The sequence below is a fragment of the Arachis stenosperma genome, chromosome 8 (assembly GCF_014773155.1).
Source record: "Arachis stenosperma cultivar V10309 chromosome 8, arast.V10309.gnm1.PFL2, whole genome shotgun sequence".
NCBI lineage: Eukaryota > Viridiplantae > Streptophyta > Magnoliopsida > Fabales > Fabaceae > Arachis > Arachis stenosperma.
The window spans coordinates 30,031,032-30,103,120 of record NC_080384.1 but is presented as its reverse complement, the minus strand read 5'-3'; the positions used below and the strand labels follow the sequence as shown (position 1 = coordinate 30,103,120).

Below are 72,089 nucleotides of genomic sequence, written 5' to 3'. Positions count from 1 at the left end.
TCGTTCACTCAATACTGTACAATTTTATTGTTTTCGGTTCACCATGAGTACTGTGTTCGGTTCACTATGAGTACTGTGTTCGGTTCATTCTGCAGAAAGCTGTTTGAATTTGATTTTATATAATGGATTATGTTTCGTTCACTAAATACTATACAATTGTATTATTTTCGGTTCACCATAACTAAGATTTTGGTTCACAATGAATAATGTGTCCAGTTCACCATAAATACTGTGTTCGGTTCATTCTGCACTATTTAAAACTCTTCTTCTTCACCTTCTACTGCTTTTTCACAAGAGAGAATGAGAAAAAGACAAAAAAATACAGCAGCAACAACAACAAAAGAATGACGATAAGGAGAAAACACATGAAGAAGAAGGAACGCGAAAAAGGAGGAGAAGGAGGAGAAGGAGGAACGCGAAGAAGAAGGCAAAGAAGAAAAAGACGCTCCGTGCGTAAATGAGCGTGAAAAGAAGAAGAAGAAGAAGAAGAAGAAGAAGAAGAAGAAGAAGAAGAAGTGTTGGACGATATCGTGTGTATTGGGCGCGTGTATTTCACGTTTCATTTAATGGTATTAGATTTTTTTAGTGTTGGGCCAACTTGGTTATATAATTACATGGATGTGTAGCATTCCCGTTTTAAAATATATAAAATAATTTTTAAATAATAACAAAGAATATTGGCATAAAATGTTAATTTGAACCCGTAATAATTTAATATGAAAAATTTTATGGTACTGATCGAAAAAAAAAAATTATGCTATGAAGACTATACGTGTCTTATTTAGCTATTTGCACTGGATTAAACATCTAAAGCTTTTGACTTTTTTTCGTGTATTATTAATTTATTATACCTTTGTCTAAATTTTTGGTTTGGATTTTAGATTTTCTTTTATATAGGTTTCTATTTAACTAAAAAAAAAAAGTTTAGCAGTCTATATTTTTATTAAAATTTGACTAATATTTAATTATAAAAAAATGAGTAATTTTATATTATTAGATGTCATTTTATACCATTAAAAACAATGATAATAACTAATTAATAGTTATACGTCACAAATTCTACTAACTCCCTAGTACTACTCTAACTAAAATTCTTAGTAATTGAAATCACAAATTTTATTTACTTTTAATTTTTTAACTTATCACAACAATATTTGTTTAACATTATTCCAAGAAAATAAAACGTACTACACCAACAATAAATTTATACTTTGTATTAATATTAATATAATTGTGATGGTAAAATAAATAATATAAAACACATTTAATTTATCGTTATCGTAATATATTTGATTTATTTAAATTATTTAAAAATAAGTGTAAAGTCACGGAATATGATTCACAATATTCAAGTTTTCTTGGGATAAACTATAGTATAGATGATTATTTGAAATTTATTTCAATGTTCAAATAGTCATCTCTTTCGTTAGGATGATAGACTCGTAGTGAATAAAGGCTTAAACAGTAATAATATTCATGTAAAATTTAAGATATATTACATTTGAGTAGGAGACTGGTAATAAAATTTATCAAAGTTATTACATATACATTAAATATACACACAAATAGTTAAATACACCGTGATTAATTGATGATTAATTTTTAATATATATGCCTTATAATTGAAAATTTGTTATATACATGCTATTTAAAAAAAAAAGATTATGAAAATAAGACATTTAAATAATCCAAAGAACTAATCTTCGTGTTATTCTAAAGTTATGGTTATAATTAACTTTTTCTGATATAAACTCTCTTTAGGTATAATGCACAATTAACACGTGAAAGACAACTTTTTTTAGTTTGTGTCTACACTCATATGAGGAGTAATTCATAATGTAATTGAAATGGATAACATACCTATAATAGAAGCTAAATTATTGGAGAGCACAGTCCAAAGTTAGTGCCTGATACTATAACTGATAAATTTCAAACGAACCATGTAGACCATGATATATGAAATCATAGACATAAAAAACGACCCAACAAATAAGTTACTTTGACAAGGGTCTAAACGTATTTCCTATATTTCCATTCAAACTTACAATAGTGGTCTTTATAAATGTTTCAAAAATTTACTCCAATCTTTTGCTTCTCAATTGTTACCGTAAAAGAATAATTTTTTTAATATTTTATTTAAATTAAAAAAACACGCCACAAACAAATATTATAAATGAATTTTATTTAACTCTCTTTAAAATAATATGTAATTTACTATTTTTAATATATCAATTTTTTGTTAGTTTATATTTAAATAATGTAATTGTAATCTATACTAATAACTTGAAATTTACTCCTCTCATGAGTTTTACTTCATTTTAATATTATTCTTATTCGTGAATTTTTAACTGTCACTAAAATTAGAGCCTACACTTAAAGTTACAAGGTTATCAAATTAAAAAAAAATATGCTTTCAAATATAATATTGTACCAAACGTTATTATAATAACAATTTTTTATACGTATGAATGATGAATTATTTATTTTTTTTAAAATGATCTTTTTTTATTTAGCCACTATTTTTTGTCAAATCGAATCTTTCAGAAGTCTCTGAAACTGTACTTAAATACGATGGATCTCCTATGCTTTGTTCTAGCCATATAGAGCCTAATTAATTGTTAATTAGAACCAATAAATTTGTAATAGGAGTGTTAGGGTGTAGCAATTTTTGTAATTTGTAACCATTAAATAGTCATTAATAATATTTTTAATGGTGTGAAATTTTATACAATAATATGAAATTATTTATTTTTCTTTTACTCATTACATGCCGATCAGAATTTAATAAAATTGATGACTGTTTAGACTTTTCCAACTTGTAATAGTTATTTGATAACTTCTTTCATCGATATTAATTATTCTAATAGTTTTTTTTTTCTTTGGCGAAAAAGATTTAAGGAGGAGTTTTTGTTAACATGGTTCAAAAGGGTTTAAGAAAGAAAAGAAGAATTATTTAGAAAAGTATTTTTGTGATTACAAGGTTTTTACCAATATATAAATTAAGAGTACGCTAATAAGTACGCTAATTATAAAATAATATTTTAATAAATTACATTGAATTTTTTCTGACCCTCTTTGATATTTTTTTTATTTTGTTCCATAATTATGATATTTTAATACTCTCCCTTAAAGCGAGGAGTGGGATCGGTTAGTACTTTAGCAAGGACTTATCTTAAAACTGTTTTAATAAAAATATCAGTCAATTAATCTTCTGATCTCACAAATGAAAGCTTAATAATATTAATAAAAGATACTTCTTCTTATTCTCAGAAGCTACGAGGGATTAGGCAAAGACCATGGGGAGATAAGCTGCGGAGATTGAGACCTTGTGAAGCGTACCAAGTTGTGGTTAGGAATCTATGACACTGCCAAAGAAGCCGCCATGATTTATGACAGAGAAGCCATTCGCCTTCGAGGTACTCATGCTCAAACTAATTTCCTCAAGCCTCCTAAGGAGGAAGAATATGAACAAGTTTTTGATACTAACAATATGAAGAACATGCCTTCTCCTGCTTCTCCCATTTCTGTTCTTCTATTTCAGTTTGATGGATTTAGAAGTAAGGTTTTAGGAGAGGATCAAAGCGAGTTCGGAGATAAATCTTCTTCTTCCTATTTCTAGGATGCATTGTTTTTAAGTTCACTTTCTATTGATTTTTGTTTATCAGATTTTGAGACTCATCTCCCAATATTTCTCCATGAAACTTACCAACCCACCGTCTTATTTTCAGTGACAGCAATTTCAGTGATGCTATCATCGAGCAGTCTATTGAATCATGTAACTTGGATTTAGATGATTACTTTTGCAGTCACAAGTAGGGCTGCACATGGATCGGATAATATCCGCATATCCGCGGTAATTATCCGCATCCGATCCGAATTTTGCGGATATTATCCGATCCGCAGAGTCATCGGATCGGATTGGATCCGATCCGCACTATGGTCGGATCGGATTGCGGATTCGGCAGTGATATCCGCAGATCCGATCCGCAAATCCGCATATCCGCACATCACATATAAATAGCATAGTTTAAGACAGTAAACCCTAATGTGATATGAATTTTAGTATATTATTTTATGAATTTTATGATATTTTGTTTTTAATTTTTTATGTTGTACTTCAACTTAGAATAATTAAACTTAAATCTTGTGTTATTATTTTGTTTTTGTTATTCAAAAGAACTATTATTGATAATATTCTAGGAGTAAATAGGCTTAAATAGATAAAAAATGAATTTTCTGGATATTTTTTTTGTAAAAAAGCCAAACAAAATCTTAAAATAAAATTTTTTTAATTATGCGGATATACCCGATATCCGATCCGATCCGGCCTAAAAAATTGCAGATATCGTATCCGATCCGATCCGATGAATGCAGTGCGAATCGGATAGAAATTTAGGCCATATCCGATCCGATCCGATCCGTGTGCAGCCCTAGTCACAAGCCAAGTTGAAATGATCAAGAGGAAGCTTTTCATGATTAGAAACCGGAATATATAGTGATTAGTGAGGGAGTGGTGTTTTGGACCTTTGTTCTTTTTTTTCTATATTTTATTAGGCTAGCTAACGAGTGATGGGATATGTAATTAAAGATGGAACATGTGTGAATTTATCATAAATTTTGATTTTTTTTATATTTGTTTTGTAAGGATGTTATTAATTATTATTAGTATTATTATTATACTAATTCTAGTGATTTTTTGAAAAAAATATTAAAATATCATAATTAAAGAACAAAATCAGAAAAATATAAAGAGGGTCAGAAATGGTTAATTTTAAATTCTTAAAATCTAACTCTACTCTGATACTATGTTATTATAGTACAAAGGGTTAAGAAAGAAAAAAAATTATTTTTAAAAAGTATTATTTTTTTTTTTTGTGATTACAAGGTTCTTACCGATATATAGTTCAAGAGTACGTTAATAAATACGTTAATTATAAAATAATATCTTAATAAATTATATTGATTTTTTCTTGACTTTCTTTTATTTTTTTTTAATTTTGTTCTTTAATTATAATATTTTAATAGTTTTTTTATTAATATTTTAAAATTATATTATGATTTATTTTAAATAATAATTTAATTATTATAAATAGTATTTATTATAGTTAAAATTTTAATTTTAATTAAATTTAAGTAATTTAGATTACTAGTATAATTAGTAATTAAATTAAAATATTAACTAATCAAAAGTTAACGCATTAGAAAAATAAGTTATATATTATTTTAGAAAAAAATAGATAGAATTAATTAATATTATACTATAATTTAATCAAATATTTCCAAGCCTTCTATATTTTTTTTTAATACAAGAAAAGAGATTACATCGAAAAGAAACCTTCGTCGAAATGTTTAGTCTTGATGAATATTTTAACTTTTTTTTTCCACTGTTTATATATAGCATAGCCAGCAGCTACCTATCAAAGTCTCTTGTATGGTATATACTGCTAGAAAACTGACAATAGTTCATTGAGCCTTTGACTAAATAAACGGTTTTATTAGATAGAGAATAATTTTTATAAATAATATAAATAATAAATTTTATAATTGATTCAATCACGTAAAAAAATATTTTATTTTTAAATTATTTTTTAAATTTTAGTATTAAGATAATTATTTGTATATTTAGTAAATTGAATATCTAGTTATTGTTAATTGTATATAAGTAAATCGAATTAAAAAAATAATAATTTAATTAAAAATAATAAACGTAATCATTTATATACCTATTAAATTGAACATTCGATATATCTATTATTTATATTGTTTAATATTTTTATTAGGGCAAAAAACCCAAATGAGCCAAGCACAGCTCAATATAACCAAAATCAGCCAAATCAAACATTTATACCTGAATCCGCCAGGACCAATTTTAGTATAATTCGAATCAATAAGATTCGAATTAATTTAACACGTAATTCGAATTGAATCAATTCGAACTACTCTCAGAAACAACTTCAAGCTAATTCGAATCAATTCAGATCGAATTAAGCATGCAATCCACCCTAGTAATTCGAAACAAATAATTTCGAATTATGAAAGTGTAATTCGAGTGATGTTAATTCGAATTACATGGAGAAGAACACATGAGAGAGGTTCGAATCTAGTTGATTCGAATTAGGTGAAATACGTTTTGCATAGTAATTCGAATCAAGTTGATTCGAATTACAAGGGGTTCGGCTATATAAGGAGTTCGGACCAAGTTCATTCGAATCACTTTTTCATTCTCCAACCCCACCAAATCCCAGAGAAAATGACCAACATTCGGTCCGAGTAAGACCAGAGCGGCATTTTTAGTCGATGGGGGACGATCCAGGTAGGCTTTATCGTTTGGATGGAGTTGCGCATATCGCCGGTGTGATCAACGACGAGGTTAGTGGTTTATGATGTTGCACTGTTGATTGTGTTTTTTATTAGTGGTTGATGAAAGCGGTTTATGATAATGGTATTTGTTAATGGTTTTTGATAATGGTTTATGGTACTGTTAGTGGTTTAGGATAGTGGTTTAGGATAGTGGTGTAGGCTAGTGGTTTTTGTTAATGGTTTCTTATAGCGGTTTATGTTAGTGTTAGCGGTTTAAGCAAGTGGTTTAGGCCAGTAGTTTTTGTTAGGAGATTTTGTAATGGTTTTTTGTAAGCGATTTTTGTGAATGGTTTTGGATAGTGGTTTTAGTGAATGGTTTTGGATAGTGGTTTTAGTGAATGGTCTTGTATAGTGGTTTTAGTGAAATTGTTTTTTGTAAGCGGATTTTGAGAATGGTTTTGGATAGTGGTTTTAGTGAATGGTCTTGTATAGTGGTTTTAGTGAAATTGTTTTTTGTAAGCGGTTTTTGAGAATGGTTTTGGATAGTGGTTTTAGTCATGGGTTTAGGTTTAGGTAGTTGTTGTTTTTGATAATTGTTTTTGATAATGATTTTTGTGTATAATATGTTGGTCGCTTGTTTCATATATGTTATGTTGAAGGATTTATTTACAGCATCCCTATGAAATATATTGTAAATGTTACTGGTTTGTGCATCTGTTTTAATTATGCGGTTTATGTGCTGGCCAGCCTCGTCGTTGCATATCCAGCGTTAGGCGGTAGCAGGGGATGCGTCTTGATGAGAGGTACGTTCCGTACTTGCAGATGGCCGGATTGTACCATCTTGCGAGACTGAACGACAGATGGTTCCGACTATACGAGCCCCTAGTCAGCGCATTCGTCGAGAGGTGGCGGCCTGAGACGCACACCTTCCACATGCCGTTCGGAGAGTGCACCATCACGCTTCAGGACATCGCATACCAGCTGGGGTTGCCAGTGGACGGAGATTACGTCAGTGGTTGCCTGACAGACTTCCACTTTTACATTGAGTGTGGGAGGCCAGCTTGGCAGTGGTTCCATGAGTTGCTCGGTGTTGTACCTCCCGAGAACCAGGTGCAGAAATTCGCAGTTAACTGCACCTGGTTTCAGGAGACCTTTGGAGAGTGTCCAGACGGGGCTGATGAGGAGACAGTTAGGCGCTTTGTCCGTGCCTATATCATGATGTTATTGGGCACGCAGCTGTTTACCGACAAGTCCGGCAATCGTATACACATCAGATGGCTGCCCTATGTTGCTCGGCTTGAGAAGATGGGTCAGTATAGTTGGGGGTCGGCGGCACTAGCATGGTTGTACCGGTGCATGTGCCGAGTGGCCAACAGACATGTCGTGAAGTTAGCTGGCCCTTTACAGTTACTGCAGTCTTGGATCTTCTGGAGGTTTCCTACTTTTAGACCATCTGGGTATGATGAGATTAGCTGGCCCCTTGCGTTGAGGTACCGTTATTGTTTTGTACTATGTATTCTTGTTGCATTTGTTTTCGATTATGCAAGCAATTTAATGCATTGTAGAGTTAGTGATGAACACAATAGAATTTTTTAATTCTCTTACGCAGATGGTCTGGTTACAATCCTGGGATTAGCAACAAGGGACCTCGGGTACAGATGGCTCGCCTGAAGATAGACTTGTTACAGCCTCGGGATGTAAGTACGCTGAACATATGTGTATCTGAAGTTGTTGTTTCAGTTTATATTGTCCAACAGAAGTGTGAAAATATTTTTATTTTGTTTTTTTCAGTTCATATGGATGCCCTATAGCGCACTCGACGTCATCTAGGTTGTCCATCCGGAGGTCTTGGAGCCTCGGCATACGATGTTATGGCGGTGTAGGACGTCCCTGATTTATTTTGCGGTGGTCGAGTGGCATCAGGTTGATAGAGTTTTACCTCAGTTTGGGGGGGTTCAGCCCACACCGTCTCCCGCCCTGAACATCGACTTCTTGATGTCGAAGGACGGGAGAGGAGGTGACCGTTGGTTCCCGGCACATTTACCTGAGTGGCATCTTCACTGGCAGGAGCGTGCGGAGCACATTCTACAGTTCGACATCGTGCCCGACCCCGGTCCGTCGCATGATTTCTTGACATGGTGGTATCAGCACGGAAAGAGGTTCTTGTCGCCAGAGATGTTATTGGGGGATCCGAGAGGTATTCCTATTCCGGATGAGGCGACGCAGAGGGGTGCAGGCCGACTTCCAGATATGGACAAGGTCGACGATGTTCCTGACAGACGTCGTATTGATAGGAGAGCACGAGTCGGCACACGTCGTAGCCAGCGTGAGCGGAATTGGGTGGATCGTGCTATGGATGACGTCGACCACGCAGTTGGAGGTGGAGGGAGAGTACGTGGCCGTGGAGGCAGGAGGAGGGTGGCTGCTGCTAGAGAGGGTGCCCATCAGCCTGGGGGCGGTGCAGCTGGAGGAGGTGATGTTGCGGGGGTTGATAGGGCCCATCAGGGCGGGCATGATGGTGAGTGGCATGGATCTGGTATGGGAGATCCCACAAGTCACACTGGTTCTGGGCTTGGGGGTGGAGCTTTTGGAGATTATTTCGTAGGTGTTCCCGGTGATGATCAGACCCTTCAGGAGAGTACTCCATGGGTGAGTCCTGGCTCGATGTTTCCCGACTTCCTTGCTAGTGATGGCATTGTGGCGGAGTTCGGTGGACCGCATTTCCTTGATGATATCCGGACCATCATGCAGGAGGATGAGGCTGCAGCAGGACGGGTTCACACGACAGGGACATAGGCACCGCTAGATGTAGATCTGAACGAGCCTGCCACGGTGCCTCCTGCGCATGCTTTTGCCATGGGTGGGACGCCAGCATCGGCCCAGACTCTTGGGTCACATTCAGTTGTCGGCCCGTCATCATCCAGGCCCATGCATGTTCCTCCCATGACCCCGAGACACCCAGATCCGGATGACAGCGACGACTCGATTGAGGATGAGGAGCCACTTATACGACGGGGTTACAGGACACGGGTGCCACGCCGTTGTGGCACGGGATCGCACCTATTTAGATGATTTATGGATAGTGGTGTATGTCATGTTGTTATATTTATATTATGTACCTTCTTTGTTGGTTATCAGTGTTATGTTATGTACTTTGTTGTTTTTTACTTTGATGTTATGTTATGTACTTTGATGTTATGGTATGTTATGTATTTTGATGTTATTTACTCTGATGTTATGATATGTACTTTGATGTTATGTTATGTATTATCGGTCATCCCATCAGATAGTGTTGTTTATTTTAATTATTAGATTCCTTATTTAGAAAGACATTCAACATACATATGTGGTACGAATAACAAGATTCATGACTTATATAATTCAACTTAGTTCCAAGGAGTACAATGGTTGCTAACTGAAGTAAAATACATATGCTGATAAATTAAGAAATAAAAACAGACAAACCAAATCCCCTATTAATTCCCAGCAGTCCCGCTAGGGCCTGCGGCTTGTGGACAACTACGACGGGTGTGTCCTGGCTGCCTGCAGAAGCCACATCTCTTTGGGCGGTTCGGATCTGCATCATCCATGTTGGTGCGAATTCGTGTGGACCTAGGACGACCTTCCCTCGCACGCCTCATATTCGGATCCGGTATAACGGAAGGCCCGGCATAAGGTGGCCAGAAACCCTCCGGAATGGGAGGTGTAAATCCCATCTGATAGACACCGAAAACAGAACTAAGCCGATAGACCTGGTGGACATAAGGCTGCCATGTAAGACGTGAATAAGCACAACAAGACAGGGCGTGAGGACACGGAAAATGAAGTGCTTGGAAATATCCACAATCACAAGTCTTTGACCCTAATGAGACCCTGTACGTACCAAGTGAGAATGAACCTGTCGGAGTCGTCTCAGCCACGGTGTACTCCGAGTTATCCCTGTCATAAACAGTCACCGTGAAGCACCTGGCTGTCTTCAGGTTGGCCTCGATACACTTTACTAGGTATTGACTGAATTGTTGTCCAGTACCCATCTGAGCCTCGGCCTCCCTACCCTTACGGACGAATAGCTCAGCCAGCCTTCCGTATGTGGCCTTAACCAGCGAGCAAACAGGGAGGTTCCTTACCCCCTTCAGGATTGAATTGACACACTCTGATATATTGGTCGTCATGTGCCCGAATCTCCGGCCCTCATCACAGTATTGTGTCCACAACGAGTAATCAATTCGGTTCGCCCAGTCACACATTGCCGGATTCTCAGAGCGCAGGATGTCGAACCAGTAGTCAAACTCCACCTCGGTCTTCGCATATGCGGTGTTGACAAGAAGCCTCCGGGCATCTTTGCCCTTAAAGGTGAGGGCGAAATTCGCTGCAACGTGTCGAATGCAGAATGCCCGGTATGCAGACGGAGGTAGCCATCCCCCATCAGGTGCTTCAAGTGCCGCCTTGATGCCGTTATGCCTATCTGAAATAACTAACAGACCTGGCTGAGGTGTCACGTGCTGACGGAGGTGGGAGAGAAAGAAGGACCATGACTCAGCATTCTCACCCTCAACTAGTGCGAATGCCACAGGAAGTATGTTGGAATTCCCGTCCTGTGCAATCGCCACGAGCAACGTTCCCCCATACTTGCCATATAGATGGGTGCCGTCAATACTCACCAACGGCTTGCAATGACGAAATGCTTCGATACAAGGGGGAAAAGTCCAGAACATCCTATGAAAATAAGCCTGAGACTCATCCACCTGTCCACCAACTCGAACCGGGCAGGTCCTGAGGACTGTTACAGTGCCAGGCATAGTCAACTGAACTCCTAAGACCCACCGAGGGAGCTCGTTGTACGACTCATCCCAGTCCCCGTAGATGATTGCTACCGCCTTCTGCTTGGCCATCCACACCCTCCGGTATGTAGGCCTGAAGCCAAAATGTGCTGCCGTTGCATTTAGAAGCACCTTGATGTTGACGGATGCGTCAGCCCTAACCATTGGCATGATGAATGTCGCTATCACGTGGTAGTCCAAGCTCCTATGGTCGCTGGAGATGGAGGTGGCAAGACAGGTATGCGGCCCTTTGTACCGCTTCACTTCCCAGATGCCCTTGCGCTGTCGGAGGCTAAGCCTAATCAACCATGTGCACCCATTCCCAAACTCAGAACACTTTCCCACGTACCGGTGATAGTCAGACTCAACCACCTTGTACTGTACCCCTCGGCGGATGCTGTACGTCTTGACACTCAACAGCGCCTCATCTTTATCCTGGAATTGTTGACCAACCTGGAACTCTGTTATACCGGCAGACCCGTCGGTATCTCTAGCGCAAAATCCAGCTAGCTGCCCAAGATGTCCGTCCTGCCTCATGGCATCCAGATCCAAAGATGAAAAATGGGGTGGGTACTGATTTGTGCCAGAACTAGAACCACCAGTAGGCCTTATCGGATCACTCGCTCCAACATCATCGCCGCTTTCATCAGCGATAATATCCGGCTCGACTTCATCATCATCGGGATCATCACACGATCTCTCGCCAACACCAGCCGGAGGAGGACACTGTACTTCAGTCGGATGATGTTCATCATATCCAACCTCGTCTCCAACATTGCCGGCGAGATCAACAGCAAACGATGGGGAGGCGACATGCTGGACCGCTGGAACGGAGGAAGAAGCAACCGCAGGTCTCGAGCTCGAACCGGCCGCCGTTGCTATAGTGTTGGCGTTCCGGTTCGACCCACCAGAGCTAGATACCACGTCGACGAACTTAGCCAACAGCTCCCGTGTCCTCACCTCCGGAAACTGCCTACGAGAAAGAAACATGACCTGCAAGTCCTCGTCACTCCCGATCGTGAAACAATCATACTTCACCGTATCGTGGAGCACCGTGATTGGAATGCGATAGAAAAACTTCTTAACTCTCTTCACTCCTTCCAGACCAAGTTTGCCAAGCACAGAGCACACAAGACCATCGTAACTAGTCGCGGGGCTCATGATAATACATAGAGGATCCTTATCCGTGAACTTCACCCCAGACCGAGTTTTTCTCTTAATCGATTCTCTGTGGTGTACTAGCACTAGAAAACTATCCTCACTAGCCATCTCACCTCTTTGTTCACAGCAACATGAGTTCACAACATATATATAGAAAAAGGATCCTTACTAATTCGAATCAATTAGATTCGAATTACCAGGTGTGAGTAATTCGAATCTATATGATTCGAAATATGTACTTCTTCACCTAAGCCTACTAATTCGAATTAATATGCTTCGATTTATGGTTTGGTAATTCGAATCATCTTGATTCGAATTACTCGTGATTTTTCATCTTAATTCGTGACAAATCAATTCGAATTACGTGTGAGTGTGCATGCATGATTCGGGACAAATCAATTCGAACTACGTTCTTACATTGTCATATAGTAATTTGAATTCTATCAATTCGAATTATGTGTTAGGCTAATTCGAATCTTATTGATTCGAATTATATAAATATTTGATCTGGTGGATTGTCGTAGCAAAGTTTTATTTGGCGGATTTGCGTAAATTTGAGCTAGCCTTGGCTCATTTGCGTTTTTTGTCCTTTTTATTATTTGCCTATACTTTTTCATAAATAATAGACTTTAATTTCATGTTAAGTATTGACTATTGACTTTTAACAAACTTAGAATAATGTTGACTAGTTGGTACGTGCATCAGTTTATAATTGTTTGGAATGATAGAAAACCATGTAATTCTCCTATATTAAGAGATACTTTTAGTTTTGAGAAGTTCTATAGATTATAGTGTCTACAACATTAGTGTCTAATCTGTCTAAAAGATGAGAGAGACAATAATAAATTTTACTTTTTATTTTTGTATTAAATAATTGAAAAATTAAACACTATACAACATACCTTTAATTTTATGTATGATAGATAAATAGACCTGTTGGGAATAAGTAGTATGACCATAATCTAATCAATTATGTGTCAAATAATTTGTTATTGTTATTATATTAAAATATTAATATAATAAGGTCCTTGATTAAATTTAGAGATTTATCATTGTGATAGTGATCATAATATTGAGAGATAAATCTTTTATAATTTAATCTAAATTGTTCTTGGTTATAGGATTATTAAAAAGGACATTAATAATCCAAAAAGATCAATATATATATAATGGTCTTCATTGGATGAAGATTAATAGATCTCATTTATTAAATTATATATATAGATGGTGCATATAGAGATATAACCATTGAACTGACTCACTTTGAGAATTCCTAATGGTTATAATTACCGTATATTTGTCAATAGGATATTCTCAAGATGAACATAGTAATAGAGTTTCCTTTGACCTGCGACTGTCATACTAATTAACAATGTATTTATTATTCTTTGATTCCGGACACCTAATACCCTAGGGTGCTAGTTGAATGGATATTGGGTATGATTTAGATACTTGTAGAATTAATGATTAGTCAATAAGGAATCCATCAACTCTCAGTAAAGAGTTTGAGCTCTATGATTATAGTGACTGAGATGAATAAAACCTTGGTCAAGGAGATTGAATGAATGAAGAAATGAGTTTCTTAGGTCATTCACAATTCATTATAATAATGGTAACAAGTTAGAGTTTGACAATTAAACCATACTCTAAGGGTTAACCAAGAGCTGGAAAGATGGAAGGAATTATACTTTGTTCTTCTAAGGTTCTTAGTAAAAATATATTACTTCATACTATCGGGTCGTTGAGGAGTGTTGCTAGACGCCAACCTTGATTAGTAAATTTAGTATGACTAATTTACTATCCGCTTAGTATTGAACCTATGGGGTCACACACTAACGAGTGTTCTAATCTTTGCTATAGAATTATTTAATTATTATTTTGGTTTGATCAAATAAATAATTATATTAATTCAGATGGAATATTATTATATTTTTTGCTAGCACCAAAAATATAATAATAGTATGATAATTGAGAATATTAAATGAGATTTGAGAATAATTAGTTATTCTATTTCTAAATTTGGATGAGATCCTAACTGATTCTGTTTTCAAATTGAGTTATGATATGATTCATAAAATTTGAAAGATTTGGAATTTCAAGATATGATTTAAATTTGAATTGAGAATCAAATTTAAAATCAGTAACAAATCTCATACTATATATATGTACGTCAAGAGTACAGGAAAGTCACAAGAGAGAATAACAAGAGTTTTATTCCTTTATCTCTACGAACATAAATGTATGTGAGCCTAATTCTTGGAGAAGAATTTTATGGCGTGCAAAGAGTTGTAAGAGGTTTCTCAATTTAGATCAGATGTCCATTGGTTAAGGAGTTGACAGCAAAGGTTGATCTCGGTGTGGATACGCATAGCGCCTTCGTACCATCGAAGGAAAAAGTGATTTTTACTAGCGTACATACAGGTATTTATATATGATTTACTATATATTATATTATTGGAATAAAATTTAAGCACAAAATAGATCTTTAAAGATTACTTTCTTTTCTTCCGCTGCGTGTTATGAACACATGGTAATCCTTCAAGACCATAGTGGCATAAGAAATTATAATATTATCACTATAATTTTTATTTATTTACATGATATTTTTTCACTTATTCGTGATATATATAATTTAGTTTCATTTATGTGATAAATTTAAATAAAATTTTATGTTGGGAAATAATAAATTTTTTAATAATATTACTCTATTTTTTTTCTTATATTATATATCGGATGAATTTATAAAAAAATGATATTATTAAAATTAGAGTGGTAATATCTATTTTTTAAAATATAATTTAGTTTTATGTATTTTTTTATTTGCACCAGGGCTCCATTCTCATATTCCAATGAGTATTGAACTCCGAAGAGATAGTTAAGGGACATAGATCCTCGTCCATCTGTGCCAACTTACGTTGGTAGTTTTATGTATTTAATAAATTAAAAAAAATCTAGGTAAACAAAAAAGATACTTTGGAGAGTGAGTTGAATACAAAGTCCATTGTTAAAGCCCATGACCCTAATATGGACTAGTACTAGTATTACTCCTCAGTCCATTCTTTTTTGGACACATACAGGGGTAATTGGCTTTGATGATGAGTGAGTTTTTTTCTATTTTTGATTTTTTCTGAGACACTCATGATTAGTTCGAGCCAATAAAGCTAGATAGCTATATTCATGCTTCTCATTGCAAAATGCAAATGTCCAATCCCTCTATGAATCCATCAATTCCGGCATGGTTTAAACTTTAAAACTACGCAGCTGAGGCTTAGCTCAACTGGTAACACCATGCGCCTCTTAATATGCTGCACTCGGGTTCAAATCTTGGTGAGTGCACCAAGTATTGATTATGAACCCTTAAAATGTGTGTGGGTGAGTGTGTAGTGTGGGTGAGTTGTGATACCAATACCTAGGATTGGGGGTTGTCCAATCCACTTGACCAAAAAAAAAAAAAAAAAACTTTAAAACTACAAACAGTAGTCGAAGTCTTGGCACAATGACAATTTTTTTGCCTCATGAGTAATTATACCTGAATTCAAAATTTAGTTAAAACGAAGCGGTAGATAGAAATTCTTAAAATATTTTGTGTAGTGTGCCTAAATTAATTTTGGTATTTTATAATATCTAAAATTAAGAGTATCCAATTCTTTTGAAAAAAAAAACACACACAATGAAACAAACATAATTCTAATAATAATTAAGGTTAGCAATACTAATTCCATTTGTGAGTATCTAATTTAATTTAATTCGCTCGAACAGAATTGGTAATCCAATTCACAATAAATCTGACTAAAAACTGAGAGTTAAATTACCAATAGAATCAAGTGCAAATAAACCTAATTCTATTCGACTTACTCGTATTCCTAACATATATATATATATATATATAAAATGAAGATCACACTTACATCTTCTCTTTATATAATTTCATCAAACTGTGGAACCAACCACTTCAATTGGTATTATAACACATTTTTTATTTCACAAATATTACTTGATATGAACTAATATATAAAACAAATTACACAAATTGATTTTGTTATAAATAGGATCGAGTAGGATTTGTGAGAAATTTTAGAATGCGGATGGTATTAGAATAGAGAGATCTTCAACTCACATATAATATATATAAGTTTAATCACCGTACCATATACGTGATAAGATTGAAATTATAATTTTAAATTGTTATGTTAAATTTTATTTTAATTATAATAATTAAATTAATAAAAAATAACTTGTATGTGATATTTTTCTTTTCTTAATATAGTGTTAATTGTATTAACTATAAAATAGTTATTTAATCTATTTTTTTCAATAAATCAGGCATATATACTCAATATGACCATAAATAATCTAGTAATACTTAAATTTACCAACAAAGTTTTATATGTTAGTTTATTGTGAAGTAAGAAAATATCAAAATCAGCTCAAAATGAAGAACAAATTAATAGGGAATCCTAATGCAGAAAGTTTTGTAATAAACAATAAATAATTTAAACCTAATGAATAACAATTCAATGCTATCCTTTGATACCTGCAAAATATATACATGAAACAACACTGTATCAATGTTTGTATATAAAATTATATGATTAACGTAATTATAAAATTGTTTGTTAAGAGAATAAAATTATACGAATTTTTAGGATAATTTTAATATACTCAAACTATTAATGTACAATAAGAATTCATCTATTAGTTTCTAAAATTTCTAAATTTTTTTAAGTGATAGTAATAAATTTTAATAAATAAATAAATAGATTTAGTAAGACATTTTGTTATTACCTTTTTATTATAGGCTCTCAAAAACTTCTCTATATACCACATTCATCGTGCAGTTATCTTCCAAGTGTCCATGATCTTGCAACAGCACTCGCATACCATCTTTACTCGTTACCCTTGATAACGCAACATACAATTGACCATGGGTGAAAACTGGCCTTGGAAGGTAAATTTCAACTTTTGATAGAGTTTGTCCCTGAGACTTATTTATTGTCATTGCAAATGACATAATAATTGGGAATTGTCTTCTTTGAAACCTGACCGGCAATGTTTCATTATTTGGAATTAGATTCAATCTTGGGATAAGAACAATACTTCCAGCTTTGTTACCAATTAAAGTCTTGCATTCTATCACATGATTTCCCATTCTTCTAACTTGCATACTCGTTCCATTGCACAAACCATTAGTTTGGTCTATATTCCGCAACAACATAATAGGAGCTCCAACCTTTAGAACCAACTTGTGTGGTGGTAGACCTGAACAATTTATTCCATTTAGAATCTCCGGCGAGAAAGCATCTAACTCAAATTCCATATTTCCCTCTTCAGCACACACAGAGTCTGAACTTAAGTAGACTCTTTCATGTCCAGGTAATCCTGCAGTTATCTTGTTGTTGACATCACTGACACAATCCAAAGTTGGTGCAAGAATTGCTTTATCCTTAAATAATTTTCAACGGATAAATTGGATAACATATCTGGATACACGAAATCAATGAGGTCATCCAAAACTGTCTCAGAGTTCTTAATCAAAATGTCAGATGGTATATGAACGATCGATTCACCATCTATTGTATCACCAGCCAAACCATCACCAATTTTGAGTAGCCATTTTGCAAAATTTCTGTGTTCTTGTATGTTGTTGTTTTCACCTAGTGACAATCTCATGTCTTTTGTAAGTTTCAAAACGTTACAGTTATGCCACAAATATGAAGAATTAATAGAAGATTGAATTATATCTTGCCTTGAGCCTCTAGGAATCACAAGTAAAATTTGTCTAAAATCTCCTCCGAAAATAACAACTTTACCTCCAAATGACAAATGAGCATTATACGAATCTGAGCACCTTAAGATGTCTTTGAGGCATTTGTCTAAAGTTTCGTAACAATACTTACTTATCATTGGAGCTTCATCCCATATGATTAATTTGGCTTTGGATATTAACCTTGCAAGAGGACTTCCCTGTTTAATGCTACACAAAGAATCCTCATTTATGGCCAAAGAAATTTTAAACCTTGAATGTGCAGTTCTTCCATTAGGCAACAAAAGTGCAGCAATCCCACTCGAAGCAACATTTAAAATTATACCTCCTTTAGACCTAATTGAGCATGATATAGTTGACCATAAAAACGTTTTTCTACAACCACCTTGATCGTATAAGAAGAAAAGTCCACCCATATTACCGCTAACAGCACTAATTATTTGATCGTATGCAAATTTTTGCTCATTAGTTAGTCTTTTTAAATTTATCAATAAAATTATTGTAGAATCTAATTTATATCCTATTTATTCATTGTCAATGTCAGTGACAATTCTTTAAATTGTTAAATTCATTATATTTTGAATTCAATTTTTTGAGTTGTTTGTATATATAATAAGATTAATAGTCAAATTAGTTTTTAAAAGATTGGACATTTTTAAAATTTGTCTCCAAAAAAGTTTTTCAATCAAATTAATTTTTTTAAATTTATGAATTAATTATATTTGTCTTTCGATGATTTTATTAATGATTTTTGTCAACGATTGATGACATAAAATATTAAATGATAGTTTATATAATTGAAAAATAGACTAAATTAATAAATTTTAATAAATATATATAGTTAACGTCTAATTCAACATGTCAAGTATTATATATATTATCAATTAATATTTTTTATTATTAATTATTGATAAAAAATTGTTAATAGAATTATTAAAAAATAAATATGATTAGTTCGTAATATTTAAAAAATTAATTTAATTAAAAAAATTAAAAATAAATTTAAAAAATATTTTATTATTTAGAGATTAATTTAATCGTTAACTCATATATAATATATGTATGTAGCATGCTTTGTAATCAACCTCCAAACCAACGAATGTCAAATGGTGAATTTCAATGGATTTAGTAATTAGTCACTAGCTATCTCTCGGTAGAATTTGAAGTTAATAAGACTGAAGTGTAATTTGAATAAACAACTTAAATAAATATTTTTTAGAAAAAAATTTAAAGTATAAAGATTTTTATTAATAACAACTTATGAATAAGTTATTTTATGTTTAAATTTTTAATTATAAAAGTACTTATTTTAAAATTATAGTATTTTAATAGATAACTCAACAAATAAAATTTTTTTACATAAAAAAATAAAAATTAAAATAACGATGATAACAAATACTTTTTAATATTGAATGTTGATTTTATATAATTTAATCACTAAAATTACAATCATTTAAGCAGTTGATTCTTTATTTGCTCTCTTATTAGTTTCATTTTTTAAATAATTAGTTCTTGCCACGTAATATCATTAGAAATTGGTTCTTATACTTCACCTTCACCCATAAGGATGTTCTTGTATGTAGTGAATAGTAATAAAATTTTAATTCACAATAATTTTGATGACAATGCTAAAGAAATTATTGTGTAATTAGTGTTTACTGTTTTATTGCGTATGATATAGTAGGTAAAAATAAAAAATAAATATAAAATATATATCAATGTGTATTTTGTTGTTATTTTTTATTTTTTAAGTTATATAAAAATAAAATTAAAACTGAAATTTCATACCACACACAATGTTAAATACAGAATTTAATAATAAAAATAGAGTGATAAATTGATAAAAAAATTAATTAGAAGGAATATATGTAGTAGGTAGTTCAGATGGAACATTATTTTAAAATGGTAGTGGAAAAGGTCAATATTTTAACAGATGAATTATTACGTGAAAATGGTGGTGGGTCAATACTTTTATCAGATGAAACATTGGGTGAAAACGATGATGGAAAGTCAGTACTTCTAACAGATGAAACGTTGTGTGAAAATGGTGGTAGAGATTTTCAGCAAAAACAGAAAATATTTTCACAGAGCAAAAATAAAAGTAAATCTTTTTTGTTTTGAAATCAATTTTTGTAAGAAGATGATAAAATGACTTATCAAAAAGAAGAAGTCATATATTTTTACTTTTTAAAAAAAAATTGTAAATTAACTTTGTAAAAAATTATATTTTTTTTAAATAATGGCAAATACATCCATGGTGACTTTTTATAATTAAAAAAAAAAAAAAGTAGTTTCTCCCAAACCGACTCTGAATCCAATATAATAATGTCCATATTAATTATGATTCAAATGTATATACTAGACCCAAGGATTGTGTGCGGTCCTTGCTGTTTATCCTATGATGATGGTAGGTTATGTCTAAAATCAATAATTTTAATGTGTGTATTAGATGTTAACATAAATTTATATATTTTACATTTATTTATTTAAAAATAAAAAGATATATTATTATTTAAAGTTTATATATTAAAAAATATTTATTTATATAATACAATATTTTATATTTATTAAAATTTATTAATATTCTTTTTAATATTAATTTTTTTAAAGAAAATTTAATAATATATATAAATATAGCATATTCAATATATACATAATTATTATATTAATTTTATACATATCCATAATGACAACCTCCTTCACCGCGCATTTTTTCAGTGTCAGAAAACTAAATAAATGGAGCAAAACACTCATACACACACGTTTTGGGTTATGGCCGCAAATAGTATCTATATATATAGTGTTGCCTAGTGAGCTATAATTTCTTGCTAAGTAGTAAGTACTCCTAGTTGCTTCATTGATTTCCTACCTCCTACTGAGTTCTAGCTAGCTAGGCTCATGTGTTTCGCTTTCAAATTCAATTCAATTTAATGGATTCACATGGTACCGGAAAAATAAATACTTTAAATTGATATTTAAAAGATATAACGATAAATTAAATTAATTTTTTTAAAAAAATAATCATCTTTCATTATAAAAAATTTGAATATTGACAAAATTGATGACTATAAAAAAATTAAATTAATTTTATATTAATTTTATTTGTCAAAAATATCCATTCAATAAATTTTAAATTAACTCCATTAAAATTTTTAAAAAATTCTGACATTATATTTTTTTATTTCATCCCAATCCCTTCTACTTAATCTCTTTCCGAACCAGAATTAACTTCTCTCATCCTCACTTTTTTCATTTTCCCTCAATCATCTGAATCACCTCTCTCATTCTCTTTACTCTCCAATCAATATTCTTCCGCAGCTTAGTCTTTCTCCCTCAATTACAGCGATAAGTTCATCATCTAGTGACACTATCTTCAGTCACCTCTAACTCTCCAGATCGTCGCTGCTAGTTTTTTCACAGCTAATTTTGTCGTCGTCAGATCTACTTCTCGCCAGTATTATTGTCTCAACATGACCACTGAGTTGTTTGATTGCTATTCTGCACCCCTGATAACTCTTTCTCACAACCAACCTCGTCAATGCCATATCTGGATTGTCTCACCAACAAACTTCGTAGTCTCACTTTAACAACTAGACTTTTTGATTGCTATCTTGCGTCGTTAACAGCTACTTTTCGCCGTCATCCTTATTGTCGCTAGAAGGAGGAGTAGCACCACCCCAATTTCGAGCACGAGTAAGGATAGCAATACTATCCAAACTTGTGGGTACCCATCCCGCCCCTACTCATTCGGGGCGGGTTATTGGGCGGAGTCGGATTTAGGTTAAACTCGCCCCGTATATATAATATATACATAAATATATAGTAATTGTTATGGTGCCTAAAAGTGTTTGCCTAACTTACAAAAAAGAGTTAAAAATCAATGTTTAATTTTAAAAGTATAAAAGTAAATAATTAATAAATATTCAAAAGTTGTCATAAAAAGTAAGTTAGGCAAAAGTTAGATATCAAATTATAAGTACCATAGAATTCATCTAAATATATATACTTTTAATATGTAATATAAATAAAATAATTAGTAAAATGATTAATAATATTGTATCATATTTAAATTTTTATTTTAATTTGTGTTATGTATGTAATGATGGCTATATAAATTTTAAAATTTTATTTTATTTATTAGATTTTAATAATTATAGGAGTGGGTTAAGATTTAAGTTTTTACTACCTGCGAGTAAAAATGAAACGGGTTTGATGCTAGTTATTGTAGGGCGGGACGAGATCGGATACAGCAAAACTCCGCTCCTACCCGCCCTATTGTCACCCTTAAGTATGAGTCCAATCCTTACTACGACGATACCACAATTATCAACAACAACTATGTCTCCATAATTATGCTTATAACTGCAACAGTTCTGAACCTTTTTTTTTTTTGTCTAATTTGAATCTGAATTTGATGGAGGTATAAAAGGCAAGGGGATATTCTAAAAAGCAAAATAAGAAATTGTTTCTTTTGTTGAGTTGGAGAAGAAGTTGTTGCTTTTTGAGCTTGTTTTGGGTGGTGCAGATAATCGCTTTTTGATGATTTTAAAAGAGATTTAATTTTTGATGGGGCTATTAGTACTATAATCTGACTTGATGATTCGATTATTGTGAAAATTAATTTCAAAAGCTTATCGCCATTTCTTTGTGATGAATGCAACTCTAAAATTGGCTGCAGGAGAGTGCGACGGCTAGAAGTCATGTCACGGCGGTATCGAAAATAACACTTTTCTAATCCTTCTTAGAGTTGTCATTCTTCTATGGTTCTTCAATTAAACTTAAACATTTTTGTTTAATTTTAATTTGGTGGTAGTGTTAGTAAAAATGGAGTGATTCTTTTTGTTGTGTTGTATTATTTCGATAATGTTGTTGATGGTGATATTGGTAGTGAAGGTAATGATGAAAGATGATTACGGAGATTATAATTTGAAAAATAGAGGTGGCTTTGATTATTGTTGTTTTAAGAGGTTAAAGATGATGATAAGAGCAATTTAAAATTTTGACATATTTTTTTAATAAAATTAATAAAAATTTAACAATGAATACTTTTGACAAACATAATTAATCTTTCATGGATATAATTTATAAGATTAGTTTAATTTTTTTTGTCAATTTTGTTATCGTTCGAATTTTTTATGGTAAAAAATGGCTATTTATTTTTAATTCTTTAACTAATTCAAATTAATCGAATGATTAGTTTACTCATTTTCTTAATCAAGTGTTCAGATTCGAATCTTAGCTTGTGTATGCAATATTTTATTGACCAGTAGTAAGACAAACTTTCAAATGAAGTTCATATTTATAAAAAATTAATCCTTAAGTTGCTAAATTGTAGAATACTATAAGAAACAAAAAATTTAATTTTTTGGTCAATTAAATAATAATATAATATAAAATAATTTATGTTATATGTTATAGACGGAATGATTAATTTGATTAAATTTTATATTTATTAAAAGTAAATTTAATTTTTTTTTATTTTAATAACAAAATTAACACGTGTAATCTTTAGGAACATTTTCAATATTAAACCTTAATTTAATTTCTTCCTCTTGCGTTTTCACTGTACATTGTTACTATGGAGTGTCTATTATTGCTTGCTGCTGATTCAACCGCGAGTAAAAAAATAGAAAAACCAGCCATTAATTGAAATCGTCATGAAAGAATTAATTTACCATTTGCGTATATCATAATGACTCTTGCTTCTCTAAGACAAGATCCACATGTGAAAGGAAATAGTGAGAGAGAAAACAAAAATCTGTGCATTTAAGCTTATGTCATTTTGTTAACAAAGAAAAATCATACAGGAACTTCAATTAAAGCTTACTATTATTCACTAATTAAGTGCATCATCGTTATCAAATGATAGATGGAAATTGTGATGAGTCATACAGAAAAATTAAAAAGAAATAAAGAAAATCAGTACAAAATAAGACATTCTGATTGATTAGTGTTGATTAAGACATATTACCAGCTGGGGTCTAATATTTACTTTGATTTTGATAGACCATCCAAGACATTTATAGATGGCGGATCATTTCACAAACCCACATTATCTTCTGCTTTAATCTAATAAAACTTATTAGACCATCCAAGATATTTGTAGATAACACATCATTTCACAAATATACACAAGATATAGTTGCCCATAAAATGTGTGTTCAAAAGTATGAATTAAAATTATTAATTTAATTTTTTTTTATAAAAAAATAGAATATTTTTTTTATAAATAAAAATTCAAACATTGACAAATATGTTCATATATAAATGAAAAAATTATCTATATACTAAGAAAGTCAAAATATGAACAAATTATTATTTTTATCACAAAAATTCTGAATATTAATAAATCTACCTATAAATAAAATTACATAAAAATTATCTTTTATGAGTATAAATTTTTTTTTATTTTATAAGTAAATTTATTAGCATTCTAAAATTTTATAAATAAAAATAATAATTTATTTAAAAATATAAAATAAAAAAGATATTTATTAAAAATTATTTAATTTTTTTTACTAATAATAATAACCTGTGTCCTACTTAAATAAATAAATAAATCATTGGCGAAAATAGTGAATTAATTGAGAATAAATTAGTGAATTGTGTGAGAAGGGTAGTGAAGAGTGAAGACACTAGACACACGAGAATATGAATTTAATGTGACTTAGACATCATTCCTCTTAAGACTAAGATTCCTTAAGGATTAAGTACAGAGCATGTATGTCCATCCAAGTCCAATAATTTACCCCCCTTAGCTTGGCGGTGCACATGGCAAACGACATGGGCAAAACTCCACCAACTATCACTGCACATTTCTCACAAAAAGTAAAGTTTCTCAGAGCCAAGAAAATGTGTCCCCCTTTCTATCTTCATCATCATTTTCCCTCTCATTCTAAATCAGCCCAACCACCCATCAAACTTCCATGTCAAAATTAAATCAAAACTCTAACGTAAATTTGGAAGAAACACTTTAATTTAATTAGAATAGTTTAACTTTATTATTCGGTACAAATTTAGGTGCAAGTGTCTTCGTATAAAATTAACAGTTAAAAATTATTAAATAATTTCATATATTTTATTAAATTATTATTTAATAATTTTTAATTATTAATTTTATAAAAGTAAATTTTTAACTTTATTTTTTAATTTAAATATAACTAATTTTACACGGGTATTTAATAACCGAAAAAGAATTTTTTAAGTCCATTGCACGAACCAAAAGAAGGAAAGAAGAGAGCATGGATGGGGCCAGCCATTCATGTGCGATGATGACACAAAGCAACAAGACAAATTTTTACTGTTTGATGGTTAGGATAATTTTGCCTTATTATTTGATAAGTCTATATAAGATCAAAGAAGTGGGTACCTTTCATGAGATTGAGGCCATGGATGCTGTCTCCTACAACTTTTTTTGTTTTGGTAATTGAATGTGACTGTGAAAACAATGGGGTCATGGGGTTCTGACTTCTGACACTGAACATGTTTCAGGGTACTGTGGACTCTGTGCTTTTAACGCGTAAATAAAAACTCTGCTTTATATATTATCATGCTTATTGTTATAGCCTCTTAGTTCTTCTTCCAAAAGTATAGTAACTAGTAACTAGTAACTAGATAGATAGATAGCCATGGCAGACTTCAAGCACTTTGTGATTGTGAAGTTCAAGGAAGGTGTTGCTGTTGAAGATCTCACCAAAGGGATGGAGAAGTTGGTCTCTGAGATTGATGCTGTTAAGTCCTTTGAATGGTACTAATTCATTTCCTTCATTAATATTTATCTCCTTATTAATCTTAGTGAGAAAGTTACATTCTTTGTATTATAATCATGTTTTGTTATGTTTGTGTTAAAAAGGGGACAGGACATTGAAAGCTTAGATATGCTGAGACAAGGTTTTACTCATGCATTCTTGATGACATTTGGAAATAAAGAAGACTTTGTTGCATTTCAGAGCCATCCAAATCATGTTGAATTCTCAGCAACATTTTCAGCAGCTATTGAGAAGATTGTGGTGCTGGATTTCTCATCTACCCTTGTCAAGAAGGCACCAGCATGATCCTACTTATAGTACAATAATAATAACAGTAATAATGATAAGGATTGTTCCATCTTTGAAAAATGCTTGATCTCTTTATTACCAAAATGTATGTTATTTGCGTGTGCTTGCATTGTGTCCACTGTTTGTAGTTCAGTTGTGCTTTATTTAGTATGTTCCTACATGATTTCCTGCAATTTGAAATCTTATGAATTCAATGCTGAACTCTTTTTTTGCCTTTTAATTGTTGATGATGGATAGTTCTAGGAGTTTGTGTTTGGTAATGTCAATTTCAATCTGAAAACTCCTTACATGCACAAAGATGCATAATTTAATAGTACTAGTTTAATACCATTAGATTAATTTAGTTTATGATATGCAATTGATAACTTTGAAAACCAGAAAAAGAAAACAGGTCCTAACTCCTATGTAAAAACTACAGCATCTTTTTCACCTTGACAGAAAGGCCTTCACTAACTTTGAGACAATAACATCATCACTTGCCCCTGCCTTAATTAAAGAGCCTAAACACGAGTGGGAGGAAAAGATGCTTTCAATATGGCAGAGAAAACGAGACAGAATCATCAATGTCAATGGTGTTCAACATGCATGTATTTTACATCCCCATAATCAATTTTAAATAAAAATATGGCTCCAATTTATAAATATTCCATGTCAAAAAGGCAATGACAAATGAAATCAGAAAAACATAAAGCCCCACAGAGATTCCCCCCAAAAGCAATAATATAATATCACCTTTTTCTAATAAAAAAAATTAGAATATAAAATAATACCAAAAATAGGGTCATTAACACTATGCCCTGAATGAAAATTAGGTATGGTGATGCTTCTATTTTGTTATATTTAATATATAGTTTATTTATAAAAAATTTATATATATATATATATTGAAAAAAATAATTATCTAGTATACAAATCAATTGAATAGTTAATTTCTTTTTTTATATTAATATTCAACCTGATTAAAAAAATTAATATATAAAATTTAAAGTGGCTCATATTTTTTAATATTTTAATTAACATTAATTTATATATTTTTAATAAATTCTTTTTTCATTTGATGATTTTTAGAGCACATTTAAACAAAATTTATTAAAAAAATAATACGTAAATAAATTTGTTGTTATATAAATGTAAAATAATTACTAATAATTTTCTACTTTATACTAAATAGTCTTTTAAGATATATATTTATTCAAATTTATTTTTGAAGAAAAGAGCTCAACACAACAAGATGGAGCAACTAAACAAAACAAATAAACAAAAAACAAATGCTAATCAAACAAATAGACATCCCTCCAAAGTTATATCTAGCAATGTCGTCAACAACTAAAAGATCAAAGTCAGTCCACTCTTGTAGCTCTTAATTGATTTGTTGAAAAATTTCGCAACACCTGAGAAATTCCCTAACCCCCACCAGTCCTCTTTTAACATTTTTAGAAACCCGCATGAGTGATCCAAGAATTTAAACTCCGGAAGTTATTTTACCCTAATTCACCGCACGCACCTCTTAATCTAACTAACTTTTCAATCAACGCGCAAATATATAACTGTCTTTTTTGAAAAGATTTCGTTTCTGTTTTCAAATTTTCTCAACGTTTTCAATCTACGTTCTCTTCCATCTCTACGTTCTCTGTGTTTCTCTCGTTCGTCCTCTACATTTTTAAAATCAGTTTTGAACAGTTATTTCGTTGTTGAATATAATGAATAATTTAAGTTCAATTTGTCAATTGAACCAGAACGAAGTTGATTATTATTTTGAATCCAATCAAGTGGCTGAGGTGTGTTTCAATTCTAATTAATGTTTTCATCAATAGTTTATAATTCTGTAGGTGAATAATGTTGTTTTTGTTTGTGAGAATTGTTATTCATTGTCGATGGTTTGAATTGAGTGTAATGTAAAAGTTCCGCATTAAAGAAAATATTTTTCTGTATTTGCAGCAAATTTCGGTGTAATACGAAGATATTTGAGTGTATTATTTAATAATTTTTTATGTATACGTGCTTATAGGTTTTGCATAATTCAAAATTCTTCTTCTCTCTCCTCTTCATCTTCTGCTGTTTCTTCTTCTTCTTCTTCTTTTTCATCATCATCATCATCATCTTCTTTTTTTTATTCAGCTTTTTTTTCTTATTTTATCTTCTCAAGTTTCATCTTGTCTTACTCTCTTAACAAGAATAAAAACAAAACAAATCAAATAAAGAAGAAAAAACACATAATGGTACAAAATTATTTAGAAGAGGATGAACTTACATTCATTCAACTAAAAAAAGAAAGAAAGAAAGAAAAAAAGAAGAAAAAAATACAACATTAGAAGAAATAATTTTCTGTATTTGCAGCAAATTTGGGAGTAACACGAAGATATTTGAGTGTATTGTTAAAAAATTTTTGGTGCATGTAGACTGATAAATTTTGCATAATTCAAAATTCTTCCTCTTCCTCCTCCTCATCTTTTGCTTCTTCTTCTTCTTTTTTTTTTTATCATCATCACGATCTTCTTCTTTTTTTTTTCTTATTCATCTTTTCTTTTTATTTTACCTTCTCAAGTTTCTTCTTGTTTTATTCTCTTAACAAGAATAAAAACAAAAAAATAAACAAAGAAGAAGAAAAAACATATAATGCTGCAAAATTATTTGGAAGATGATGAATTTACATTCATTCAACTAAAAGAAAGAAAGAAATAAGGAAAAGAAGAAGAAGAAAAAAATGCAGCATTAGAGGAAAATATTTTTCTGTATTTGCTGCCAAGTTGGGTATAACAATAAAATATTTGGGTGTAACACGAAGATATTTGAGTGTATTGTTTAAGAATTTTCGGTGTATGTGTGTTGATAAGTTCTGCATAATTCAAAACTTTTCCTTTTCCTCTTCTCATCTTCTACTGCTTCTTTTTTTTTTTTCATCATCATCACCATCTTCTTCCTCTTTTTTTTTATTCATCTTTTCTTTTTTGTTTTACTTTCTCAATTTTTTTTATTTTGCTTTCTTAACAAGAATAAAAACAAAAAAATCAAATAAAGAAGAAAAAGAAACATATAATACTACTGCAAAATTACTTATATTAGAAGATGATAAACTTACATTCATTCAACTAAAAGAAAGAAAGAAATAAGAAAAAAAGAAGAAGAAAATGTAGCATTAGAAGGAACATTTTTCTGTATTTGCAGCAAATTTGGGTGTAACAATAAGATATTTGGTTGTAACACGAAGATATTTGAGTGTATTGTTTAAAAATTTTCGATATATGTGTGCTGATAAGTTCTACATAATTCAAAACTCTTCCTCTTCCTCCTCCTCATTTTCTACTGTTTCTTCTTCTTCTTCATTTTCTTATTTCATTACTTATAATTCTTTTCGAATTCAGCTTCACAACTTCTTTTACTTTTTGTGATGATTTTAAGAGATTTTTGAGAGATTTTAATCCTTGTTCGAATTTTAAGCGTTGCAGTTTTGATTGAGGAAAAAGAATTATTTGTATTATTTAATAGTTAAAAAAGCACGTATATGTTTACACACAATTTGAACTGAAAACTTTTTTGTTAAATTTAGACTAATTTATATAAATTTATATATTAAAAAAATTTGTATGTGTAGCAGATGTAATTTAAAAACTTGCTCTTCTTATGAACCCTCCTTTTAAATTTGTTATTTTGTTTTCAAATCAGTTTGTTAAAGGTAATAATTACATGAAAAATCCTCAAAATCATTCTACTAAAGATAGGACATATATATAAAATAAAATTGTCCACTATACATTAAATTCTTGGAAGCTCCAACTGTAAAACATCTACCAAGCCTTGTGAGAGAATAAAATGATCAAATCCTACATTAATTTTAGCATGATAATAAATATGCCGCTGAAGGTTTTGCAGAGCTTTTTGAGTTCTTTAACTTTCATTACTACTTGAGTTTGACACGGTTACGATAATAATCTTAAAATCTAGATTAATAATATCTTTCATCCATCAGAGTTAAAATGGTTACTTAAATGGAACAAAAAATAGATCCACATTAAGGGAGAAAATGTTTAATGTTCAAAGAAATGATAACAAACACATTATTAATCATGTTAACAAACGATGATAACAAACGCGTTATTACAAAAATGCTACATAAAACTAACGATGGTATATTGAGATTGGACATTTGTCTAGCAATGAACCTGCTACTACCTTTTTATTATATATTAACTACAAAAAATAAAATAAAATCTATTAAAAGTCTTAATAATTTAAATAAAATAATATATATTAATATTTTTTAAAAGTCTTAATATCTATTTAATTTATGCTTTTATTAATATTTTTTTAAAACTCTACCTCTTCAAAATGTATATGCCTATTATTGATTCTTATTATATATCATTTATCTTTAGTTATTTTTTTATAAATTGATTATATTACACTTTTTCAATTATATATTGTAATAGATTCTTTCTTTAAATAGATTTATAGAGATAATTTATTTAAATATTGACACTAAAATATGTCACATATTATTAAGTTTTCTTTTTTTTTTGGTGATTGAAATAAATTAAACAAAGAAAAACAAAACAAAAAAAAACAAGAAACTGCTTAAATAGAGGGGCAGTCCTGTTTAAGACTACTCTTAAACTCCTCCCAAGGTGAAAGAAGCTCCACATGCGAAAGTTGTAACTTCATCGCCATCTTTGCCATAGTATCTGTCACCGTGTTTGCATCTCTCATAATCAAACGAAAGTCAACACGCCAATTCCAATGCATGATATCTCTTATTTTGAGCACCAATGGATCAATAAACCCAAAACCATCTTGAGTAACAAGATTAAATGCTTCCACACAATCCGTCTCACAAATAACATCTCGTTGACCCACATCCCGAGCTAAGAGATATCCTCTCCAAATAGCAAACAATTCTCCTTGAAGAATACTATTACTCTCAATCATTCCCAAACACCCATTTGCCAGCTCCCATTACAATCTCTAATAACACAAACAAAACCAACACTATCACCCGAACCAAAATAACTAGCATCACAATTAATCTTAAAAGTACCAATGGACGGAGGATTCCAAAAACCATTTAGAGTAGAGGAAATGGACATACGTTGTAATTCAAAAATATTCCTAAGCCCTTTTTCTGAGGTTAATGCCAGACAAATCACTTTTTCCGGAGGCCAAGTTTCATGGGGATTAAATATGTCATTATTCCTTGCTCGCCATATCCACCAAAGTCCCGAAAAGAACTTGAACGGATGCTCTCTACTATGATACAAGAACCAGTTCTTCAAATCCAAAGGATGACAAGAAATATCCAACTTATGCCAGACAAGCTGAGCTTTTGGACAATTTCGAATATAATGTAAAACTGATTCCTGGCTAGAAAGACATCTTGGACACTTATCCGATGACGACATCCCTCTTCTAAAGCGAAAACTTGCAGTAGGAAGAGCCTCCTTAAGACACAACCAAGCCAAAAACTTATGCTTTTCCGGAACAAGCTGACGCCAAAGCCAAAACCAATTCTCCCGCTCCTCCCAACCAAACAGTTGCTTACATAACCACAAGTAACCATTGCGTGAGTTATAGACTTTGGCAGCAGACCCACTCCAATACCAACCCACTTCCGGACCTGCTTGTTCATCTGGATTGTAAGAGAGAATATTACCTTTCAGATTTTGAGATAAAAGAGAATAAAGAGTATCCAAATGCCACATACCAACCGACCAAATATCTTGTATCCGACCAAATATTAAGTTTTCTTTTTAATTCTACCTATTAAATTCTCTATATCCAATATTAATACCTCATTATATCTTACTTACTTTGACAATTGATCTTTTTATAAATAAAATATCTAATTCGCTATATTTTCAATTTATATCATGTGATTTATTTTTTTCTTAATAGAATAATATATCGAATCTCACTATAGATAATCGATTCTTTTCTAATTAATGTTATTATATTTAAATTACATCACATAATTATTTTTTTATTTAAATGTTAATAAATCTAATTATTTAATACATAAATCTTTTTAAATAAAACATCTATATTAAAATTATTAGAATTATTGATTAATAGAAATATAAAAAAATAATGATAATTACTAAAAAATAATACGTAAATAAATTTGTTGCTATATAAATGTAAAACAATTACTGATAATTTTTTTCTTTATACTAAATAGTCTATTAAGATATATATTTATTCAAAATTTAGATTATCTTTTCTTATTTGTTCAATTATATCTCAGCCCAATATCTTTACAATTCAATTAGACCAAAACTCTTTTGGATCAAGTTCACTGATTTTACTTCTTAAGCCAAAACAATAATAAGTATAATGTTTTTGTAGGTAACTCTTTAGATATATACAACAGAGTTTAGAAAATTTTCGAATATACTGGTATATTGATGTTTTAATAATTTTTAATAATTGATTTTAATTATAAAAAATATATATAATATATATAATTAAGATCAACGGTTAAAAATGACTGAAAATAAAATCATAATTCACAACTTAAAGTAACTTCTAGAAATAAAATTTCATCATATTTATTTAAAAACAATTATTCTTCACATACAAGTCATTTTTTCATACAAGTTCATATAAGTTATTTTATTCTAATTCACCTCACGCGCCTCTTAATCTAACTAACTTTTCAATCAACGCGCGAATATATAACTGCCTTTTTTAAAAGGATTTCGTTTCTGTTTTCAAATTTTCTCAACGTTTTCAATCTACGTTCTCTTCCATCTCTGCGTTTTCGGTGTTTCTCTTGTTCGTTCTCTACATTTTTGAAATCAAGTTCTACAATCAGTTTTGAACAATTATCTCGTTGTTGAATATAATGAATAATTTAAGTTCAGATTGTCAATTAAACCAAAATGAAATTGATTATTGTTTTGAATCCAATCAAGTGGCTGATGTATGATTCGATTCTAGTTAATGTTTTCGTTAGTAGTTTATGATTGTGTAGGTGAATAATGTTGTTTTTGTTTGTGAAAATTGTTATTCATCGTTGATGATTTGAATTGAATGCAATGTAAAAGTTCTGCATTAAAGAAAATATTTTTCTGTATTTGCAGCAAATTTTGGTGTAATACGAAGATATTTGAGTGTATTATTTAAGAATTTTTAGTGTATATGTGTTGATAAGTTCTGCATAATTTAAAATTCATCATCATCATCATCATCATCATCATCTTCTTCTTTTTTTATTCATTTTTTCTTTCTTATTTTATCTTCTCAAGTTTCTTCTTGTTTTACTCTCTTAACAAGAATAAAAACAAAATAAATTAAATAAAGAAGAAAAAGAAACACATAATGATACAAAATTACTTGGAAGATGATGAACTTACATTCATTCAACTAAAAGAAAGAAAGAAATAAAGAAAAAAAGAAGAAAAAAATACAACATCAGAGGAAATAATTTTTTGTATTTGGCTATTTGCAGCAAATTTGGAGGTAACACGAAGATATTTAAGTATATTATTTAAGAATTTTCGGTGCATGTGTGCTGATAAGTTCTGCATAATTCAAAATTCTTCCTATTTCTTCTTCTTCTTCTTGCTTTACTCTCTTAACAAGAATAAAAACAAAAAAAATCAAGCAAAGAAGAAGAAGAAACATATAATGTTGCAAAATTACTTGAAAGATGATGAACTTGTATTCATTCAACTAAAAGAAAGAAAGAAATAAGGAAAAAAAGAAGAAGAAAAAAATGTATCATTGGAGGAAACATTTTTCTATATTTGCTGCAAATTTGGGTATAACAATAAAATATTTGGGTGTAACACAAAGATATTTGAGTGTATTGTTTAAGAATTTTCGGTGTATGTGTGCTGATAAGTTCTGTATAATTCAAAACTCTTCCTTTTACTCTCTTCATCTTCTACTGCTTCTTCTTCTTCTTTTTTTCTTATTCATCTTTTCCTTCTCAAGTTTTTTCTTGTTTGACTCTCTTAACAAGAATAAAAACAAAAAAATCAAACAAAGAAGAAGAAGAAACACATAATACTTCAAAATTACTTAGAAGATGATGAACTTACATTCATTCAACTAAAAGAAAGAAAGAAATAAGAAAAAAAAGAAAAAAATACAGCATTAGAGGGAATATTTTTCTGTATTTGTAGAAAATTTAGGTGTAACAATAAGATATTTGGGTATAACACGAATATATTTGAGTGTATTGTTTAAGAATTTTCAGTGTATGTGTAAACCCCAAAAAATTAGCGAATAATTAGTCAATAAATTAAATTTTAATAAAGAAAATAAAAAATGTGAATTTTATATTAAACTAGGATAAATCTCTTTAAAACGAGAATTTTGACACTTATTTCAAAGAATTTGGCCCAAGATTGGATCGAACGGACTGAACCAATTAAACCGGATCCAAACTAGGCCCGTGGAGCCCAACCGGACCCATCATTTAAATGAGCTAAAGCTCATCTTCCTCCTCATTCAGCAAGAAGCACGTTGAAACTCAAGGAGGGGAAGAAGGAGTTCCAAACCCTCACTCAAATTTCATTCTCAATAACTTTTAATTCGGAGCTCCGATCTTCACACCGTTTGCAACCACGTGTCTGCGGCGTCAAGCTCTATAAAGCCCGATACATTGTAAGGTAAGAAATTCACGTTTTCTTCCTTAATTTCCCCATTTACAGTTTCGAAAATCATTGGGCTTTGGAATTGAGATTTTGTGTAATTTCGGTGTTTAAGATCGAATTAACTTGGTAGACTTGCTAAGTCTTGTCCCAATTCTCTATTGGTGAGGTGAGAACCCTCAAACTCTATTGGATTTCTTGGTTATGTATGTTGAAAATTAAGTGTGTATGTATGGATATTCATGATATGATATAGGTGAGATGTATATATGTGGTATGAAGCTAATTGGGAACATTGGAAGCTTGGAGTTGGAAACTAGAAGCTGAATTTTTGGTGTTGAGGCTTGCAATCTTACCTAGTGGGTTGCCTCAGAAAAATACACAAAAATCGGCCAAGATATGGTTTAGGTTTCGCATATTTAATATGTAATGCCCTGTGAAAACTTAGGCTAGAGAACTATAGGATAAGTTGAAATGTACATGTATGTTAATGTTTAGCAACCTTGATGAATTTATTAAATGATATTGAGAATGAGTGGTGATTGATGGTTATGTTGCAAGTGTGGTGTTGGTACTTAATGATGAATTTAATTGAGTTTGATAGAGGTTGAATTAGCATATTTGATATTAATTAGCAAATTTTTGATGTAAGAGTTGAGCCATTCATGAGAGTGGTGTGAAGCATTTATTGTGGGTAATTGTTGAATAAAAGAGTTAAATGTACATGTTGATATGTGTGACAAGGGAGCTATGTATAAACATGAGTATAATTGTTATTGTCTTGAATTTGGAATTGTGAAGATGAGTGTGAATATGTAGCGAGTTATTGAATGATTGAGAATGTTAGGTGTGGTGTGTTGTAAAATGTATGGAAGGTGTGGGGTTGAGTATTGGTATGCCTTGGTTGTGAAATATTTGGTATGGAATGAGGTTTTGGTAAAAATAGGGGTTTGGTAAATTTTGGTAAAACTGATTTTTGATAAACTTTGGTAGTCCATAACTTGCTCTCCAAATTTTGGATGAAGATGAGATTTGTTTTAAATTAAAGAGGGTTTTATAAGCTTGAGAACGATATAAATTTTGCAAAAAATCAAATTCTGTAGAGGAAGTTATGGACGCCGAAAATTTGGTACTAAAAACTGAAAATTTTAAGGATGTAGCAGAATCAGGTTTTTTGATATGTGCCTACGCACACTGTTGAGCGCACGCACCCAGCAGTAGCAAAAATTTTGCCTGTGCGTACACACGCCTTTGTGCGCACGCATACCTGGTGTTTTTGGAAAGTGTGCGTACGCACGTCATTGTGCGCACGCACGCACCAGGATATGCTTTCTACTGGTGGCGCTCACATAGGTGAGGCGCACGCACGCCAAGTAACTCCTGATTGGTGTGCGAACGCATGCATTCATGTGCACGTACACGTTCTATTTTTCACAAGTTGTGCGCACCCACACTTGTGTGCGTATGCACACACTCTGTTTTCTAGCACCTGTGTTTTTGCCCTGTTAACCCTAGATCTTATTAGTAAGCTTAGTAACTAGTTGAAGCTAGGAAATTGAGGTAACTTGAGGATGAAGAAAAGGGTAAACGTGATGAATTATAAGAGAATGATGTGAAAGCTAAATGAATACATGTTGCTATGGCTATAAAAAACGAATGTAAGGAAATGATGATAATAAATGATGAGATTTGGGGATAACTGTGTGTGGCCAAAATGGTCGATATGGCAAGTTGAGGACGGAAGTTCCCTCTCTTGTCGTGATGTAGATGTGGGAAAGGTGGAAAGACACTCTCCTTCGTATTGTTTTCTCCCACATTCTTCTCTGGTTGCAAGGTGGAAAGGCACACTCCTTCAATGTGGAAAGGTACTCTCCTTTGTGAAACCTCCAGGAGAAGGTGGAAAGGCACTCTCCTTTGTTTATGATCCTCCTGGAGATGTGCAACCTAGAGACCAATGTCTGGGTTAGCTACCAGATGTGTCAGGTTTTGGCAAAGTATCCGACACGTGAGCTCACGGCCAGTAGGATAGGCATTCATCATATGCATTTTGTTTGTTTGTTTGCTATGCTTAATTTGGGATTGCCTAACTGAATATCTTATGATAATTGTGATAATTGCTACTTGCACTACTTGTCTCCTACCTGTGTTTGCAATTGCCTGTTTGTCTGTATTTGTAAATTCACTGGAGATGGAGGAACGGAGGAAAGGTGGACAGGTTGGGTGTTAAGATCAAGGTTCTGAAAACCGAACCGGACCGGCCAGTTCGATCGATTTAACTGCGAACCGGTGACCTTTACGGTTTGGTTCAACATAAAAAACCGCCAGAATCAAAACTGTTTTCAAACCGCTGAACCGGCCGAGAACCGGTCGGTTGGACCAAACTGGGACCCGACCGGTTTTCTTATTTTGCCCAAAAACACCAAAACGCAGCTGTTTAGCATTCAGTAGAACACCTCACCCCCAACCCTACCAACCCTAACTCCCTCAAATTCTCCAATGGCGCAGCATATACTCCCTCTCTCGTCCCTCCCATCATCCTCGAGCTGGCCGTTTCTCTCAACACTGGTGAGCTCAATCCCTCCCTTTCGTTCAGCCGCCGAACTGCTCCTGACACTGTCGACGGTTGGAGCTTCAAATCTCACTCGATCTCTCACTCAGCTAACGTCTCAGACTCTCAACAGTGGAAACACAGTCACCGGGCTCACCTCCTGCCTCCGTCGCGTAGCTCTGTTCCTCCGTCGCAAGCTCTGCTCCTCCTCGCAAGCTCTGTTCCTGCCTCCGTCGCCAGTTCTATTCATGCCTTCGTCGTCAGCTCTGTTCTTCTAAGTATTTTACTATTTTTTTAACAATAATTGTTGAATAATTATTGTTGAATAGTCTCTAAACTTGTTATGGCCTTATGGGTTGAATAATTGTTAATCTATGAATTCCTAGGTTGAATAATAGGTTGAATAATGGTTGAATATTGTTAATTAATAATTTTGAATTTGTGATTTACTGATTTTTCATTTTTCTTCTTCAATTATTGTTGTCTGTGGTTTAGGATTGATAATTTGTAGTTCTATTGTCTTTAATTTCTATTTTGAATTTTTGTTTTTACAGTGATTGACTGATTTTGTTTGATTCTGTTATGGTTCTGCTTCTGTCTTTCGTTGTTAATTTTTTTGTTATATACCTGTTGCTGTCCTTGAGAGTTGAGAACTTGAGATTATTGAGTTGTTGTATTTGGATATTTGGATACTGTAAAGTGCATTTGCGTATATTCCAGATGAATTAGAAGAGAAGCTGGTGAATAAGGTTTTAAATTGTGAAATCATGTGTTGTTGAAAGATGATAATAATGAAATTAGGGATTTGTGAATCTGAACTCTGAAGTTAGTGATTGATTTCTGATATGTTACTGATTCTGTTCTAATATGTGCTTTTGTTTCTGATTTATTACTGATTCTGTTCTATGGTCTTATCGATTATTATTTGATTTCTAGCCGTTCTGTTGTTGTTTTTAATTTGGATTATGATTTATTGATTTTAGTTATGGATGAAAGTATTAATCAAGAAGCAGTTGCTGATAATGCCTGGTTGAGTAATAATTCGTCTGCCAATTCTCCTAATTCAAATGATTCTGCTAGTCGTAATCCACCTAGTTCGAATAATAGTCAGTCACAAGGTTCTTCTAATTTATGAATTTTGATGATTGATAAATCTTCATGTTGGTTTTTAATATTTATTAGATATTTTTTTTTACTATTTAACTTTTGATATTGTATTTTAATAAGATCATATGGTTTTTATTGATGACACTTTGTTGTTGAATGCTAATTTTTGTTGTTAAATGTTGAATGCTGTTGGTAATGGTGTTTTTGCTGCTGAATGTCCTGCTGTTTTTATTTCTTTGTTTGTTTCTAAATGTTGGTGGCAGAATTTAGATATGGTCATGTTGATAATTTTTTTATTTTTCAATGTGTTGTGGCTGGTCTTTAATTTTGTATTTGGTTATGGATACTTCTTTGTTTTGTAGTTGCTGGTTTTGCTTTGATTTGTAGTTGCTGGCTCCTAATTATTGTTGGTTTTGCTGGCTTTATTTGTTGCTGAATGTTGGTGGCAGAATTTAGATATGGTCATGTTGATAATTTTTTTATTTTTCATTGTGCTGTGGCTGGTCTTTAATTTTGTTTTAATTAATAAAACTTTTATTAATTTTAGTTATGGATAATAGTATTAATCAAGAAGCAACTGCTGATAATAATGCATCTGTGAATAATAACTTGCCTGTCAATCCTCCTATTTCGAATGATTGATAAATCATGATGTTGGGATTTAATTTTTAGATATGTTCTTTTACTATTTAATTTTTGAGTTTGTATTTTGATAAGATCATATTGATTTGGTTGATGATATTTTATGTAGTGTTTTAAATTTTGAAGATATTTTAAGATTTATATTAGATTATAATTATATTTTAGGATGTTTATTTATAATTTATTTATTATTTTATTTTAAAACGGTTTTTTCGGTTGAACTACTGGTTAGACCGGTTAGACCAGTGAACCAGTGACTAGAGCGGTTCGATGACCGGTCCGATTCTCAGAACTTTGGTTAAGATAGAGTTTAAGTTGAGTTTAGAATTCCCTAGACACCTATCCCTTTTACGGTTTCTGTTTAGTAATTCTAAACTTTATAATCTGAGTGTCGCCGTTTTAGGATTGCCTCTGATATTCTCAAGACTTTATATATTATGTGCGTCGCACCTTTACCGTGCTGAGAACCCCAATTCTCATCTCATATTGTGTTGTTTTCAGATGCGCAAGTCGAGTAGCACCTTAGTAGGTGTCTGGAATTTCTGCGACGAAATAGTTTGCTTTGAAGTCTCTTTTTGTTATTTTAAAATATAATCTGAGTGTCGCCGTTTTAGGTTTGCTTTGAAAATGCCTTATCCATGTTTAATTATTGAGGATCCGCAAAACTTCTTCAGGGTATGATTACAAGTTAGGGACAAGGATGTCATTTGACATTATTCCAGGACATATAAGGAATCCTTGTAAAAAGTGGGAAAAGCCTAATGGCAAATGTGGTCGTGCCTTCAAGTGCTTCTGCCATCCTAAAGAATGCAGTGAGTGACTTCATATATTCTGACCTATTCAAAGTTTTGAAAAATCATTCTATTATTTGTCTAAATCAGTGTGATTCCCTTTTTTGCTGCAGAAGACAAGATTATACCCCAAAAAAGTCGGTCCATAAAATCTATTGGCAATAATATTCTTTTATCTTTCCTTTCTCTCATAATTGGTGCACTAGCAATATAGCATTCTTCGTAGATGTTTAACTAAGCGTTGTAGTATGTTACAAAAAGAGAAATACACTATCAGAATTTATTATTTTTTATTATTACTTAGTCAATATTAATGACTAAGTGACAGTGACGGACCCAAAAAATTTTAGAAATAGAGACAAAAATATCTATATATTAAAATAAATATTATTGCGCCTTATTGATTATACTAAAAATATAATGGAGATATAAAAATTAAAAATAGTTAATAAACACTTTTATTCTTAAATATTATTTATTATATATAATTTATAAATAAAATATTTTTTTATTTTTAAAACTTGAACTCAAAATATCTTAATTAAATTATAAATAATTTGTCATCCTAATTAATTTTATTTTTATTTATTTTTATACACATTTAATAATAAAAAAAGTGAATTATTTAACACGTTAGTGCTTATTAATACACTAGTATTTATAATTTGAAACTAGAATTATATATAAATAATTAAATACAAAAAAAACTAAACCTGCATATAAAAGTATGTTTATATAAAATAATAGAAATTTATTTTATAATTATTTTTATTTTTTTAAATAATTAAATTTTATATATTTTTAATTTAATTTTAATACACTCTCAAATTAAAAATTTTATGCATCTATTTAATTATGTATTATAATTAAAAAAAAATAAATTTTTACATTCATCACATAAATAATTATTTAAAACAATAACTGTAATTAAATGATTATGTAAAAAAATATACATATTTTGATATATCAAAATTAACTTATATGATTTTAAACAATTGTTTAACTACTCATTATAATTTTCAAATATTAATTACCACTCATTAAATTATTAAAAAATTTATTTATTATACTATTTATGACATAAAATATTTTTTAATCTAAAATAGTTATTACAAACAAGATTATTTAAGAGATAAAATTAAAAAATATTATAAAATTTTAAAATAAAGAATCTTAATTAATAAATAGATGGTGCGTTCTATCGTAGCCATTGTTTTATTGTGGCTATAGTGCCTACAAGGAGTTTACCAATTAATTGTGGACATCTGGTTTTTTTTTTTAATTTAAAAGCGTATCACTAAAAGTGTTGCTTAAAGAGAAAGTGTTACCCTTAATAGTTAACTTGGCTCTGATACCAAATTTTTAATTTTTAACTTCGAATAAAAATAATTTGTAAATTCTAAAGTATTGACCATTTCAAAATTTTTAACTTTTTAATCTTGTTTTAGTTTATAATATTCTTTTTTGCATGGATTACTGTATATAAAATCTTTTATCTGTTTGTCTTTTTCTTTAATATAATTTCTCAAATCCTCAATAACTTCTTTTATTTCTACACTTTCTCTTGTTTCTAAATATCTGTTTAATTTTTCAATTTCATTCTCCATTTTTTCTTTCAGCAGCTTTAATTCTTTTAAGTCATAATATGATTTTCCAGGCATTTATAAATTTTTTAAGTTTAATTCCAACTTGTTTATATTTATTCTTATTTCTATCTTTTTTATTATAAGATCATCAATTTCAATCTGAAGATTATTTAATTCCCTTTTATACTCCTTTATTTTACTTTTTAATTTTCTCATCCTATTTCTTTTTATTTTATTTTCTGGTTTTTCAATCTTTTTATGCTTCATTATTTAAAATTTTCGCAAACTCTATCATCGATTCATCACTATTTTCTAGAGATTCTATTAATTTTTCTAGCTCTTCAACTTCTCTTTTCAACTTGTCATAGATTATTTTTAGGGCTTCAAATGCTCTTTGATTTATTTCAGAAAACTGTAAATAATTCAAACGATTTTCTCTTTCAAAGAGCTCTTGTTTCTTGTCTTGATAAGTTACATATATTTCTTCTTTATTTATTGTCATAGTTTAGTGTTTAGGGTCTCATTTAATTTTTCGACCTTTTTTGTTAGTTCTTTTATTTCAGAACTTTCTTCTTTAATTTTTAACTTAGATAAACTTAAAGGACTATTAATTTTAGATTCTCTTATTTGAAAATTCGATGAAATTAATTTTCCTGATGGTTCTTTTAGTAATAGAACTGGATTTTCAATAGCTTTATATTTTGGTATTTCTGTTTTTATAATTTTCTGAAATAATCCATCAACATAAATCCTTTCTCTGTTTTTAAATATTATACTATGATGGCTATTTGTTAAAGCGTAATTTATTGTATATATAATTGAAAATGGTTCATCATCTTGTTCCATTAGATTCTTTCTGTGAAATTTATAAGCTAAACTTATAGATCTTCCAAGATTTTCAGTTGATAAAGGTATAGCGTATCCAAGATGGGCATTGAATTTAACATTTACGTTTGCCAAGTTTCCATGAACAATTCTAATTATTTGATCTATTGGGTCATCAGTAATTCTTTTATCACAGATTACTAAGCTTATTGGTGAATTAATTCATTTCATATATGTAGATTTGATTAAGACTTGTATAGTACTAATATGAATCCATCCAATTTTAGATCTTTTTGTTGATCCTTAATTTTCTCAATCTGTTTACTCAATTCTTCATCATTTATCAAAGCTATTTCAAGTTCTCCATTAGCGGATTTTATCTTTATAGGGGCTTCAAGTTGAATTTTTCCATAGTATATTATATTTTTTCTATTAAAAACTTCTTTTAAAAGATTTTGTTTATTAAAATTTTCATTTGATTTGAGATTTAATTCTGTTTTTAGAACAGCCTGTTTTTCATTATCTAATAAAGCAGTTAATTTATAATAATCAGATTCTTCCATTAATTCTAAACTTTCTAAATAATTCATAACTAAGAGATTAGGATAAAGGCGTACCTTTCTGGAGAAAAACTTCCTTTATTTAGTATATTTTACATAAGATGTTTTTATCTCCAAAGGGGAGATTATAGATATTAACTCCAGAAGGGAGTTTAAAACTATTTTTTCCTAAGGGAATTCTTTTTTCAGACTACAGAATCGCCTCGGCAGCTTCCTCTTTGCTCTCCTAGCATATGAGTACTCTTAGCCTCCTGCTTTCTGTTTTCTGATGCCTTCTACAATTGCCTAAGCAACCTATTTATAATGGTTGGGTCTGATGGACAATTCCCATCCTTACCCTTCTTATGACGTCATTGCTTACGTCATTGTTTATTATCTTGCACCAGCTACATTGTTGGTGCTCTATGACCTAAGCGCTTACGTCACTATGCAATAATGTTGAGAGATGCTTCAGATGTGCTGTCTTCCTCTTTCATTATGTGACCTTCAGATGCGTTGTCTTCTTCCTTTATCATGTGGGTTGATTCCGTTTCATTATTGCTTTCTTCAGATAACTCTGAGACACATAGCTGGCACTTGTGGTCTTCTCTGTCTTTTATCAAATAGCAGAGATTCCTCTTTATCCCTTCGGAGAGCTTTTCTAAGAGTCCAGATAAGTTGTAGAATGCTGATTCAAATTCCACTAAGAGTCTTATCTCTCTTTCCTCAATTTCATTCCTTTTACTGGACACAAGCAAAGTATTTCTACTTTTATAATTGATTCTTGTGTGAGATTCCCTTGTTATCTTTTGAGTTCTTTCGAAGACCCTTGCTAGTGTGCTGGCTAGTCTTCCTTCATGACTGTAGATTGTTAAATCTTGAACTTGATCAATTGGTTAAAAGTTTCCTGGGAAGACAGACATGAAGATTACTTGATGTGCTAGAACCAAACATTCTTCTTCTTCATTAAAAATAGGTTGACTATTCGTAAATTTTAGGGATATATCCCTTAGATTTACATTGTCAATCATATTTTTAAATCTCTTTACTGCATCAATGAATCCTGCAGGAAACTCACTAATAATTTTCAAATCATTAAAAATTAAAATTGTATCAATTAATCCATACTGAAAAAACTGATAGGTGTCAGATGGGGAAGCATCTGGAAATATAACCAGCTTTGTTAGTTGTTCTTTGGCAATAGGATAATATCCCAAGGTTGCCCTTTTTTCTTCAGTCCAATTCAGGACTATGTTAAGGGTTTCTCTGAGATTTGATCTACATACCCCTTTTTTTTTCCTTCATTTCAGCCCTTGTAGGACTGTTTCTTATTATTTCTGTTCTCTGGGTTTGAATTGGAGCTTTATCTGCTCTTTTTAGGGTTTGCTCTGGATGAAGAGCTTCATATTCCCTGAAAGATTCCTTTTCTTCTTCCAGTGTTAAAAACCCTCCTTTATGAATTATCCTTGATTGATGTGTAAATGGTGCTGCTTTTTCCCAGGCATCATATACTCCTTTCATGTGGCCATTATAAATTACATAATATTTTTTATCTTGGGTGGATTTTTTGATAATTTTAGCAATTGTTTTATTTTATGGAATTTTTTCTTCACCTGATTTGTCCACCACGCTTAGCTGGCTGAACTCTGATGGTTTTGGTTGTTGTGTTGATTTCATTGCTTCGATGGCCTTCTTGAGGGATTGGATCTGTGTCCTTATTTGCTGACAATGCTTGCATTTTTCGAGTTCTTGTTCGTATTTCTGAATTTCTTGATCTAATGCGTTGTAGACGAACTCCATTCTCTTGTTAATGTATCTGCAATAACATTTTTTTCACCCTTAATATATTCAATTTTTATTGGATATTGTAACAAAAATAATTGCCATCTTACCAATCGTCCATGATTATAATCAACTTTTAAATTATATCGTATGAAACCTGTTAGGTAACTCGAATCTGTCCTTAATGTAAAATCTCTGGGTAGTAAATCAATTTTCCATTTCTTAAGAGATTTAATTGCTGCTAGAGTTTCCTTTTCATGAGTGGTATATCTCTGTTCTGTTGGAGTAAAAGTCCCTGAAATATATCTGCAAAGTAATTCCTTTGAGGAATATTTAGAATCTAGTGATTCTTTTTCTTGTTCCAAACTTTTTATAGCTTTCTTAGCTTTTAGACATCCTGACCAGGTTATGTCTGAAGCATCTGTTTCTACTATTAAGTAGTCATTTTCTTCTGGAATATAAAGTTCTGGAAGTTTTTCACAAAGGTCTTTAATTCTTTGAATTTGCATACTATCTTTTTCATCCCATTTCCATTCTTTTTTAGTACTTATTTTTGGAAATAAGCTTTTAGTGTATTCTGTTATATTCTTTAAAAATCCTTGATCGGAAATATAATTTATACACCCTAAAAATCTTTGTAATTGTTTTCTATCTTCTATTTTATTAGGAAATAAATTTACCTTTTCTAGAACATTTGGTTGAAGTTTTAGCTTACCTTGAGTAGATAGAATTAATCCAAGAAACTCTATTTCTTGTTTTGCTATTCTTGCTTTCTTTTTGCTAAGAACTAATCCTTTTTCTTTATATCTTTCTAAAACTATTAATAATTTTTGAAAATGATCTTCTTTATCCTGTTTTGTAAAAATTAGTATATCATCAATGTACACTAAAACAAATTCATTTAATTCTTTTAGATTTTCTTCCATAAATCTTTGATAAATACCTGGGGCTTATTTTAATCCGAATGGTAATACATTCCATTTATAGAGCAACACACTTGTTGATTCTTTTGTTGGGCAAGTAAAAGCAGTTAATTTCTTTGTTTCTTCGTCTAAACGAAGTTGCCAATATCCTGATTTTGCATCAAGAGATGAAAACCAAGTTGCTCCTTTGATTTTTTCTAAAATAGAATCTTTTCTTGGAAGTTTATGAGCATCACCAATAGTTGCTTCGTTCATCTTCTTATAGTTAATAACCATTCTTCGTTTTCCCCTTTTAATTTCATTATTGTTTTCGACATAAAAGGCTGGAGCCGCATGAGGACTTTTACTTAATCTTATAATTCCTTTTTCCAAAAGATCTCTACATTCTAATGAGAACTCTTCTCTATCTCTTGCGGAATAAGGAATTCTATTTGGAACATTTATCTCTTTTGTAGGATCTTTTAATTTAATGCTTATTAATTCGTTAATTGTATTTTTAACATCTAAAGGATTTTCAGCACAAATTTCATCCAAAAATTCTTCTATCTTTATTTCAAGATTATTTTTCGGAATATTTATCTGAAAGTATAAATTTAAATAACATGTCTCTAAGATAGAAAATATTTTAAATTTTAGAATCTTGTCTATAGTAGTAGTTGGTATTTTTATACGTTTTGATTTTTGATTTATTGAAGAATCGTGTGGAACTTTTAAAACTATATATGTTAATTCTTGAATGAATGGATGATATAGCTTTAAAAAGTTATTTCCTATGATAAAATCCATTCCAGAATCTAACATATATATTGATGGAACAATGAACCTATAATTTTGAATAAAAATTTCAACCATCTCTGCTTTTTGGTCAATTTTATGTATTGATTTGTCAGCTATTCTAACTCTTAATGGTTTCTTTAATTTTTTCCAATCAAGTTTTATATTTGAACTAGCAAAGCATTGTGTTGCTCCAGAATCTATGAAAGTATTTATAAACTTTTCTGTTATTTTTATAGTAATAAATGTGGCATTATTACTCAGTCTCTAAGTCTGTTTTCGAGACATATTCAAAAATATAGTCTAAGTTATCATCAGATTCCTCTAATGGTTCCATGAAACAAGACTTAGCAATTTCTATTTGTTTAGTAAGATCCTTTTTTATCCTTCTTTTTCGGACATTCATTTGCATAGTGTCCTTCTTCTTGGCAATACCAACACTTACAATTTTCTTTTTTATTCGGGCAATAGTCATTTTTTTGTCTTTTGTTTTTATCGTTATTTCTTTTTCTAAAATACCTATTTTTTCTCCCGTTTGGATAGTATTTTCTTTTTCTAAATTGATATTTTCTTTTTCTTTGAAAATTTTTATTAAGACCATATTTTTGGGGTATCTCTTCATTATCCTGACAACAAATTCTAATTATATTCGCAAATCTTTTTTGAGTTGCTTCTTGCATACAACGTTCTTTTATTTCCTCTCTTATTGCAGAGGTTGCTCCACCAAAATTATTTTCAATTGTCCCTCTATTTATTTCTCTTATAAATCTTCCCATTATAAATTCATTAGCAGGATATGGAAGTTTTGTTATATACATACTAAGATAATGATTTTTATCTTCTTCTTTTAATTTGTAATAATGTATTCTATATTCGCATATATAAGATTCCACATTACATAGATCATATATCTGAATATTAGCTAAATGGTTTTTTGCTTCTTGATATTCTTTATTATAGACTTCTTGTTTATGATCTATAATATTTTTTCCAAAAAATTCTTTATATAGAATCATCATTATATATAATATCTTATCATAAGCTGTTGCTTTTGTTGCTAAATCTTCTATTATTTGGTTTTCTTTTGATGTCATATAATCTCTTATAGTTCCTTTAGTATGAAACCCTATGTAATTCCAAATATCTCTTCCAGACAATTCACTAGACTTTGGATTAGTAAAAGCTTCTAATAAAAAGGAATTCAACCAATTTTCGAAAATTTCTTTTTACAATCTAAGTCAAGCATTCTTTCTCCTTCCATTTCCTGGATTTTAGGGACGTATTTTGATGGTATTTTTGTATATTTTGAATCTTTATTTATAAACCCTTTTTTAAAAGCATAATTATCAAAACCTGTTTCCCATTTAAATTGAGATTGATTATCCTTAGATGTTCCAGCTTTATTTTTAACTTGTATTGGAATTGCTGGTTCTTCGTCACTTGAATAATCTAAGATATGTTCTTCATTTTCTATATTTTCAGAATTTACTAATTCTTCTTCTATTTGAAATTCCTGTTCCATAATATTATTTTCTTGAGCCATTTTTAATTGTTTAAAAAGCATTGTAACTTCTTCTAATTTTTCTTCAATGTTCATAATTTTAGTGGTGGTTTTACTTTTAAATCTGTTATGTTGATTATGTTTTGAAATTTTTCTTCCTTGGGATTCTCTTTTTCCTTATTTCTTTAAAATTTTATGGATGTTAATATTTCTTCAAGCATATCTACTATAGAATTTAATTGTGGGTTAAAAGTATGATATAGATGTGGGGAATCATTTCCATGGAAACATTTTTTAGAAATTCCGTGTGAAAAATAAGTTTTTTCAGGTTTTTGAAGTCCTTCAATAAAACTTATAGTAAAATAAAGATTTTGAGAAAAATTATTTTGTATTGATTTTAAGAATTCGGTGTCATTACAGTTAACATTAGTTAAAATCATTAATTTTTGATCTATTAATTTTGATAACTTAATTATTTCTTCTCTTAAATCTTCTAATTTACTTTTTTCCATTAGATGACGCCTTTCTTTGTGAAGAGTTACGGTTTTAAGTGAAAAGTGTGGTTTTAGAATATGTGGTTTTGATTTTGCCACGTAAGCACATCTTTGAATTTTATTAAAGGTGCATTTTATAGCCACCACTAGTTACCATAGGCATGGCCACCAGAGACTTGGCCTAAATAGATACTATTTTTTTCTTATTTCAATTAATTTAAAAAAAAAGATATTAATTATTTTATTTATATTTAAAAAGTTGAGTTTTAGTGTGATAATTAATTAATTAATTAATTTTAAAAATTATATTAATACTATTCATAAATTTTTTATTGAGTTAATTTATTTATTTATTTATTTTTATATTAAATCAAATTTAACAAAATAAAAATGGTTACATATTAAATTTAATAAAAAATTATTTTCAATATAAATCTCAAAATAAAATTTTCTAAATTTTTATGGGAGCAAAAAGTATCATCATATTAAAAATAAATATATATATTTATATAGAATTATTACATTTTTTTTTTAATTTAGTGGGGGCAAGTACCCCTTCCCTAGTACTTAGGTCCGTCCCTGCTAACTGATAATAAAAAATAATAAATTTTGATATTTTTTTAATATTTTTCGTTTAATTCGATGGTCAAATCTCAATTGTTGAATGTAACTTCAGGCACAGTTATGAACTCATGATATCGTTTTTTATCCATTTTATTCAGTTCTGTTCTCAAATACTACCAAATTTCTAATGCCATTAAATTTTCCACGTTACCATGTCATCATGATAGGGTGAATTATATGATTGTTGCCACATGAAATTCAAGCCCATTATAAATGGTGATCTAATAACCACTCATGAGAACCGAATTGGGTTGAAATAGTATTAGCTCACTAGTAAGTTTAAATAAGTGTCGATAATTTGAATCTCACTTTGTATATACAGTAATTTATTGGCCAACGATCATGGTTCTGAAAACCAAACCGGACCGATCGGTTCAACCGGATTAATTAGGAACCGATCAGCTAGCCAATCCGGGTAAACCTAGAAACTGTCTAACAAAAAATCAATGAAAAACTGGTCAAACCGACGGTTAACCGATAAACTAATAAAATCGGTCGGGTTTGACGATTTTCAAAGGTTTAAAAAAAGCCCCATATAAAAGCCCAGCTACCCCGTTTCTCTCAGAAGAAAACCCTATTTCCCCTTTCTCTCTCCCTCTGAGTTCCACGCCGCCACCACCCCTTTGAGTTCCAGCGCCGCCACCACCACCAGTAGCGTCACCTTCTTAGCTTCTCTGTCCTCGTGGTGTCGCCAAGCTTGCCTCTGTCCTCGTCGTCGTTGGCCGCCCCTCTTTTCCTCCTGGATCCATTCTCGTATCGCCAGATCTACTGGGAGCTGTTGTTCTCGTCGCTGTTTCTGTCCTCGTCGTATCGTCAAGCCACTTCAGTCATTGTCATCGTCGGCCTTCCTGAACTCGTCTCTGTCCTCGGCGTTTTTGCTCGTCTTTGCCCTTTCTCTGTCGAGTTCATAGCGCAGTTCGAGCGTTACTTTCTGCCGCCGTGGACTCTTCCCCGTTTCACTCTGCCGCCATAGAAAATTACACAGTTCGATTATGTTGCTCTCCCTCTTTCTTGAGTTATTCGATCGGTAGTTCAATTTGTTTTTTTTTTTAATTTTGTTAATTATAATGATTATGATTTGCTGTTTTTATATTCTGAATTCTGATGGTTGGATAGATTAAATTCTGATTGTTGTAATTGCAAAAAATATTTCAATTGGATTACCTATGTAACTCTGTTGATTAACTGAAGAAAATATGGTTGCTGCTTCATTTGATTTTCATCTTTTTTTTGTTACTTTTGGAGTATTTTTATTAATGATTGCTGGTACCTTGTTGAAGTTTTTAGAATAATTCTGTTGATTTTAAAAAATTAAATTATACATTGATGCCAATAACTATGGCAAGCTTTTTTTTTCTTTGAGATAATGTACTTCATAAGAATTTTTAAAGAATTTAAAGGTATATTTTTTATGACTGAAGTTTTATTTTGTTATAGGTAATTTATACTAAGTTTATTTAGTTGAAAATTTATTGAATTTAAATATTAAAAATGATATATTAATTTTTTATAATTTTATTTTATATTTAATTAAATCGGTTGAATTCCGATTGAACCACGGTTAAACTATTAAATCGCTGAATCGGTCATTTCACCGGTTCATTGACCGGTTCGGTTTTTGCAACTTTGCCAACGACAAACTTTTAGGCTGTTTCTAAGAATAGGACAGGACAAAATACTGAGAATAGGACAGGACAATACACTGATAGATAGAAACACAAAATTTTGTGTTTTTATATTCTGTTTGGTGATAAACTAGAACAAATTATGAAAATTCAATTTATTCTCATTTTTTTATTCAAAAAATTTGAGATGAAAAATATAATAATAAAAAATATAATTATGAAAAATTAACAAGAATAATGAAAAAAATAAAAATAAGTTGTATTTTTTGTTAGTGTCTCCGTGTTTTTTCTGTCAGGATGAACACAAAATACACTAATTCAGTGTTTTTGTAAACATTATCTCTATATTTTCTTTGCCAAACATCATATCGTGTCTCAGTATTCCTATCTCAATGTCCTATCTCTATAAATAAATACAACCTTATATACTAAATAGAGTTTTAATTTTCAACAGATTAATCCTTAACCTTGGCGAATTAGAGGATAAAAAGAAATAAGCACTGACGAGTATAATGCCAACCATAATACATTCTTGCAGTTTATGTATAACAAAGTTTAGGCCGTTACGTAATGCCTCCTACTAGATCTCATGGTTGCCCAAGTTCAAACTAATATTTTCGGTCGGGCTCCGTTTCACACTTTTTTATGATATTGGGCCTAGGCCCAAAAGAAAGAAGCTGCATAGTAACACTATCAGTATATTATGTCATTATTTGTGCAAAGCTTTTGGGCTTCCTCCCAGCCCACTTCTGGAGCACGGATGTCGCAAGCATTCGTAAAGAATAAAAAATAATACTAATTTGTTTACACGTGTAAAAAAATTATACACAAACAAATAATTATATATTGTCTAATAAAAATAATTTATTTTTAAATTTAATATTTAAAAATTATTTAAATAAAAATTTTAATTAAATGACCATGTAAATTTTTTTTAATTCTTAAAAGAAAAAATATTTGTGAGTAAAAAAATAAGTAGCAGAAAATTCATAGTTATTTTGTTACTAAGATATTAGTATTATTCTTAAAATATTTTGATTTTTCTGAATAATTTATTATCTATTATCTATTATTAAAATTAAATTTTTTCAATTAATAGCATAACTAACGTGACATGTTCTTAAAAGTATTTTAAAATTTATTTTATTTGATTTGCAAAAATTTTAAAGATTTCTCTAATAATTTATCATTTCACCTGGATATTAACTCTATTTGATATATATATGAATGATAAGTATTATTTCTACATTTCTTGATTAATTAATAAAATTAACAATCAATGTTGATAATTACTAATTACTTCATTCTCCATTTCCCGTTTTCCAGCCGTCCCTACGGAGATTCCCATTCCCTATTTCTTCATATTTTTATAAAAGTTTTTAATAAAAAACTTTTTTAAAAAGTTGAAATATATATATATATATATATATATATATATATATATATAGTACATTAAAAAACATAAAAATAAATTTTGTTCAAATTATAAAATAATATATTAATTAAAGTTTAACATCTAAGTCCAACAAAATAAAATAATACGGTAATATAAGAAAATAAAATAAGTTTTAACATAAAAAATTGTTATACTTTAAAGACAAATAAAATTATTACTTATTTGTTTTATTATTTTTAATATTAAAAATATTTAAATTTTAAATTTAATTAATTTTGTAAAATTTTTATAACATAAATTGCTATGCAGGCTTTTATTTAAAAAAATAAAAAAATACTTTATAAGTTTTTATATAAGTAAATATCCTAATTGTATAAGCGTAAAAATGAATTCTTCCATGTATATTGACATGATAAATTTATATGCGAGAGGGGGAAAAAATGCATAATTTAAATATAAAGTAGATTACTGGTCACCCTTATCTATGTCATACTAACTTGCAAAGCATAGGAAACATCCTTTGAAGTCTGAAGTAAAGAATAAATTTGTATTCAGTGAAAGGACATAAAATGAGATACCAGAATCAAGCAGCTACCGGACAATGTTTAATTATTTATCATAGGCTCATAGCTATAAATATTTGTATGTACTTTAAAATTAAATTATTAGAACACGATTAGAATTAATTTATATACAAATAACTATAAAAACCATCGCTTCAAAGGGATGAACATGATAAAAATTGTTTTACCATATGGAAATAAGAGTGCTTGTAATGATTGTTTTACCATATTGCAGGGACCATGGTGTTACAAATACCTGTCAATGGGTCTAAGGACAGAAAAAGAAGAAGAAACGAAGAATAGACCATATTGGTAATAAGCAAGTAAAGACAATAACATTATTTAAAACGTTGAAGAAGCTGCTTCCAATGATTTTGATATCAAATGAAAGTGACCCCAACCAAGCTTAATCTTAAGCTACTTCATACTTCATCCTTAAGAGTAATTAAGGCACATAATTAAACTGCAATAAGCTCGAGCATTAAGCAAATCAAAATTAAATCATAGTCTCCATCAATAATGGTTATGATGAAGAGGTTTATCTTTTAGCTATACATACAAAATTTGTATTTGTAGGAGCATAGGAGAATAATGTGGTCCAGATATTGTTCAGATGATAAAATTCTTAACTTTATTCTTTACTACTATTATACTATAAAGGGATAAAATTCAAGTAAGCTAAGAAGCAAACCAAAATTTAAATTTCCCTTTAAGAAAATCTTCATCAATGATTCATGTCTTGAATCCAAACTTGTTTTAGTGAAAAAAAAAAAAAGAGAGGACATAGTATCACACAAATTACACAGATAAATTGTTCTGTCTTGATAAGCCTCATGACTCAACATTTCTACAATTCTAAAAATATTTTCTCTGTTTCCTATGATATAGGAAATGAATCAATATGTATCCTTACAAGAAGAAAAGAAAGAAGAGGACCTAAAGCAAGTACAAAGGCCTCTTTAGTAATTCTGTAAGAACAGAAAGAAATATAAAGATGTTATGAGATACTATGTAGAGAAGAAACATACAGAATAAACAAAATAAATTTTTCTTTTTTCGGAAAACAAAATTTTCCAACCAAAGCTAGAAACAATGGGACAAAGGCACTCAATCAGTGAGTGTATCTTTGTCTCTATTATCTCAGTGTCTTTATATTTTCTGTCTTAAAACATTTAGTAAAAAGAAAAATAAGGAGTGAGATGAACAAGTTCCAGTTTTATGCAGTCTTACAAGCATAGATGAGGAATGAGAATTCAAGAGCATCTTTATCTTTGAGTGAAGGCTTCTCTTGCAGCCACAATCTGCTATCCAAACCACTCCTTGTTCTGAACATGAACACTGCATACCCAGAAGAAGAAGAAGAAGAAGAAGGATTGAAGAACCAGTTATGAACATCCCAAAGTAAATCAACCAGCAAACCATCAACAAAAATTGTTTGATTTCCCCTGAAATTCCACTGAAGCCTCTTCACACGGATCACTGTCTTCTTATCAATGCAAACCATCAGAGCCGGTGGCGACGAAGACGACAGCGACGAAGACGAAGAAGACTTTAACAACCCTTCATTTCCATTTCCACCACTGCACCTTATCATGATATCATGCCACGTTCCATTTTCACAGAACTGAGCCTTTGTGGTGTAAAGTGTGTTACCTGAACAATGTTCTCTTCTTGATAACAATGAGAATTTACCCGAACTTGTTGCTGCCATGGCTTTTAGCTTCTTGGTAACTGATTCTTCTGCTATGTGACCAATGATCAGTGCTATTTCCAAACCAACAACAACCGCAACATAGTAACCATCAACCGGTTCAGGTCCAGTGTCGTATTTAGCATTGGAAAGATCCCAGAAGACTTCAATTCTTGACTCATGATTGGAAGATTCAACCATCAATTTGCTTCCTTTCTTCTTCCTGAAGAACCTTGAATTGGTGTTGAGCCTGAAAGGTGGTGATGGTGGATCTTGTGTTCCAAAGCTTATAGTGAGTCCTTGATTGGAGAAGCTCTTGCACCATGTGACTGTGATCATCAGAATCTGGTGCTTGTTGGAGAGTGTTGATCTGTAAACAGAGGAAACTGAGTTTCTTGTTGAAGGTGTGAGGCTTGGATTGATGCAAGCGTTGCTTGATGATGAATAGCTAGAACATGAAGCTTGTTGTCTCACATTCACTGCGTTCTCACTAAAACATGAAATTATGTCCCTCATTTTCTTGTTCTTTTGGTAAGTTTTGTTTAAAGATCTGAACTTTTTGGTGAAATGGATAATGGGTAGTTTTTGTTTATGGGTTCTATGAAGGAATCATAATGAGGTGATTGATTCATTTGCATGTGTCTTTGGAATTGTGAAGGGGAAAACTCAGAGGAAAAGAAGAAGAAGAATAGTGCTGTCACAAAGGACCATTACCATTTAATTTCAATTTAATAAATATATATTATATATGCTTCTTACCATATAGTACACCCTTTACTTATATACCTCTATATTATTAAAAAAGAAGAGGAGGTTGAGGCAGATACCTAGGTGGCGTGTGCTTTTTAAAATCAGTTATGCCAGTTAATACAAGAATTTAAAAGTTGATAAAGCAAAAAAGTCTTACCTAAAAAGGATACATATATATTGTTGGATCCTCCCTCCTCCCACCCTAAATTTCAGCACAGTTTTGTGACATGATCATATAATATATTTTGCTTTAACTTGTGCACTTTGTGTTCGGTGAGTATGGAGTACTACTAATCACAATTAGGCTTGGTTTCATAAAATTTTTTAAGAGAAATTTGTGTTTTTGAAATGTACAAATATTTTATTTTGCATTTGATAAATAAATAAATAAAACATGTATTCGTATTTATAACCGTAAAACAATAGATGATTTTTCAAAATACTTAAAGTAGAATTTTTTTTAAATAATTTATACTTATCAAAACTAAAAAATTTAATATAACTTCGTATATTAATTAATTAATATTAAAATTTAATTCTTATATTAACATCTATTAACATTTTTAAATTTTAAAAACTATTTTAATAAACGTATTTATATTATTTATGTTTATTAAAAATTATTTTTAATTTAATTTGTTAAATATAAATATTATAACTTAAATATTTTACCAAACCAAGTTTTAATAACAAGAAAGTGCTGGGAATGATGGAATATTTATTTAATTTGTCATTAATGTTTGAGGTTAGATAGTACTATAATAATGATATTTCTCTTAGCTGAATTGGGAGATCAGATCCCCAAAGAGGCCATTGAACACCGAACATGATAGAAGAAGATTATTTATGCTTTTTTTAGCTAGAATAAAATTGAATTATTATTCTTCTTTTCTTAATATATAACCAAGAAACAAGTGCAATGGGAATACTATGATTATGAATGTGTGTGATGGTGAAAGTTGGCCCACAAAATAAATTTGGACTGTAAACCTACCAACTCCTATTCCCAAAACATCTATGATTAAAAGCAGTAAATTTCTTGAAGAAGGAAAATCACAATATGAGCTAAGACATGGTAATATTAATAAGGGCTTCTTCTTCTGAATTTTCCTAACTCTACTTTAACTGTCAAAGATAGTAATAGTAGTATATGATATCATGTGCACTTGGAAAAAGAAAAAGCATTGAATCAATACAACCCCATGAAGAATTATTATTAAAACCTTGGGTCAACAGACTACTTCCTATTTGGATCGATCTTATTATATCCCTCACAACTTCCCTTCCCCCACCAAGTTAAAGTAGATAGAACATATATAATTAATTTCTGAATTCTCTATGTTGTGTAATAAGTCACATAAGTGAGATAGTGAATGATGAATGTTATATATATAAATAGACATACACAACATGAAACAAGGCATAATAATAAGGGGCATCATGATTCATAATTCATTATTCTCTGTGTTAAGTATAGGGCATGTTTTTTGGGTTATGGACCCGAGCAGATCTAGTCATTACATAAACACACTTCTTAATTAATCCAACATTATATTCAAGGTTGCTTGCTTATGAGAAACGTAACCGTTCTTTGTATATAACTGACCTACACAATCAAACTTGAAACTACAAGGCTATAATTTTCCTTTAGGTAATAAGTATTTGAGTAAGTGTATGTTTTTATAAATTTTTTTTCTATTCTAAGACAATTATCAAATTGTGCCTAAGCTAGTAATCTTATTAAAAATGAGAAGCTAAAAGTTGATAAATTGGACCTACAATGCAACCAAAAGTTTGATAATCAAAGTAAGTCATAGTGATTTATATGCTAACTCGAACTCAAAAGTTGATTATTGGTGAGCAATGTTAAATGAATTTTAGTTTATAAACCATAGAATCAATAATTTGTTCACAACTTTACACATCAACCTAGCTAGCTAGCTGGAATCGCCAAAGTTAAGGTTTTATATCCCTATCCTACTTAGCTTTTTGTCAATTCATTCTATTCCTTATAAATGGTGGTAGTTAGCACATAATTAGTAGTACAGACCAAAAAGATCCATGGTAGGGATTCATGAATCAAATCTACCTGTATCTCATTATTAACAAACTATGATACATGTTTCTTATATACTTAATTTTTTCTCTAACTAACCTTAGTTTTCTACATATATTATATATATAATCTATTTTTCCTTTTTTCAATTTTTTCTCTCATTCCTAGCTAGCTAGAGCGAGTTGGATCCCATTGTTTCTTCTTTATCTCTTTTGACCCCCTAATTTAAGGTTAATTGAACAAAGATTCCAAAGGATGATATATACATACAGAACTAACATAAGCGTGAGGTTATAGTACGACAATTTAAAGAAATGAGGAATCTTGCCGAAAATGAAATCTTGTGTCTTGACCTTATGTAACGCCAAGAAATTATTCTCTTCAAAAACGAAAACCCATGGCGGCAACTTATATTACTTGCAAGAATTTGCATAAATATGATTTATTTTTTAGTGATTCTTATAAGGTACGCACCAAGTATAGTACATCAACGTGATAAGAGATATGTACTTACATTTCAATTCTAATTAACGTGATAACATGACACATTAACTCATGTCAACTATATATTACTAAAGTTGAAGGTCTTATTAACATGCCCACAAACACTAAAATTAATTAGTACTAAAAACTTAGACTTGGCTTCGCCCTTTGAATTAGTACTAAAATTAGTGGGATATTTATATGTTTATTGCACACTTTTATTTATATATAATTGTAAAGCTTATTTAATATGCTTTAGAAAAGGTGGCCAATTCTTGACCTAATACCATTTTTTTTTATTCCCAAACCTTAATAAAATAAACCAGGTCCACTGTAGATTTTGGAAAATTCAAACATCAAAGTGCTGTGTTACATTATACTTGATCCAACAGCAATATTAAATACTTACTCCATATGCATTCTAACAAGTTGCAAGCAGATGAGAGAATGATAAAGACAAACAAATCATGGTCAACTCTTCTTCATCTTCTCTTTATATATATTAGTGAATGAATACATACATACATACATGCTGCAAAACGAATGACAGGATGTCCATTATTTGTCCTCTTTTGACTGTAGTATAATTTTTATTAAATGACAAGAGTTTTTTTTTTTTTTTTTTTGTCGCATTCTCTCTTAGAATAAGGGTTATATTATTAAAAGACTTAAAATCATTGATTATTATCTTATGTACCCTGAAATTAATACAATAATTTTGAGGCATCATAGTAATTAAGAAGTAAGAGAACAATGAAAATTAAAATAGCGTCTCGCAAATAATACTATCTTCATCGTAATTATTAACACTACATGAATGCTTAAACTATGGTCAAGTGGCCCTACTAAAACTATGTTTATTAATTCCAAACCACATGATGGGGTTTCCAATTTCCAACATTGCTTTAAATAAAACTAGTGCAATGTGGGGGGTGGAGGTGAAGGGAGTAATAATGGAGAATTTATATGTCTCTAGAAGGTTGAACCTAAGTTGGTAGTTATTGGATCTCTTAAAAGAACCACTGCCCTTTCCATGTGAACTAGGGTTTCATGTGCCAGTGCCCATAATTGCGCACATAGTATTATATGATTATGCACATAAGAAATTAAATCCTCCAAAATTTGTTTCATTAAAAAAAAAAAAAATAGTACTATTATAGTTTTAATTCATGAACGGCTTTTAAATTTATGCTTGTCCTAATATATGTACAGCAAGCTATCTTATAAAAATCATTGGAGCAAGAACTTGTTCGTTTGGTGTACTACATAAAATTCATCACTGAATATAGGATGCAATTTTGGGTGTTGCTTGCTTAGACATACAATAGTATTGATTTATTATATTATGTCACGTGGGATTTGACAATTTAATTTATGTGAACTTTTTTGTATTGTATTCAGTGCAAATATCAAAGTGCTCATTGGCCGGGGTATTAACTATTAAGAGAGACATTTTATTTTATTTTTGATAAAAACTTTGGCTGTTTAATTAGCATTTTACCTATATACCATTTTAATGCAATAAGCAATTAATATATAAAAGTTAACAACAGAAGAAACGACCTTTTTCTACTTTTGGTAATAATGCAAAGTGTTTTCCTTCAAAAATAAACAAGGTTAGCTTGAGATATAAGCTTGTAGGAACATGACTTGGTTACTAACTATGACTTCTGATAGGGGAACAAGAAATCACACAAAATCTATAAAGGAAATCAAATCAATACCTTCCATTGCTGTGTAAACCAATAAAGAGAACAATTGAAATTATTCTTGTGCTACTTGTAATTTGTGATCATGATAAGAAAATCAATCTTAACTACTTTAACTGTTACTAAGATGTCCTCCTACAACTAACTATTTAACATATTATATATTATTTTCTATTGGAATAACTGGTAGACCGAATTCCTATTGTGGTTTAACTGTTCAAGCAGTTCTGATTTTTTATGCTTATTCTTGATAAGAAAGAAAATTTCAAATTTTTTGTAAATTGGAAAATTTAAAATAGTGTTGAGGTAGGAAACTTTATTTCTTAATAATAAGCTAATTCAACCCCAATACTAAAAATAGTTCAAACCCAAAAAGAAAGGGACCTAAATGCTTGACCAAAATTTTTATATATTTCGTCATTTTGTTACTCAAAAGTTTAAAACTTCCTAGTGAAGATCATCGATACATAGTGGTAGGTCCCAGTGGGTTCATTAAATATGTTTTGTAGTGTAACTAGTGATCAAAACTATAATGACATCTGATCTACTTAACCATGTGCAAATTTAGACTTCCAAGCAAATCCTCCATAGATGAGTAAAAAATGCAATGCACCACATGAGTAATTAATGCCTTTGTTTCAAAGACAATTAAAAAATGAATCTAATCTTGATGGAATTTTGTTAGTTCTTGGAAGTTTGGTGAATCCATTTTCTTCTTAACTGAAAATAAGACTAATTTAATTAATTCATGAAAATAACTCTTTTTATTCCAATATAATGTATCTTTCAACCCCAAATTTTTCTATCATGATAAAATGTGATGTCCGCAAACAAAAACAATCCATTCTATGTGATTTAGACAAATCGGATGATGTATCAATAATCCGGTGGATTCGTTATGTTTATTCTTATTGACATATCACATAGCCTATCCAGTTATGTAAGGATAAGGACGGAATGCGAATTTGCAATATTGGATTACGTTTTAGTTTTTGAGTAGTCATTGACTTTATAAACATTTTAAAACTTGAGAAATAATTATTATAATAAGTAATTGCAATTTAATTATTAAGTTAATATTAATGATTATATATTGTAAAAAACTATTGATTAATGAATTAAATTAATAACAATTATATATCATATTAAAGATTATACATTAACGCAGATTGGCCAAAGCCCAAATGAAACAAACATTTAACCGGAAAATTAAAATGATTACCGGAGCGTTTGGAATGGTGGCAAAGAGGAAGTGGCATGGGCAAGAAACAGTGGAGTGACAAAATTTTAAGTAAATTATGAATTGTGTTTGGACGCAATTTAGGAAAGAGCCACTCAAAACTATCAAAACTTATCATCCCAAATTGGTTAAAGAGGGATTAATATTAGGGAAGTTCTTTTGTGCCTATGAATTTTTGTGTCTAAATTGCCTAAAAGTAGCGATAGAAGAAGATGGGATCCACTCTTTTATTTTTAAATTCTATGTCGAAAATTTAGACACCATAGAAAGCACCTTAATATTATATTTCCCTTTTGCTCTGCTTAAACTTATAAAACATCCAAGTATAAGAAAATGATGTTCTATCCTATTCTACCCGTGCATTTATATATCAATACATTCTATTATCTTAAAAAAAAAAAAAAAGAATCCGGCAGTGACTTAGACAGTTGGACTACAAGCCATCCCTTCTCCTCCAAAATCCACAATTCCTTACCCCTGATGGGGTTGTTTGCGATTTCGGATTCTAGAGGAGAGGGGAGGGAAATGGAAGATTTATAGTGTCAAATTTTATACGCCCTCCCATCCATGTTTCCTTCCCTTGCCTTTTTCCTCCGAAATCCCAACTAAGGTGACTTTAAGATTCAATCTATGCTAGCAAGAGCTTTAAAGGACAGTTCAATAAAGAAATGGATAGCTACATTAGGCAACTTAGCAAGACATTGTAAGAATCAAGACAACAGAAAGAAGCCATGAATAAGCTAATCAACAATTTCCCCACAAAACATGATCTACACAGATCACAGGTCACGGATGAGTGTGAGTGAGAATGACCTCTCATGTTTACTTCACTTGCATGTATAACACACTTCTATTTGTCCCATTGTTATTGTTTGTTGGTCATATGCGATCTAATCTTTACATCAAAACTTAATCTCAAATAATTCGCATGATATTATTTCAATGACAATATACAAAGTATAACAAACACAAAACAACATTTGACTTATCAAAAGTTACAAATTTACACACATGTCAGAGGCAGGCAGAGGCTACTAACTACTCAAAGAAGCAAACCTGCTCAGCACTTATAGTCAAGAAATCTGAAATTTCCAAATTCTCAATGAAAGAGCCTCAAAAGTAACCCAGCTTTCAAGGAATTCAACAAGATGAACCCTCGTCAGTTTATGCATCATCCTTTATTAGATTGGACTGACATAGTTAGCAAACCTCCCTGTCATAAACAAATGCCAACAAGTATGTCAGATGCCCCAAAAACAAATAAAACAAATCCCATATTTCTCAAGACACAAGCTTATGCCTACACACTAGTATGATCCCTGGCCCTCAAGCTATGGTCTCCGATCAACAAGTTATTTCCCACCAAAACTGAATTATTTATTGTTCATTGAAAATATAGGAACATCTGAATGCATAAACCTCAGAAATCAAGGGCCAATGCCAGAATCTCAGCTCCAAATTGTTTCGGCAACGTACAGCGCTGAAAGCACCATAGAAATAGGCGAATCAGAGACTCTAATTTGTTGCCTTCTCCCACAGAAAAGGGTTTCCATTGTCTCTTTTTTCTCTATTACTTCCTACATTCTCTACTGATAAGTCATTCAGACTTTTTTGGTCCATTCATAAATTAATGTAGCTGGATAAAACGCAGGTAAGTGAATCTCAAAGGAAAACCACTGGATTAAAATCCAAGCTGCCAATTGCATTGTTTACATTTTCAAAACTCTACCATAACCTTTGCATCAAAATCGTTTAATAGAATGCTTGTTGAGGTTATTCAAGCTTATCGGAAGCAACAATACGGATTATCAAATGAGAAAACAAAGGCAACATCGTCAATGACAAACATGACTATTGCAAATGGAATGTGCAAATGTGCAATGCCAAAAGTGAAAACTTGAAGCAAAAATGAAAAGAGAGAGGGAGAGAGATACCTTGTGAGGAGGTGGTAGCTTCGGTGGGAAGCTTGGAAACAAGGTAAGATGAAGCAATGGCTGTGTGCAATGGCTTCAAGGAGCTCAATTCTCTTCGGAGGAGCGAGAACCTCGCCGGAGCGATACGGTTGTTATTATGCCGAAAACCGAGATTGGAATCGCGCAAAGGGAAGGACGAGGATGATGACCTCCCTGCCGTCGATTTCGCGGTGGCTCTACAGATGCTTCGCACGATTGTGCTGCTGGATCTTCTTGCTGCCATTGAAGCCATTTTTTTCGAGGCTTTCTCGTCGAATGGAAACCCTAAAACCCTCTGCAAAACCCTCACAAACAATCGATCAAAATGGGCCCAGCCCAGTTTTGAAACATGGAGAGCATTCTATTCGGCCCATAACAAAACAGATTTGGCCCAATAAAAGCGAGCTCAATAATCAAACTCGTAATACTTTCCCTGACCAAAAGAAAAAACCTCGTAATACTTTCCTGACTAAAAACAAAAAACTCGTAGTACTTTTGATAAAACAGAAAATATAAAAAGGTGAATGGATGGTGCTTAAAATGTGGTGCTTATTTATTAAAAAGAGTTAAAAATTAATATTTAATTTAAAAGATATAAAAATAAATAATTTTTAAAATTCAAAATTTATTACAAAAAAAAATAATTAGACAAAATTTAAGCACCAAGTCCCAGGCACTATAGAATTGGCTATATAAAAAATGACTCATTGCTTCTAGTCAGCACATGACAGTAATTTCAGCCATTGAAAATCAGTTCAATTGAGTTGTGAAATTTGTACACTATAAATTCCATCACATAATGGTAATATATATTTATTATCTCACTGCTTCTCGAACTGTAGCAAATATCGAAAAATATTTATTATCTAACGATAACAAGAATAAATCATAAACTCAATTCCATCCCACTTTGATTCATATATATGTTAGAAGGGGGAAGCCTATACATCTCAAAATTTAAAGACATCTTACAGTGTATTTTTAAGTCTTATCGGAGTAGAAAATTTACCTGAATTTGCAGGAATGGTTTATCAGATTTTGAAGTACATGCTTCATGAATACTAATTTGAAAGGGAGGGAATAACCGTTACTTAATGTTGTTTAATCTCACTTCAGTGAGAACTCATTTGGCCATAGAGCAGCAAGGGCTGCTCCTGCTAAGCAATTTGGAACCATAAGATGATCACAGTTCTTAAATCTTAACTTGGATTGAATATGCTATGCCCATGCAGACACACAATTCTGATATGCTTTCTAATAGTTAACTATCTCTCACAATGTATCACATTCAATGTTTACATTACAAAAAGCTCACCCCAAAACTCTCTTTCAAAACCATATCATTCACAACATGACATGAATCATCTCTCAAGTAAACTAACACTAGTAATTTGGACCTCAGAAGGCCACTTATCCAGCCGCAAATATAGAACCGGAACAAAATAAGGCCAGCATTGCCAAAGGAATCACTCTTCCATAGGTTGATTCTGCTGTGATTGCTGTTGGGAAACCGTGACTTTGATCTTTGGTAAAGTGAGAGACGGATCCTGCTGAAGGGCCAAAGGAGCTTTGACCAAACTGATACCCTGCTCCAACTCCTTCGTCGCCTCCTTCTGCACCTTCACCTTGTTTCCCTTCATCCTGCAAAAGTCGCCGCAAAACATCAACAAACAACCACATTAAAGACATTTACGAAGCTCTTCCATACGGTTTCATTTGTTTCAGTTTTTTCTTTATTGACTAGAGTAAAAAAAATTAAAGACATTTTCCATAGAAACCAAGGTTCCACAAATCCACACTATATACATAATAATAGAAGATTCAAGCAAGGACCTATTCTTATGGTGTCTCTCCTCTCTGGTGACTCTGATCTTATCAATCTTAGGAATGGCCTTAAGCACATTCTCAGCAAGGTTCCTGTCATATCTCTCAGGTTTGTTCCGCTTCCTCTCGAATTCAAACGTTGAATCCTGAAACAATAGCACAATAACTCTGAAACCCTAAGCATACCACGATAAATAAAATTACAAGATATATAAAAAAATAAATAAATCAAAGATAAAATTTGATAATAAATAGTAATAATTGACCTGAGTCATATCCTTTCCATGCACTCTTCGATATGCCTTGGTCCATTTGACCTTACGAGGGTTCCTCTTCATTTTAAAGTTCTTATGGCATTTAGACCTGCAAAATCGAAAAATCTGCGCAACAAAACGAGGAGTTAACTTATGGTTTCTCTAGTGAATTGATTGTATAAGAAATTCATAGAATTGAAACTTTTACTTGCACCTTGGCATCATTACGAACGAACTGGATTCCATGACCAGGATATACAGTTGAGGAACAAAACCAACACTTCTCCAATCTCATTGTGGCTGCACTGCTACAGAGAACAGCAACTGGAAAAGGGTTTAGGTTTTAGGGTTTCCCAGCTTCAGAATTGGCAGTTGCTCTTTCTCCTTTTGTTTTTGTAAATGGGCAATGGATTGGAATTCGTAACCAACCAAAAATTCATGAGACATCTGGGCCATAAAAAACGGGTTGGGCCTATTTTTCATATTCCTGAGAAGCAATGTGAATCTCGCCAAAAAGGAAATGTGTTTCACGGAAAAATAAAAAATAAATAATGTGAAATAAAAATTAAAATACAGCTAATCCACCATTCAAATAATTAATTAATTTTAATGATTCTTTATCTTTATTTTTTCATTAAAAATTCATTTCATTTTATGTATTAAATTATACTAAATTAGACATTGTCATTTAAATCAAATAAAATAAGATAAGAGGACATATTAGTCCAAAATAAAAGAGCAATGTTGTTGATATTTACTCTAACTCTTTACATACTTATAAGATAAATTACATGGACTTCTATTATGTACAACGTTATTATATACAATATTATATATATACCAAAAATCAATCTCCAATTCATATATATGTTATTTAACTTATTTTTACTACGTATTTTATTTTTTAATATATATTTTATACAAGTAATTAATTTTTTATGTGTAAATAAGATGATTAATATCATATTAACTATTCTTTATTTATTACATATTAAAAAGTATTATATATACCGAATTGTTTAAATTCCAAAAAGAGAATAAAGGCCCGTTTGAGAAATTTCAAAAATAATTTTTTGGAGTTTTTGACTTATGAAGATAGTAGTATTAATGTCTGGTGTAATTTTTAAAACCAAATTACAGCTTTTTAAGAAGTTATTTAAGAGTTTATAAAGAAGTTAAAAAAAATGACTTCTCTTATAATACTATTATTTTTTTATCACATTTCTATAAAATAAACACTTAGAACTAAAAATCCAAATACAAAATAACTTATTTATAAGTTACTTTTAATATAAGAGTAAACACCCAATTCGATCCATATCCATTTTCACGAAGGATAAAGCGATCCATGTCCAAAAAAAAGGGACACTTCGACCCTCAACCTTTTTATTTTGGGACAATACGATCCATCTGTTAAAAAAATTATTTAAATAATAATAAAAATTAGTTTTGTGGGGTTTTATTTGTATTTTGTGGGGGTTTTAAACCTTCACAAAATTATTTTCAATAATATAACCAATTACTCCCACTACTATCACTACCTTCTTCATTTTCATTATTATCACTCATACTTCTATTATTTTTATTGATTTATCATCATCATTATCTCTTCTACCCTCATCATCACTAATACCAATATTATCAACATTAAAGTTCTCTTTTTTTATTTCTTATTCAATGTTATTTTTTTCTTTTAAAACGTATTTGTACTACAATTACTATTTTTTTGTGGCATCATTTTCATTGATAGTTTTTCTTCACTTAACCACCATTGGTGAAGGAATTTTTCAAAAATAAATTTATTAATAGTTTGTAGAGGTTTAAAACCCCCACAAAATATAAATAAAACCTCCTACAAAACTAATTTTTATTATTATTTAACTTTTTTTTTAACAGAAGAATCATATTATCCCAAAGTAAAATAGTTGAGGATCGAAGTGTCCCTTTTTTTGGGACAGAAATTGTTTTGTCTTTCGTGAAAATGGACAAAAATCGAATTGGGTGTTTACTCTTAATATAATAATTTATTGTTTAAGTTAATTTTTTAAAATAAGCTTAATTAAGCTCTTTGTCCAAATTGAACCTAAGTATAATTTCACCTAACTTTTGACTTGTTCTCCATTGGAATGAAGAATGCAGAAGGGAAGGGCGTGTTTGGGAATGAGTTGGGTGGTTTTGATAGCAGTTTGAATGTTGGCTAAAGTATTCTGTAATCTGTATTGTTAATTTGTTAGATAGCATGCAAGGTATTAATTCCTCTGGCAGTCTGGCAGGCGAACTATGTTTTGAACGCGCTTTAATTTGTTCACTACACATTGTGACAGCTTTTGCTAATGACTAATGAGGGTTGCTACTTGCTAGTTTTGATTCCACCTTTATTGATCCTTTGAGTTGATTTAATGTACATACTGCCGGTGTGAATGAACAATAATATGGTCCTTTCCCCTTTGGTGTTGCATTCTTAGGTTGGCTGTCTTATTATCAATCATTCTCAACCATATTCTGCCTACCATATTAAAGCTCTAGTATATATGGAAGAGCAAGTTCCACGTCATATGTAAAACCAATCATTATTATGTCAACAAAGTTTCAGTTGTTTGTTTCTATCACCATTCGAAGTAGAACGAATTGGTTTTTTTCGATATAATTGTATGACAATGTCAAGGAATTAACATCTATGACAATGTCAAGGAATCAATATTTTTAATGAAAAATTGTAAAATTAATTAGTGTTGACTCAGGTAAAGTATTCAAGAAGTATTAGGATGGGGAATTGATTTGGATGGATCTTTGGTTGTTCGAAATGTTAGGATGTAATTGATTTGGGGAATGGTATGATGTAGGTATGAGTTTATGAATTGTAGAGGTATTAGGGGAGGGTACGTATTTTGAATTTGAGACAAGTTTATCGATAGGTAAATTTGATGATAATGTATTGTGTGTTATTAAAACGGCGTTTCACTAATTGGATTTATTGGTAGATTAGATATCTGTCAATAAATCCAATTCTATATTTTGTATTTATTTTTTTATTTTTTTAATTATTAATAAATTTATTGTCAAAAATAAAAATTTATCGGGTAATAATTTAATCTGACTAATTTATCGACTTAGTCACCCGCTAATATACAAAATTAAATTCAATAAAATAATCCAAATATATTTAACATTTTTTTTTATAAAAAATTCATTTTACATCAGATTGAATAATTATCTGTTTTAGTCGAATAAAAACAAAATAGATACCCACAAATTTAAATAGTGTTATTATTCATAAATGATAACTGATTTAGTTAATTTATATCAAGAATGAGGATTTTACCAATTTTTTTGTTCTAAAGTTGATCAAATTATCAAGAGTATTTATTCATTTTAGCCCCCAAAAATTTTGAATCAGAAACTTTAGTTCCCAATTAAAATTAATTATCTGATTTGGTCTTTAATAATTAACTCTGTCAGTCACTTAGGTTCTTTGCTCTGTCAACTCTAACGGAGGACAAAATAGTCCATGACAACTCTAACGGGAGACAAAATGGTCCCTGAGCCCACTGTTCAGAAATGACGCTGTTCTCCAATTTTCATTATATCTTGCATAACCCTAAACTGCAACTTCAAACTACACAATACACACTCTGCAACTTCAATGTTCACAAGAAGAAAAATTCTCAACTTGTTCTCAACCAATTCATACTCAAAAAATTAATGGCTATGTCTCTCAAGTACTTGATGTCTTCCATGGATCCCATGAATCTAGACAGCAAGTCTGGTTTGTTAAGACATGTCGTTATCGTCATCATCATCATCTCTCTCCTCCTCTGCCCTATCATCTCCATGGCCACATTGTCCACCAAAGTATGTGGTTCATGACATGTTGAGGTAGGTGCGACATGCGTGACAGTTATACCATGGCTTGATCTTGTAGTTGAAGAGGAGGAGGGAAAAGATGAAAAAGAAGACTGTGAAGGTGAAGAAGGAGAGTATGAATGTTAGGATTATGCAAGATACAATGGAAATTGGGTAAAAACGGCTTCTTTTTCGAATGATAAAAAAATCTTTGGTTTTTCCTACTCAACCAACCAAGATGTACAATATTAAATACATGGCAAAGCACATTAATAAACCTTTTGAATCACAAAATTACATGGATTCCCTAAAGCATAAAACGTTACGTGCATGCCCTCATAAACACTTTTATGTAAATCGAATTTATTAAAGTCGAGTTAGCTATTGTAATGGTAAATCGAATCAATCAAATTCGAACTACTAGGATTATGAATAGATCGAATAGACTAGATTCGATTTAGTTGATTTTGAAGTCCATCTATATTAAATCGAAACCATTAGCTTCGAATTACACACACAGTTTTTGATCCCTAGTAATTCGAATTGAGTGGATTCGAATTAAGCACTAGTTAATCAAATGGACTTACTTCGATTTACATTGAATGAAAGCTAGTGGTAAATCGAATCCACTAGCTTCGATTTAGTATTTATATACCTATATAAAGAATTCAAATCCACTAGCTTCAAATTACATTTCACCAAATCCCCCCCCCCTTCCAGAGAAAATTTGTGGCAAAAAACCCATAGGATTGACACTATGAAAATGGAAGATGACCCGAATCGTATCTATCGATTAGACGGCGTCGCTCATATTACTGGTTCCATCCATAAAGACGTTAGCTTCCGAAATTGAATATCTGTAAAATATAAATAATAGTTTGTGATGTTAAGTCTTATAATTTTGTTCTATGCGCTATTGAGATTTTTAAACTATGAATGGTAGTTAGAGTAATGGTTTAGTGTTTTGCTAGGATTTTAAAAGTACAAAATGCACGGTGGAATAGTGATTAACAATGCTTAGTTAGAATTTGTTTAAGAGTTTATGTAAACCTAATTTAGGTTTCTAATGTTAGATTAAATAGACTGTAGAAGTTTGACAAGAGTGTAAATTAGTTTATTTTTTTTAGATTTGATATAATTCCTAAACAGGGTTAAGTACAATGTTGGCCCCTGACATAGAGGCCGAAAACTTATTTCGTCCTCGGCCTTTTTTTCGCTATAAAATGATCTCAAAGGTTTAACTTAATTTTAAAATTGTTCTTCGGGTGAAAATACCCCTCCCCTCTTTTTTCCCAAAATCAACCAAAAGCAGAAGTGCACGAGGCATAAGCAAACGCAAAACAGAAGCAGGCAAAAGCAGAAAGCAGAAGCAGAATAACAACAATCAAACAACAACAACCAGAAGAAAAATAACAACAATAACAATAGATAATGGAATTAGAGAAACAACAAAAGTATAACCAAAAGCAACAATAAAAACAAAAGCAGGCAGAAACAGAAGCAACCAAAGCATCAACAACAACAATGAAATAAAAGGGATAAACAGATACAACAAGAAACATCAACAACAACAACAATGGAATAAACAGAAGCAAAACACCTTTTTTTAAATCTGAAAAATTAAAGAAAAAAATTGAAACAGCACTGCAGGGACCTTGAGGGAGAGCAGGTGATCTGCGAATCGCGAGGGGAAGGGCTGCAACGGTGGTGGGGGAGGAGGGGCTGCGACGATGTGGGGGAGGAGGGGTTACTGCAATGAATTGCGAATCGCTAGAGGAGGAGAGCTGCGATGGTGGTGGCGGATCGCGTGGAAAGAGCTTCGGCAGTGGTGGCAACGGTGGTGTGGAGTGTGTGCCAATCCCTTCTCTTCTCTTTCTCTCTCCTTCTTGCCGTTAGTGTGAGTGTGTGCTAAGGAAGAAAGGAGCAACGACGAGGAAGCAACAGTGGCTACGAAGAGAAGCGGCGGCGGCCTGGAGATTCCATTCCCCCTTTCCCCTCTCCCCTGGAAACAAACCCCCCCACCCAATGCGCGACTTTCCCCAAATCCCTTCCCCCTTTCCCATTTTTTTTTCTTTTTTTTATTTTATATATTTTTTAGTTAGGGGTAATTTGGTAATAAAAATAAAAAATTTGATAAAAATGACGATTTTAAAACTAAATTAATCGGGGACGAAATAAATTTTTGGCCTCTACGTTAGAGACTAAAATCATACTTAACCCTTCCTAAACATTAGGTTAACGAGCCAGTAATTTAGTTTATTTTTCATTTATTTAAAATTAATTTAGTTTGGGTTGTTTAAATTTTTTATTAATTTAATTTAGTTTAATTTATTTAAAATTAATATAATTTAACAAATGGTCCCATCAATATTGACCAACAGCTTACAATACTTGAATGTCTCGATGCACGATGAGAATATCCAAAAAAGTGGGTGAAAAAACACTTACTCCCCGTCAACCTAGCCTGCAACTCGCACACGACTCGTCTTCAGCACTGCGATACTTCCTGGCATCGTTATCTGCACATTGAGCACCCATCTTGGCAGCTCATTGTAGGCCTCCTTCCAATCCCCATATATCTACGCAACGACCTTCTGTTTAGCCAACCACAGCCTCCTATACGTAGATCGGAACTCAAAATGTGCCTCCGTCGCATTCTGCTGAACCTTGATGGACGCGGTCGCATAGCTCTGAACATAGGAAGGATGTAAGCAGATATCACAAGATAGTTAAACTTTCTATGATCACTGAAAATCGAGGTGGCAAAACATATATGAGGTTTGTTATACCGTCTGACCTCCCAAGTCTAGAGTAAAAAAGTGTGGCGGGTACTGTTGAGTTTCTGAGCTCAATACTCCACCAAGCCCAACAAGAATACTCCTCCAATCCCTATATCATCATCGCTGTCATCAACAATCGTGGCAGGTCCTACATCATTGTCATCCCCTAGGACATCTTCCACCACATCCAATTCTCCAACCACTTCAAAAATCAGAATCATAACAAGAGTATTCATGTTAGGACCTAGTTCTACAATCTCATCGCGGTGTAGATCAGCTGCAAAAGATGGAGATGCCACCATATCTCCTGCAGATGTAACTACAAATAGAGATGAAGACATAACAATAGGAATTGAACTAGAGGCTCTTGCTATATGTAATGATTAATGATTTCGGTTCGATCCTCCTAAGTTAGAGACCACATCCACAAGCTTCGTCAATAGTTCAGGGATTCTCACCTCTAGAAACTGACGATGACAGTGAAATAAAACTTGCAAACCCTCGTCACTGCCTATCACAAACGAGTCGTACTTCACCCCATTCTGAACAACAAAAATTAGAATTCGATAATATAACTTCTCAATCCGTTTCATTCCATGCAGACCCAATTTCTGTAGTACGGTATTATGAAAATCAACCAGACTCATAAAAGGTCTAATAAAGACGCTCAACGGATCTTTATCAGTAAATTTTATTCCTGATCGCATTTTTTTAATCGTGCTTTTGTAGTGTACAAGAACTAGAAAATTATCCCCTGTAGCCATGTTGAGTGTCAATATCTAATGAGGATTCAATATTCTATTGGTATTTATATAGATTGGACGTGTACTTTAAATCGAATTATATTAATTTGGTTTAATAAGAGTGTTTGTAAATGGTAAATTAAATTTAGTAGAATCGATTTATCCCATAGTCTTGTTTCTTGCATAAATAGAATTCATTTCATTTGATTTATCTTAGTGCACTCATCATTTCAGTTAAATCGAATCTAGTAAGATTGATTTACTACCATCAACTTAAATCAAATGATATTAATTTAATTTACTATGTAAATTCTAAATCGAATATATTCAATTCGATTTACCTGAACCTCCA

The 72,089-nt window shown here is 31.2% G+C and overlaps 7 protein-coding genes across 7 annotated transcripts; 2 read left to right on the top strand and 5 right to left on the bottom strand.

Annotated features, from left to right (window-relative positions):
* Positions 1–7,086: 7,086 nt before the first annotated feature.
* On the top strand, positions 7,087–8,130 carry LOC130945759 (protein MAIN-LIKE 2-like). Its single transcript, XM_057874465.1, has 3 exons — positions 7,087–7,790; positions 7,910–7,997; positions 8,092–8,130. Exons 1-3 carry the CDS (start codon positions 7,087–7,089, stop codon positions 8,128–8,130), a joined length of 831 nt encoding a protein of 276 aa, XP_057730448.1.
* Positions 8,131–9,776: 1,646 nt separating this feature from the next.
* On the bottom strand, positions 9,777–12,389 carry LOC130945758 (uncharacterized). The gene has a single exon (XM_057874464.1). The coding sequence runs from the start codon at positions 12,387–12,389 to the stop codon at positions 9,777–9,779; it is 2,613 nt and encodes an 870-aa protein (XP_057730447.1).
* A 4,684-nt stretch (positions 12,390–17,073) lies between these two features.
* Positions 17,074–18,461, bottom strand: LOC130945757 (uncharacterized). Its single transcript, XM_057874463.1, has 2 exons — positions 17,770–18,461; positions 17,074–17,686 (listed from the first exon to the last, which is right to left on the bottom strand). The coding sequence occupies exons 1-2, from the start codon at positions 18,459–18,461 to the stop codon at positions 17,074–17,076; spliced, it is 1,305 nt and encodes a 434-aa protein (XP_057730446.1).
* A 6,973-nt stretch (positions 18,462–25,434) lies between these two features.
* LOC130945033 (stress-response A/B barrel domain-containing protein At5g22580-like) lies at positions 25,435–26,322 on the top strand. Its single transcript, XM_057873684.1, has 2 exons — positions 25,435–25,792; positions 25,898–26,322. The coding sequence occupies exons 1-2, from the start codon at positions 25,674–25,676 to the stop codon at positions 26,097–26,099; spliced, it is 321 nt and encodes a 106-aa protein (XP_057729667.1). The 5' UTR covers positions 25,435–25,673; the 3' UTR covers positions 26,100–26,322.
* A 26,880-nt stretch (positions 26,323–53,202) lies between these two features.
* On the bottom strand, positions 53,203–54,813 carry LOC130945948 (uncharacterized). Its single transcript, XM_057874635.1, has one exon. It carries the CDS (start codon positions 54,617–54,619, stop codon positions 53,630–53,632), a length of 990 nt encoding a protein of 329 aa, XP_057730618.1. The 5' UTR covers positions 54,620–54,813; the 3' UTR covers positions 53,203–53,629.
* Positions 54,814–61,093: 6,280 nt separating this feature from the next.
* LOC130946503 (uncharacterized) lies at positions 61,094–62,602 on the bottom strand. Its single transcript, XM_057875265.1, has 2 exons — positions 62,276–62,602; positions 61,094–61,554 (listed from the first exon to the last, which is right to left on the bottom strand). Exons 1-2 carry the CDS (start codon positions 62,544–62,546, stop codon positions 61,523–61,525), a joined length of 303 nt encoding a protein of 100 aa, XP_057731248.1. The 5' UTR covers positions 62,547–62,602; the 3' UTR covers positions 61,094–61,522.
* An 880-nt stretch (positions 62,603–63,482) lies between these two features.
* Positions 63,483–64,758, bottom strand: LOC130945101 (probable ribosome biogenesis protein RLP24). The gene is made up of 4 exons (XM_057873777.1): positions 64,586–64,758; positions 64,384–64,497; positions 64,127–64,263; positions 63,483–63,934 (listed from the first exon to the last, which is right to left on the bottom strand). The coding sequence occupies exons 1-4, from the start codon at positions 64,664–64,666 to the stop codon at positions 63,760–63,762; spliced, it is 507 nt and encodes a 168-aa protein (XP_057729760.1). The 5' UTR covers positions 64,667–64,758; the 3' UTR covers positions 63,483–63,759.
* Between the last annotated feature and the right edge of the window lie 7,331 nt (positions 64,759–72,089).

Excerpts from the sequence above, each read along its gene's own strand:
- LOC130945759 (XM_057874465.1), top strand. The coding sequence starts at position 7,087 with ATGCGTCTTGATGAGAGGTACGTTCCGTACTTGCAGATGGCCGGATTG. Across the intron at positions 7,791-7,909 it reads AGCTGGCCCCTTGCGTTGAG|ATGGTCTGGTTACAATCCTG; the intron begins GTACCGTTATTG and ends TCTCTTACGCAG. Across the intron at positions 7,998-8,091 it reads ACTTGTTACAGCCTCGGGAT|TTCATATGGATGCCCTATAG; the intron begins GTAAGTACGCTG and ends TGTTTTTTTCAG.
- LOC130945033 (XM_057873684.1), top strand. The coding sequence starts at position 25,674 with ATGGCAGACTTCAAGCACTTTGTGATTGTGAAGTTCAAGGAAGGTGTT. Across the intron at positions 25,793-25,897 it reads GCTGTTAAGTCCTTTGAATG|GGGACAGGACATTGAAAGCT; the intron begins GTACTAATTCAT and ends TGTGTTAAAAAG.
- LOC130945758 (XM_057874464.1), bottom strand. The coding sequence starts at position 12,389 with ATGGCTAGTGAGGATAGTTTTCTAGTGCTAGTACACCACAGAGAATCG.
- LOC130945101 (XM_057873777.1), bottom strand. The coding sequence starts at position 64,666 with ATGAGATTGGAGAAGTGTTGGTTTTGTTCCTCAACTGTATATCCTGGT. Across the intron at positions 64,498-64,585 it reads TCGTTCGTAATGATGCCAAG|ATTTTTCGATTTTGCAGGTC; the intron begins GTGCAAGTAAAA and ends TTTGTTGCGCAG. Across the intron at positions 64,264-64,383 it reads ATGGAAAGGATATGACTCAG|GATTCAACGTTTGAATTCGA; the intron begins GTCAATTATTAC and ends CTATTGTTTCAG.
- LOC130945948 (XM_057874635.1), bottom strand. The coding sequence starts at position 54,619 with ATGAGGGACATAATTTCATGTTTTAGTGAGAACGCAGTGAATGTGAGA.
- LOC130945757 (XM_057874463.1), bottom strand. The coding sequence starts at position 18,461 with ATGGGTGGACTTTTCTTCTTATACGATCAAGGTGGTTGTAGAAAAACG. Across the intron at positions 17,687-17,769 it reads GATGACCTCATTGATTTCGT|TGATGTCAACAACAAGATAA; the intron begins GTATCCAGATAT and ends GGATTGTGTCAG.
- LOC130946503 (XM_057875265.1), bottom strand. The coding sequence starts at position 62,546 with ATGGCTTCAATGGCAGCAAGAAGATCCAGCAGCACAATCGTGCGAAGC. Across the intron at positions 61,555-62,275 it reads AGCTACCACCTCCTCACAAG|GGAGGTTTGCTAACTATGTC; the intron begins GTATCTCTCTCC and ends TGTTTATGACAG.